The sequence below is a fragment of the Chelonoidis abingdonii genome, chromosome 19 (assembly GCF_003597395.2).
Source record: "Chelonoidis abingdonii isolate Lonesome George chromosome 19, CheloAbing_2.0, whole genome shotgun sequence".
Taxonomy (NCBI): domain Eukaryota; kingdom Metazoa; phylum Chordata; order Testudines; family Testudinidae; genus Chelonoidis; species Chelonoidis abingdonii.
Genome location: NC_133787.1, coordinates 7,359,852 through 7,431,466, shown reverse-complemented (window position 1 = coordinate 7,431,466; position 71,615 = coordinate 7,359,852). Strand labels below are relative to the sequence as shown.

Below are 71,615 nucleotides of genomic sequence, written 5' to 3'. Positions count from 1 at the left end.
TAGGGCTGGGCTTTAGCTGCTTTGCTGAATCAGGGCCCTAGTGCCTCTCCATCTGTTACTCTGCTGCATCTGCTGTAAACATTTGAGATTAAATAATTGGTTACAAGTTTATTCTTGGAGAAGTGGGAAGCTTCAATTTGTGCTTCCTTGGGATTCTGCCATGTAGAAAAGAAATTCTTTCTGCTTTATTCAGATGAACTATTTTCAATTTTTTCTTAAGAAGCTCCAAATACACACATTTCATTGCATTTCTCTCTGCCCCTTGCCCTGGTTTCTATTTGTTACAGCTGTGTTCAGCTGCCCTTGGCATAAAATGTGTTTGCCTCTGTGCCATTGCTCCCAGGTTTCTTAAAGTGTTTAATTTACTCTCTAGTTTTTGAGTCTTTAGCCAGGAGGCATGCTTGGTTGGTTTGTAACATTAATTCCCTTCAGAGCTTTTTTTGTGACCTGCCCAGAAATACTGTCACTGCAGAAGCTCTTTTTCCTCCCACGCATTTTGTTGAGTTGGTTGGGTTTTTTTTTACTCTTCCAGTCTAGTTGCTCTGCACAGCATCTTCTCAAATACAGTCCTCTCCTTTTCCGAGATATCGTAATCAGTGCTCTGGGTGAGGTCTGGTCTCAACTGGTAAAACATGAGATTATTCATCACAGGGTGGGGATCGAAACCACGTATTGGGCCTGGCGCTCTTCTAACTTCTGTGATTCTATACGTATCCAGTAGGGAACAATCCGGTGCTGGCACAGAGATGGTTTGGATTGATCGAATAACCCTTTGCCATCTCTGTTCTGATACTGACTGCTGCCTTTCAAAGGCACAATACCAGCTCTCCCCTAAAGAGTAAACCAGCCATTGTTCAAGGTACTATTATGATGCTCTAGTTCTCCACCATTCTGGTAAACTTCAGGCCCATGATGTTTGGGGCAACCCCAGTCAAAGGCCTGGTCCTACCAACTGTGTTGGACTGATCTTTTTCAATGGTCCTTGTAACCCAGCGTCCTAACACAAGTGTCTTGGGTGGGGTGGTGACAAGCAAGTTTCATTCAGCAATGGAGAGAGCATGACTGTCTAAAAAAATAAAACCTGAAAAACAAAGAGTAAAGGGGGGACCTGGTAAGTGTTGAACTACATTAAGGGCTGTTATAGAGAGGATGGTGATCAGTTGCTCTCCGTGTCCACTGAAGACAGAAAGAGAAATTGAGATTTAGGTTAGATATTAGGGAAAACTTTCTAACGATAAGAATATGAGAATACTGGAATAGGCTTTCAAGGGAGGTCATGGAATCACCTTTCTAGGAAACCATATTGCATGAAGGGCCTTAGTCTAAAGGGTACAAACTTCCATTGGTCAAAGCATTTCTCTGAGTGAACTAAAGTACAGTTACTCTCTGGAAAGTGACTGTGGGGTGTCATTTTTTCCATGAATGAGCCAAGTTTTCTGCTGCTGTAAATTGGCAAAATGCCACTGGAGTCAATGAAGCGCTGCTCATTTGTCTTGAAGAAGAGTGTTTGCCCCAGCGATCCCCAGTAACGTTTGCTCAGGGTACAAGTGAAAGGACAAGGTTTGGGGTTTTGTTCAACTGTCAACACTGCGAACTAAAGCTGGAATCTGACAATACCGTGAGGTTCTTTCTGGCTCTGTGCCTCATCCCCAGCCATAAAGATTCTCCAGTTGGAACTTAAGTTAACCATTCCAAGGAGGGCTCCTCAATATTCAATAGCATGCAGCTCGTGCTCTTAGCTGTGTTAAAGCTGCAGTGGTGGTGGGGTAAAAAAAGGACATCTTGCTATTGAAGTAAGTAGAGCTGACTAACGACAAACAGGGAGCAGAGTTGTTGAGTAGGAAAGTGCCATTGTACACTTCACATTTCTGGTCGTAACATCTCTTTAATGAAACATCTGTCAGTATTTTTACTTCAGTATAACAGGTCTTCTAGCTTTATGGACTTAGTTAATTGACAAATGGGTATACAGTGGACTAGACTGCTACCTCTGAGCGGGCATGTGTTTAAGGACATTTTAAACTCTATTTTTCGCAGGGGAAGGCTGATGGGGTTACATAGAGGGGACATTTTTTAGCAGGAAGGCTAAAAATCATCACTGTCTAGTTCTAGCATGTGTTGCTTGCCCAGTAAAAGAGCAGTTAAAAATGTAAATAGCCTTTTTTCAGTCCCCCCCAGCATTTGTTTGAACTAGGTAAAGAGTGTTTGCTGTTGCTACATAAGCTAAACTATGAGTTACTTCTGGCTGTCAAGATCTCTGGCCTGCAGTTATTCCTCCGGCTGGCTGCGTGCAGTTTGTGGCTAACCTGCCGGCCATCATTGCCTTTCAGATGTCTCTCCGGGAACTGCACTGAGATTAGCCTTGGGCTGTAAGTAGAAACCTTTGCATGAGCTGGAGTTGAACCGGACAGCCGCGCTTTGTGAGAACTCTTTGCCTTGTGCCAATGAGGAGAGTCTGCTTAAACACATTTCCAGGACATCCTCCTGCGTTTTCCCATGAGGTTTGCAGATCAGTTTCTTTATCTAAATTTTTTTTTTTAATAACAATGCAGATGTCGACCTCATAGTGGGTATTTGTGTAAAAGTGTTCCCAGGTGGGATCCTGGTGCTTTCCATCAAGTATATTGTGCTCAAATACTACTGAGGTAGGGGCCATAAGGACTACTTAGCACTTATCAATTAAAGGCCCAATCCGCAGCTCACCAATGTCAATATGTTCCCCATTGATTCAGGCTCTATATGCAGGAATATAGGCTCCGATTCATAAAAGAATTTAAACGTGATTTGTCCATTGATTTCAATGCTTATGTGCTCTGCTGAATCTGGGTTTTGATGCTGTTTCTGCTTTGTGAGCAGCCTGGCACTAACGAATGCACGTGCTGACAGGAATGCAGAACAAGAAAACATAGCTTGGATAATCAGTTCCATTATGTTTTTTAAAATACCTGTGTCCTTTTTGAAGAGGTCAATAGCTATCTTATATTCTGTTCTGTTATAGGAGTGTCCCTTACAGCTACTTTGCTGTCTGATGGAGCCACAAGAGAACTGGGTTGGTATGTCCTGATGTTGCAGCAGCAGGGGATAAGATTGCATTGCAGCATAATATTTTCACCTCCTTAGTTCTTTTCTTTCACCACAATCCTGGCTGCTGAGAGGAAATGGATGTAATCTCCTTTCCTGCCTGAGACTGGAGATGTTGGTAAATCGATCCTGACAGATCTGTTTGCTCGGTGCTCTCCACGCTGTCTGATACAAGTATATTTGGCAGACCTATGGGAGCCAATCTGGCACACTGATTCTGGTAACACTTACAATGTACATCGGGTGTCAGTGGTGTTACTCTGCCTTTCTGCCAATGTAAGCGAGATGAGAATCTAATTTATAGGCATCACAACGCCAGTGAAGGGCCCTGAATGACAATCTGTAACTCACTTACCAGCCACCAAAGGAGAAACATGTATTTAAAATATAAATGTTTGTTGGTTTCTGAGTGAGTTGCTACGCTGATGTAATTCTCAAAGTCTGTCCATCTGGCTACATCTATACTACCGCTTATGTCGGCAAAACTTATGTAGCGCAGGGGTATGAAAAAACGCCACACCCCGAACAACACACATTTTGCCGGCATAAGCGATAGTGTGCACAGTGCTGTTGGCAGGAGATCTTCTCATGGCAACAAAGCTACTGCTGCTCATTGAGGTGGTTTTATTTTACTGCTGGGAGAGCTCTCTCCCGTTGTTATAGAATGGCTGACAATAGCCTGTGTCAGTATCTACTACTACTAAAAAACTAGCTTCTGGGTTTAATGCCTGGCTCCCTGTTGAATACAGATTTCAGTTCAAGGTCTTTGTCCTCCTCTTCAGCACTTTCAATCTGGACGGGATTCACGAGCGAGGTGAGAGGCTGCCTCTCCGTCCACCATGAGGCTGACCTCCCACGACAGCTTTGTTCCACTGGCACAGTGAAAACCTCAGCCCCTAGTGTGACATCTGCAAGCACACAAGTGGGACCCATGCTATGGATTTGTCCCTTGCCTGAGATAAGAGAAACCGCCCGGCTTTCTGCTTTCAGAATGAAATGCAAAATTCATTTCTGTGATTAAGCTTTCCCTCAATATGCTGTACACCCTCCTCATGCCAATCCCCCTCCCTCAAAAAAGAACCCCACCATCTTCCAACTAATCAAGCTATTTCTCCACAGGCTGGGAGGGAAGAAAAAGAGGTTGTTGTTGTTGTTGTTGTTAGATTTATGTTTAAATACCTGGGGAGACGGGTGCTCAGGTCCTGCTGAAATGCGAGTTGCTATCTAATTCTGTTCTGTTCTGTTCAGACCCTCATCCCTTTGCTGTCTGAATGGGCCATGGGTGGATGTGGAAGTTGGGCCGCTTTTGCTTGCCCTGTAAGATATTCAGAAACTGGCCGAACAACCCCTGTATTTTCCCTTTTCAGACTTCCCTGCAGTTTCAGAGATCCAGTTCCATTCTACACTGTGTCTTTTCAATGCTAAGGCCCTGCTCATATGTTATTGTAATGCAATGCCTCTCCGTTCCCGTGCAGTAATTTCTTCTTGCCTGGCATGTGCCAGAGGAGACGAAAACATATCAATTAAAACCTTGTCCCGATTGTTAACAGCTCAGAGGAATAAACTCTGCTGGCAGAACATTAACAAGAAGCTGTAGATAAAGCACTGAAACATTTCTCTTTTTAAACTAGATTAAGGTTCCTTTGTCTTGTTTAACAGCCAGAATGGACCACAGAAGCAGCATGAAGTGAACAAAGGACCCCAGAGCAGAAGTTTGTTGGCATCTCTTAATTCTGTGAATAGAGGCTTGTTCTACTGGACACGCTGTTTGAATGAACTAGGTGTAGCATTTATCCCTTGATTAGAGTCACTGAGATGGATTGCCTTGACTCCGTTCCCTGGCATGCAGCCCAATCAAGTGGGTGGGTTGCCCGTCGGTGAATTCTATTGCTGTTTTGTCGGTTTGATGCTACTGGGTTGCTGCTACGTGGAGTAGAAGCCAGCATTTAGAAAGGCTTTGGCTGGGCCAGTGCAAATGTTTTCCCCTTCTGCAACAAAGGCTGGCTCCAGAACTGCTTTGCTATTGCAAGAAACGACCCCACAGCAGGAGGTGCTGAGTGGTGAGATGCCAGCTCAAGGCAAAGGGATACAGTAGCGGTGGGGAGGTGGCACGAGTAAGCTGTGACCGGAGGGGGGTTACTGAAAGGTTTCTGCAATCTGCTTTAGTGCTGTTCTGCTCCACCTAACTGAGAAGCTGTTTGCAGAAGTGGAGAAGAATCCTGGAGTCACAGGATGGCGTAAGGTATTGTTGCTGCAGCTGGTGTTGTGAATCAGGCCGACAACAAGCTCATCCTACTATCCGGCTATTTCACTACACCAGGGTTGCATCATACCACTCAGCTTCGCTACGCGCTGAGAGTCCTGCTTCCCTCCACCGTTGGTGCGAGTGCTCTGATTCTACACTGCTTGGATCCCACTTCAATGTACAACTCACATGTCCTTGGAAAAAGCTGATGCCTGTTTTTTAAATACGTTGTAAAATAAAGCCCTTCCCTACAAGGTGTGTGAGATTTCCTGATCCGGAGCTCTTTTGGATGGAAGTTGATGAACTTGTGGGAGTGAAATTCTGAAGTTTTGGATGAATGACAGCAGAGTGGAGCCGAGTGATCTCTGCTGATCTTGAGTGACTCATAATGCAATTTAGTCAGGTAGTTTTAGGGAAAGGTTTTAGTTCTGTTTGTGAGCCCTGAGGTTGTGTGTTAATTAGCTGTCTTTTAAAAACATCCTTTTATGCACCCTAGTATCAGGGCCGCCCCGGAGTTGATTTGCCCCAGGCCACACAGGGACCTACGAGAATATAGTATTCTATAGTATTGCAACTTTTTTTATGGAAGGGGCCCCTGAAATTGCTTTGCCCCAGGCCCACTGAATCCTCTGGACAGCCCTGCTTAGTATTAGCACTTGATGGTGCTAAGAGGGGGTAGTCCTGCTTCTGTTTCAAGCTGTCAGTTGCCTCGTGGGCCAGGAAGGCATTTTGCCTTGGACCAAGGGAAGCAGCATGAAGCGAACAAAGGCCCCGGACTAGAGGTTTGTTGGCATCTCTTAACTCCGTGAATAGAGACTTGTTCTACTGGACACACTGCTTAAATGAACTAGGTGTAGCATTTATCCCTTGATTGGAGTCACTGAAATGTATTGCGCTGATTTTGTTCCCTAGCACACAGCACAATGAAGTCCATGGGCTGGTCCTCAAGGAGCTGCTGAATGGAATTCTACTGTTTTTTTTTTGAGTCACTTAATCATCTTAAGTAGTATTGTCCACTGCACAGAAGATATTGGGTCTGATCCAATCATCTTCTCCAGGAGAGTAATGTTCTAAGGGTTTTGGCTGCGTAACATTTTCTGATTGGGAACTGTAGGAAAGCCTTGTGCTCCCCATGCCTTACAGCATGCCTGCCTGGGCCAGTGCTGTTCAGGGGGAGAGATTGCCACCTCTGCTGTGCATGGCAGGGTGAGGGATCCCTTCCCCTACCCTCTGTGTCAGCTCCCCTGAAGACACTGATTTGTGTGGGTCCCTGGAGGAGGCACCTCTGCAGCAATCATCCCCAGTGTTCAGTGTCCACAGCCACTTCCAAGCAGCGTAATTAAAAGGGGATTGTATTAGCCGGTTGTCAGAAGAAAGACGGCGGGCAATAACTGTACTGGGATGAATGCTCTGGTAAGCACTGCTGCGTAGGCACAAAGCACGGGGCTGGAACCTCACAGGGCCGCAAATGACAGTGTCTGATTGAAAGGCTGCCTTCTGATGAATCATTCTGCAGCTCAGGGAAGAAGCCCTTGTTAGCTCTGGGTCATGGGCCCTGGAAAGGGTCAGGACATTGAGTAAGTCACTTTCTTCCATAGGGCCTAGGTTCCCAGTGCTAAGTCTCCAACACTCAGCTCCTGAGGGATTTGTCTCTCTCAGAGGCTGGTCTCTTCCAAACCCATGGCAAAGAGAAGTGAGCATCCCTCTGGGGGTTCCCCCAAGACCTCTTCCACTTGGCTCCCCAAGAACCACAGATCCCAAGTTACACAGCAAACCTCTTCCTTTATCTATATTTACACATTATATTGCATTCACTGGACATTGCATCACATGCTTTGGGATTGGTTTTCCTCTGTAGGAACCAATCCCTGTACAATGTGTTCTGGTTGTGCACTACTTACTCTTTACTTCACCTTACATTCCAGACATATCTCATCCATTGTAAATGGTTCCCTCACTGGATGTTCACCTTTATCTTAGCGAGTGTCGTTGTTCTGTTTTTAGCCTGCTGATCCATTTAGCTCCCTACTGTCTCCCAAGAAATGAGGCCTCACCCATGTCAAGCCAGAACTCTACCCTTACTAACCCGCAGCTGGGACCAGCTATCATATGCAGCTAGAAATGGCAGAGCCCAGAATCAAACTGGTGCATAGCTTAAGATCAGCGTTCGGCATTCACATAAGTTTACTCTCAGGCAGGCTCGGCATTCATCCCAGAAACCCCTAGCGAAGGAATTGATGTAGTGATCTTAAGAAGAAATCATACATGTGTACCATCAGTGTGAAGTTTAAATGATTATTCAGTTTTCATGATCGTAGTCCCTAGGAGCCCTCATCACAGACCAGGAGCCCGCTGTGCTAGGATGGTGCTATACAAACCAAGAACAGACAGAATCCCTGCCCCCATGGGTTTACAATCTTGCTATAAAGCCAGATTTATTTCATTTGAAATAAGAATGCAACATGGGGGGAGGGATAGCTCAGTGGTTTGAGCAGTGGCCTGCTAAACCCAGGGTTGTGAGTTCAATCCTTGAGGGGGCCATTTCAAGACCTGGGGCAAAAATCTATCTGGGGATTGGACTAGATGATCTCCTGAGGTCCCTTTCAACCTTGGGATTCTGTAATAGGGGTGTCTAGAATACAATATGTATGTTGATGGACCTGGTTTCTTACAGTGATCTAAAAAAAAGTTACAATTTGAAGTGACTGAGTGGTTATTACACATCTTGACACAAGTAAGCCAGAGTACACCATGCTGTGACTACTCAGGGTGCATGGTTTGTGCTTCCTGGGGAGCAAAATATTCTATTTGGTTCCTATACCATGCCCATCCCCCTGGCATCTGAGCTCCTTCCAGTAATGCTTTTGGTGCCATGACGAGCGTCAGCCGTATGGACTGCGGCCTTGGAGTAATTTGGAGTAATTAGCCATTAGCCCCTGTTAGTTGCTATTTCCATAATAATACTGCTGTTGGGGTAGCTAGATGGTCACGAAGCTTCTGAACAGGCCAGTGGAGGTGACACTGTGCTCAGCCAAGGACTAACTGTAATGCCTGTCCAGTGCAAGGTCTCTGGATGGTAGCACATGTGAGTTGGCAAGGGAAGGGGCAAACAGCTGCCAGGTGCAGCTTATACTCTCTGCATATTTCCTAGGAGCCCGAGCTGCTGAGGACAAAGCAGACGGACCCAGCAGGTGAGTGAGGCGCCCATTCAGACACATCACTGGGTTAAATCTCTCCTCAGCGAGGTGTCCTGGTTAAGCACTTCTGTATGAAGTAGAACATTCTCCATACCAGTGGTGCACCATGTAGCAAACAAGACAGGTGCTTTGTGGGAAGGGTGTGGTCTGCAACCTGGGAGCCCAGATTGAATTTCCACCTCTGCTACAAACCATGGGCAAGTCACAATCTCTCAGTGCCTCAGTTCAGTGTACGTAAAACACTGACAATAACACTCCTCCCCTTCATTGCTTAGGTCGCAAGCTCCTTGGGGCAGGGAGCATCTCCCACTATGTGAACAAACTGCACCTAGCACAAGACAGTCCTCATCTTGGTTGGGTACTCTAGGTGCCACTGGAATACAAACTACTATTCAAATCTGGGTCATTGCAGATCCTAGCTATGCTTCATCTCAGGAACCTGCTCCATCTATTGTCAGCCCCCTGAGCCATCAGTTTCCCACTCCAGATGCATAATTTCTGTTGCTAATCATCTCATTTCATGCAGTTTTTCCTGCCCTTTGTCATGCTGTAGCATTTTGGATGCTATTCCACACTACCTCAGTTTCCCCTGTCATTGCCTCCCTCCCTCAGAAACTATTCCTTTCCTCCCTCACAGATTGTGGGGGTCTCTGCCTGTTGTAACTGCACAGCTATCCTGAAGGCACGTTCACATGATGCAGTGTTTTACCTGGAAAGGGTTTTGTATGCTTTAATTTCCCTCTGATTGCCGTGTGTCTTGCATGTAATGCTTGCTGAGAGGTTTGCAGGTTAGACACTGGAAAGGCCCCCAAGCCCCAGACAGTTTCTCTCCTTATCTTTGTTTAGTACTGGAGAGTTGTGGCTATTTTGTATTTACTGGAGACAGACCCAATCCAGGAAGCCTGGATTCCGATCTGCACTGACAGGATGGACTTGTGGTTACTGCCCTGGATTGGATCTCAGGCAATCTGGCTTCAGTTTACCAGCTCTGCCACAGGCTGTCGGTGACCTTGGGCAGGTCATTTAATCAGAAAATGGGATAGTTCTCCTTTTGGTGCATCTAGTGAGAGTGCATTGGGGCAGGAACCCTCTCTTACCATATGTACGTACAGCTCCCAGCACAAATAAGTCTCCTAAACTGGTCAAACACTGAAAAAATTGAGAAAAATCTAAAGATTCGTGAAATTTTTTCTTTTTTGGAAAAAGAACCATTTTTATTCAAATCATAAAGTCATTACCAAGCTGTTGACCAGCTGTAGTTGACAGCTGTTTACACAGTACTCTGTGTGTTCTTCAGGCATGCTCAAGCACTTAGCTTTCACAGTTCTTTGTTTGAAACCAGGCCTTAAACAGAAAGAATTAAAGAGTCAACAGTGTGTCCTTGTTCAGAACGCTAACAGCATTTTGGCGCTGATAAGTAGGGGCATTGCCAGCAGATTGAGGGAGTGTGATCGATTCCCCTGCTTTTGATGTTGATGAGGCCTCTCTGGAGTACTGTGTCCATTTTGGCCCCACACTATAAGAAATGAGGTGTGAAAACTTGGAAAGAGTCCAGCGGAGGGCAACAAAAATTATTAGGAGGTCTGGAGCCACATGACTTATGAGCTGAAGATGGGCGAATCAGCTGCGCCTGAGGGAACTGGGATTGTTTAGTCTGCAGCGAGAAGAATGTGAGGGGGATTTGATAGCTGCTTTCAACTACTGAAAGGGGGTTCCAAAGAGGCATTGGATCTAGACTGTTGATGACAGACAAGGAGTAATGGTTTCTCAAGTTGTAGTGGGGGAGTTCATGGGTTGGATATAGGAAAACTTTTCACTCAGAGAGTTGGTGATAGCCTGGAATGTGTTACCTATGGAGTTGGCTGAATCTCCTTCCTTAGAGGTTTTTAAGGTCAGCTTGACAAGCCCTGGCTGCTGATTTAGTGGTGTTGGTCTGCTTTGGGCAGGGAGTTGGACTAGGATAACTCCTGAGGTTCCCTTCCAACCCTAATATTCTATGATTCTATGAAAGACCACATCTCACTATCCAGCACCCCAAGGGAAAGCCTTTCAGCTGAGTTAGGGGATGAGGCCTGCCATGAAACCTGAAGTTTTATACAGTTTGAAGCCACAAAGCGCCATTGGATCACGTAGTCTAACCTAGAAGGAGATGAATTTACCCTGGGGCAGGGGTTGGCATCCTTTCAGAAGTGGTGTGCCGAGTCTTCATTTATTCACTCTAATGTAAGATTTTGCGTGCCAGTCATACATTTTAACATTTGTAGACGGTCTCTATAAGTCTATAATATATAACTAAGCTATTGTTGTATATGAAAAGGTTTTAAAAATGTTTAAGAAGCTTCATTTAAAATTAAATTAAAATTAGAGCCTCTCCCGGACCAGTGGCCAGGACCTGGGCAGTGTGAGTGCCGCTGAAAATCAGCTCGTGTGCTGCGTTTGGCACACATACCATAGGTTGTCTACCCCTGCCTTAGGGTGTGTACTGGACTAAACCCCATCCTTCCAGCTAGAATCTGGGAGATTTTTTTAGTTGAAACAGCTGAACAAAAGTAAGCCCAAGTGCCTGATGCAAGTGAACTCTACCAACACTGGTGCTTGATCGGGCAAGGTGCCAAGTATTCTGGCTCTGATTCTGTACAGCACTTAAACACATGCTTAAATTTAATCACCTGCTTAACATTAACCACCTGCTTAAGTGCCTTTCCGGGGTGGGTCTGCAGTGCTCTACATGGTGCAGATTGGGCCTATGGAGCAGTTGACTGTTGATTAATGACACCCCTTTTAATGAGAACTGATTTATTCCTCCTTGCCTTGAGGGTGGCTGCAAGTTGGGGCTGTTATCTGTTAGTACTCCTTTGTGGCCAGAGGGGAAGCTGCCCTCCCTGACTCCATCCTCTGCATGCCACCGCGCCCAATTCTGTTTGTCAAGTCCTTGTCTCAAGCCGCCCTTCTGGCCAGGTCCTGAGTAGTCTCTGTCCCTTGCAGGCTAACGGAGGGCCAATCAGAACAGAGCCGTAGCCCACAGGACATCCTCAGGGCCATACAGGTTGTATTAGCTGCGGCCCACATAACACATTGTGGGCCATATACGTGGCCCACAGTGGTAAACAGGCTGAGAACCACTGTTCTAGGGCATTAGTCAGCCTTCTGTCTAGAGCATTCAGAGCCGTCTCTATGCTCCTCAGCTGGGGTTTAGGGGAACCCAGGCCCACTCATGCCACTGGGGTCCAACTCACGGTCATTGTTTGGAACAGTACCTAGCCTGAGCCACCTCCCTGCCACTCCTTCTTCCCCAGCCGCCTGCGCTGCTCCTCCCTCCTGGGAGCAGTGGCTGGGCAGGTAGCTTCTCCCCAGCCTGCTGGAGGGACCCTTTTCTCCTCAGGCCCTCCCCTCTGACTGCCATCCTTACGCCTTTATCATGCTCAGGTGCTTCCCTGCCCGATGGGCTGCCTCCTCCTTGCTTAGTGGGTTAACTTCTCCCAGGTGAACTGGACCAGCCCCTGACTGTGCCCAGTGGTTCTAGCTGTGGGTATCACACAGGGATAATACATGTGGATGGTCAGACACTCAGGCAGCAGAGAGCTAGGGCTGGAGGGGGCTTAGACCTCGCTCAGATCTGAGCCAGCCCAGTGCCAGAGCACAGCACAGCTCAGCAGGCATAACCCCACCTCAGATGGTGCCCAGATGTGGTGCTGAGCTGCCCGGCGGCAGGACAAGCAGGCGGAGACCCTGGAGCCCAGGGCGTGGGGCAAGACTGTGTCCACAAGGCCCTGGCATGGTGCTGCAGGCAGAGTCTGCCCCGGAGAGCTAGCCCTGTCCCTGGTGTGCAGGCGGTGAGTCCATCCCTCCCCGGGGCCTGTGAGGGGAGCTGGGGCTCGTGCCGGTGTGAGAGGGAGGAACGGGGATAGGGGTGCAGAGCAGGGAGTCAGCCACAGCTCCTGGCACTGCTGCACAGCTCCCTGCACTCCCCAAGGCCCTCCCCCCAGACCCCTACCCAAATGCCCCCAATAGATGCTCAAATCATCCCCTTCCCGCAGCCTCCCACCCACCCCCTGCCATAAACTGCCTAATAACCATCCTGCCCCCTCCCAGCTCCTCCACTCCTCCAGAATCTGCTTAAACCCCCCACCCACCTGTGAATAAACTCAAACCCTCCTACTGCCATGGCCCCCTGCCCATCCCCCGTCCCCACCACACCAACCCCATTTCCTCAAACCCACCCCTTGTGACACTCCCCCAAAAACACCCCAATGAAACACCCGCCTACCAAAACCCTCCCTCCACTCCCCAAGCCCCACATCCCCACCCCTAAATCTTCCCCTGCGACTGCTCCCCATTCCCCAGTAAACTCACCTCTTAAAAGCTCGCCCATCCCTCACCAGCCCCAACCCACTTCCCTCTCTCCAACCTTCTGCCTCAGCATGTTCCCCCCACCACCACTGCACCCCTTATTCCCCTCAGGGCCCTTCTGTTGTCCCCAGCATCCAAGTCCAATCAGTCTGAATAGATCAGCACAAATGTCCCCAACTCCTGACCACACCAACTTATTGCTCCAGCCTCATTTAGCTTGTCCAGGAACCTCCCCATAGGGCCCCTCACTTCTTTAGCTCTGGCATCAGTGTCCCATCTTCACTTCGGAGTGTTACCCAGGGCTGGTGACATTTTCCCTCCTCTCATTGTCTTCTTGGGGTGATCAGATGGCTAGACACCCACACCCACACTCGGGGGGCACCTGCCACAGCAAATCGATGAGCAGGGAGAGCCAAAGGGCTGGCGTGGGACCCTGCGGACAGAAGCCACCATTGGCTGAGTGTGGGGCAGGCTTGTGCTCCACTCCTCACCTGAGGCCTTCCCTCCACACCGGCCCGGGCTAGAGACAGTGACCCCACACACACACCGGAGAGCAGGGCCTGTTTTACTCAGCCCCCTGCATTTTCCACCACCGCTTATGGTTGGATGTCTAACAAGCCTCTTGCCTGCCCAGCTCTGGAAACCCGAGTCCCTTCTCTTTCCCCTCCCAAGCCCAGCTAGCCAGCAACACTGGCTTCCCTTCTGCTGGAGGAGATGGACGACAGGAGGGTAAAGCTTAAACTGTCAGCCTGAGAGTCAGTGGACTTCAGATTCGGGCATCCACCCTTGGCCTGAGCATTTCAGAACCTTCATCAGCTCTCACCAGAAAGAAGGGGACCAAATGGATGCACAGGTGGTTGGTTTGCAAGGCTCCAAGAATGTCCAAAGGGGATGAGTGTGCTGGTGCAGGTTAGTGCTGCGTTACACAGGGTCTTGTGGGATGGATTGTGTAACCTTTACCCAAGCGAGGGAGTGCTTCCCAAAGTGAATAAGCTCATTGCTGTGAGGTGGCCTGCTCACATGAGTAAGAGCCCACTCACGGAAGCAAGAGATGCATAATCTAGCTCTCTGCAGGCCAGTACATAAAACAATACAACCCAGAAGGAAATAACCCCCAGTAAAAGGGAGGCAGGTGAAACCTTTAATGAGAATACAAAAGATCGCCAGAGGCACTCCAGAGAACAGACCGAATTTTCCATTAACCCGCCAGCGTACACAGGGCTGAATTTCAAATGGCTTTTCTGGTGTCGCACTCAAACTTTATTACCTGACTTCTATTTGTTGTCGTGAGAGATCTTATCTGTAACTGCTTTTAAATTGACATGTGACTTCAGAGAACAAGCCTCACAGTGTTCAGTCCCTGGAAGAGCCCCCCGCCGCCACACACCAGCATACACCCACCTCTGTGCTGTTCAGAAGTTCCATTTGATCAGATGAGATCAGCGTTTAGGCCTCGATTCAGGCAGCCCGTCCCTATTCAGGGTAGCGCTTGAGAACATGCTTGTCTTTTAAGTGCACATTTACATTCCATTGAAGTCAACTTGAAATTTAGGAGTGGTGTCCCTCATTGAAGCCATTGGAACCTAAGCCTGGTTTGGGGGGCTTTCCTGAGTAGGAAAGGAATTGAACCTGCACTAAGATGTCTTTCTGAATTGGGGCCATAATCTCTGGATCTTTTAAGATGTGTTTCTAGATATGGGGCCCCAATCCCTGCCTGGCGCCCTTCAGGGATACCGTAATACGAATAATAGTGTCTGATTACCTTAGCATCTCTGTCGTGTATTAGATATGGGTCCTATCCTAACTGGTGCTGAATAGCCACAGTGTACCCAGGAGTCCGGGAACTGCAGCTACTCAGCTCCCTTAAGACATGAGTCCTTTACGCAAAGTAAATAATCCAGTCCCTGTGGGGTATGTTCACTTCTCAGTGCACCCGGGTGATGCCTGTTAGCGCTGGTAGGAGTTCCACAGGCTTCAAGCATCGATTATACAGAAGCCCATTTGAAAGGCAATTTGGGGTTCTGGACAGCTCAGAGGATTCTTAATGGTCTATGTCAGGGTTAGGCAACCTATGGCACGGGTACCAAAGGCGGCAAGCAAGCTGATTTTCAGTGGCACTCACTCTGCCCGGGTCCTGGCCACCGGTCCGGGGGGTTCTACATTTTAATTTAATTTCATATGAAGCTTCTTAAACATTTTAAAAACCTTATTTACTTTACATACAACAATAGTTTAGTTATGTATTATAGACTTATAGAAAGAGACCTTCTAAAAACGTTAAAATGTATCACTGGCAAGCGCAACCTTAAATTAGGGTGAATAAATGAAGACTAGGCACAGCACTTCTGAAAGGCTTCCAGCCTCTGGTCTATGTGGTCTTTCACCTCTAGGTCACTGGCTTGAGGCTAGGCTAGTCCAGGACTCATTACCATAAGAAGGGTGTTTGATGCCGTATGTGGAATGGGTTCGTTGACTGCTGTCCACATCACTAATTAGCTCTCGCTAATGGGCACCCTCGATGCCAGTCTCATTCTTGAGGTGAACCCCTGGGTAAGGTATGTAGGTTGCTCTTCCTGTGTGAGGTCTGGGCTCTGCATGGTGAATGGAGCACGTCAGTGGAACCCCATGGAGGAATCTCGCATTGCTGCCACCTCTGGTACTATACCTGTTTTGTGGACTAGGGGAAAACAAATCTTCCCACCGGCACTACTGCTCTGAGTCAGCAAAGCACTCGAAACATGAGCAATCCCATCCCTATCGAACAAGGCACCTAAGTACCTGCTTAGGTCAAGTCCTTGAAGTTAAGCAGGCACTTAAATACATTGGTGAACTGGGGCTTAATTTCTCACAGTGGTTTCATTATTTGCATTGTGGTCGTGCCTGGAGACCCCACCATACACATATATGATAAGACAGTCCTTGCTTTACAATCTGAGCATATAGTATGACAAATCGGGGGGCAGGGTAGGGTGAGACCCCACCATACACATGTATGATAAGACAGTCCTTGCTTTACAATCTGAGCATATAGTAAGACAAATCGGGGGGCAGGGGAGGGTGAGACCCCACCATACACGTGTATGATAAGACAGTCCTTGCTTTACAATCTGAGCATATAGTATGACAAATCGGGGGGCAGGGGAAGGTGATCACATGATCATGATTGGGGAATAAGCCCTAGTTTCAGTTTATGACAATGTAATGCTTCATGGCAGCTCCTCCCGTGCATAAGGGGCAGCATAGGAGAAAGCCCAAAGAGACTTGATGGATGGGTGCTCAGGGCTAACGCCGCTGGCACAGAAGCAGCAGCATCTGGCTGCAAGTTAGAGTTGACAGACAGTGAGGCCAAGCCAGGGAGAGCCCTAAAAGTAAAGGCAAGTAATTTGTGTTTGTGGTGAAGAAGGAGCCAGTGGAAGGATGCAATGAGGGGGATTAACTGGAAGATAACATCAATATCTGGTTGGTTCATTGCGTCCCCATCGCACAATTGCCGTATCCTTTTGTATGGCGTGATACGAGCAGCTCAGGGAGATGGTGCAGGTTAGGAGCTAGGTGTGTTGGTAGAGTTCTGTGAAAGGTGCTTGCATAATGCTTTCCTGCACTCGTGCTGCCTCAAGTCTATGCATGTGTCCTGGATTTTCATTATCTCTAATGCCCCAGCTCAGCGAGGTACCAGAGCATTTACCCAACTTTCACCACTCTTATCTGGTCTAGCTGGTGTCTCCAGGTTTTGACAGAGACCTTTGTGGAAGTCACGGCGATTTGTCTCATGAGCTCTCATACTTTCACCCAAAGGCCAGGAGAGTTTAACTTCTGTTCTAAAAAAAAAAAAAAAAATCACTTCTCCCAAGCGATTATGAGGCATTGACGTTAGCAAAAACAAAGTTTTCAACTATTTGACTTTAAAATCCCTTTCCCTGCGCTGTTCAGCTTTCAGTCTCTTGAGATCGTAACTTCCCTAGCTCTCCAGTCACCACAGAGTCCCCCAGGATGGACAAGATCTGGATTTATAATGATTAAAAAACAAGTTTTTTTGCACAGAAACACTTCAGGTTTTCTCTTTATATCATACAGAAAGAAAATGAGCACAAAGTCCATTTTATTTCCCTCTGCAGGCCACCTTCCTAGTGTTCTGCAGGCGACAGCAAAAAATTCAGTTTGGTAAAATGTTCCATTTTTATACCATACCTGTTTGCCAAATCCAGCTATTTGCACACCACATGGAGATCCATATTCTTGTCTTTACAGAGTAATCGCTCCAGATTATACACTACACACACATTTTTGTCCGCTCTTAAACACAACACCCCAGATTTTGGGGTACATGACAAAATATACTCCCCCATACCCCAATGGTCCTGGTATGTGCACATGGGATCCTGGTGATGGCATGTGGATGAAGGATGTGCTCGTATACGCAGTGTTTGTCAGCTGCTTGATCACATGCAGTTCTGAAAAATCTGGCCCTGTGCTCACTAGAGGGAGCATAACTGTCCCGTGATCTAAACACCTAACTCTTAGGTACCTGCCCATCCCTCTGAGTATGGCCCAATAGCTAGGGGACCAACCAGGGATTCAGTGAGAGCTGAGTTCAATTCCTGCTCTTCTGCAGACTCCCTGAGTGACCTCACTTTGGGCAAGTCATTTCGTCCCCCTCTGCCTCAGTTCTCCATCTGTAAAATGGGGGTGATAGCACTGCCCTATCTCACTGGGTTGCTGTGAGGACTGAAGATTGTTAGTTGCTTAGGCACTGGGGTAATGGGAGGAGCACCGGCAGCCTTTTTGGCGCCCTGGGTGGTGGAAGGTTCTGCCCCCAAAATGGCACCCCTGACAGAGGCAGCAGAAGGTCCTGCCCCCAAAATACTGCCTATGACTCCCACAGCCAGATGTTCAGCCACCGCGGTCGCTGCCCCCCAAATGTCAGCACCCTAGGTGACCACCTAGATCGCCTAATGGGTTGCGCTGGCCCTGGGTAATGGGAGCCAGAGGTAGATAAGTTCACAGCTTTGCCCCCAGGCTCTGCACATGAGTGGAGAACACTGTGTATATTAATCAGACAGATCATTCATGGGTGCCTCCCACCCCCAGCGCTGAGATGAGAACTGCAGTGCTACAGCCCCGTGTCCCTGGACCCCAGCATGCACAGAGTGCTGCTCTCCCATTTCCCACACATACAAAGAGCCATGGCTACAAAAAACTCTACCCTCCCATCTACAATTTCCCTCTGCTCAGACAAGAGCCTACAAGTGACTGAGTTCCTCCCGTGCGGTACTGCGCATTCTGACCTCCCCCTGAATCAATAGGAGTTGAAAGCACTCAGCACCTTGCCATGTGGGGTCTCTCATCTCTTGTCAGCCTCCTCTCTGCTCCTTCCCATGGTCTTGTTGGTGTTGGCAGGAGAGTTTTCTTCTCTGCCTCTCCTGTCATCTGGAGCACTCTCCCTCTATCCCCCTCACATAGATTAATAGATTCTAGAACTGGAAGGGACCTCGAGAGGTCATCGAGTCCAGTCCCCTGCCCTCATGGCAGGACCAAATACTGTCTAGACCATCCCTGATAGACATTTATCTAACCTACTCTTAAATATCCTTCCAGAGATGAGATTCCACAACTCCTAGCAATTTATTCCAGTGTTTAACGTTACCCTGACAGTTGGAAACTTTGTCCTATGTCAACCGAACCTTCCCTTGCCTGTAGTTTACGCCCATTGCTTCTTTTCTTATCCTAAGAGGCTAAGGTGAACAAAGTTTTTCTCCCTCCTCTCATGAACCCTTTAGATCATGAAAGACTGCTATCATCTCCCCTCTAGTCTCTTCTCTTTCCAACTACATAACCCATTCTTTCAGCCTTCCTTCATAGTCATGTTCTCAAGACTTTAATCCGATTCTTTTGCTACTTTTTGACCCTCTCCATATTAGCTCACATCTTCTTCTGAAATGCGTGCCCGATGTGGACACATGACTCCAGTTGAGCTAACCGGTGCAGAGTAGAGCGGGAAGATGACTTCTCGCGTCTTGCTCCACAACACCTGTTAATGCATCCAGGAATCATGTTGCTTTTTTTGCACAGATCGCACGTGTTACTTATATTGTTTGTGTCCCTGACCCTAGATTTCTTATCTGCCATACTCCTCTCTAGACAGTCTCTTTCCATTCTGTATGTGTGAAACTGATTGTTCCTTCCTAAGTGGAGCACTTTGCATTTGTCTTTGTTAAACTTCATCCTGTTTACCTCAGACCATTTCTCCAATTTGTCCAGATCATTTTGAATTATGACCCCATCCTCCAAAGCAGTTGCAATCCCTCCCAGTTTGGTAATAAGCGAACTTTCTATGCCAATATCTAAGTCATTGATTCAGATATTGAACAGAGCCGGTCCCAAAACAGACCCCTGCGGAACCCCACTTGTTATACCTTTCCAGCAGGATTGGGAACCATTAATAACTCCGGAGTATGCTTATCCAGCCAGTTATGCACCCACCTTATAGTAGCCCCATCTAAGCTGATGGATACATTTATTTTCTCCCTGAGCCATCGTTTAAATCCTCTCTCTCTCTCTCTCTCTCTCTCTCTCTCTCTCTCTTTTTCTGGTTTTATTTAACTCTGAGTTCCCTATTCCACATTGCAAAGACCTTTGAGATTCCTGGTGTGTAGAGAAGGTGTTGTCTAAGCTAAAATTACACTGTAAGTAGCTGAATCTGACACAGTGTGTTGCATGAAGTTACATGACCTAACAGAAAGCACTTTTCTTTCCACATCTCCACCACAGTCTAGCTGGTTCCTGTCTGGAAGGCTTAAACTCAGCAGCTGTACTTGAAAGCCTCTGAGCTAAATGGGCAGTGACCAGAAAAGCCTGATATGCTTCCTCTGTAGCCATTTTACAGAGGCCATTCAGGCTGGGGAAATATTCCTGAGAGAGATGTGTTGTTTTTGTTTTTGCTTACCAAATTGTAGCAGGAACAGAATGTACCTGGTTAGGCTGCAGGGGAAACATAACTCCACATTCTCCCACTGATCTGTCCTTGGGACTTAATCTCCAATCTGTTATCGCAGCCCCGATCAGGCACTGGGAGTCAGCGATTCGGGTAACAGGCATTTTGATACCCCCTCAGGCTGTTCTTTTCCACGACCAGCTCCGTGTGGTTCAAGCCAATTAGTTTTCCCCATGAGTAATTGATTAAGTGGCGGCCAGTTGGTTCGTTCTGGTTTCGGTGTGTATAAAGTCTCCATATGCTCCTGTGTGCGGCCTATAGTATCGCAGCCTCTCCATTGCTTGACCACAGAGACCCAGGCAGAGAGGAAAGCAGGGATAAAATGGCGGAGTTGCCTGCCACAGAATTAACTGACTTGGCTCATGCCAGTGGCAGGTTCACCATTAGCACCCTGATCAGCACCGAGGACAGCAGCAAACCTCACTATGAACAGCCTGACACTCTCACCTATGAGGCTACCCATCCCACCCACAGCAGCACTTTCTACATGAGGACCTTTGGCTACAACACAGTGGATGTTGTGCCGACTTATGAACATTACGCCAACACAAAGGTGGCGGGTGAAACCAGTAAAGTTAGGCCCACGCTGGAAGATCTACATTCTTTCTTGAAGGTAAGCTATGTAGGAGGACTGTCTAGCATCGAGTTACTTGAGCAGTGCTGTAGTCTATGTGTAGCAAATACTCTTTCTGTGCTTATCTCTGTCCCTGCAGAAGAAATGTAGACTTTGAAATGAGTCTTCTGCAAACACAGGTCATAGAAAGATTCGCTGAGTAACTGTGAACCATGGGTGGAAAGCGTGATCTGTTCTTAATCTATCTACTAACAAGCAACAAAGGTGAAATCTGATGCTTTAGGTCACAGCAAACGGTTCTCCAGCTCTATTGCGGACAACCAACAACTTCTGAGTGCCGAGTGCCCTGTTTCCACCAGGAGAAAATGTTGACCGTTGAGACTTAAATATCAGGCAGATGGATCAGCTCATGACTCCATCAGCTTGTGTCACCATCCTGAGCGGTCAGAGGTAAATCACATTGCTGTATAGGATGAATATTGCTGTAAAATGCATATTCCCAAACTGAACATAAAACAGAGATGTGGTAGTATTGTAATCTAACTACCCCCATGCGCTGCAATGTTTTCACATCGATGACATTCTACTGCATGTGAAGAGGAAGCCTGTCTGCTTTCCTATAATAACATGGCCTTGCTTTCGTCATGTTCACGTACAGTGAAATCTGTCTGTCTCCAGCTTTGGGCTCCGCCCCCTCCTTGGTCCAAAACATCCCATATCTGATGCTCATCAGAGCATATTTTCCCTCCAGGCATGGCAAGGAGAGGCTAGGGAAGAATTGTAATGGCCAGGATGGGTACTGGGAGGATCACCTGCATTCGGATATATTTTTAAGTTATGCCAAGGGTGCCAAGAACATGTAGCTAGGTGCCCCCCTTTTTGGCATTTTTATAAACTCAGGTAAATAAAGAAAAGAAATGGACTGACAGAGGACTTGCAAAACTCAGTTGCTTCCTAACAAAGCCAGGGCTGAGATCTTTGCCCATGAATCTGCCTCATAAATGGTGGTGTAGGGCTATGTTTCCTTGTCCCAGACTTTTCTTTCCTGGGGGATAAAAAGAATGCTGCTGAAGTCTCTCTGCACAGTTATGGTCATTGACCTGGACCTTGCAGCAAACAGAGGTATGCTTGTGGTTTTACATTTTCAAGGGAAATTAGCGGGGCTGAAAGTTCCTGGCTTGATGGACCTAGACTCAAATCCTGTATTTATCCAGCAAACAGACTGACTATGGGCAGGGCACGTTTTCCCTAAACTGCCCCCACTGTTGTACCCCTTACTTAGAGGGGGAAGAGGGCTGCAGGGTCTGTAAAATCTCTGGCCTCGCTGGTATCTATCTGCATCCCAACCCAGAACCCCCTTCCCTGTTGCCAAAGCTCTTAAGAAAGTAGTCATGGAGGTTCAGTAATTTCAGAAAGGTGTTTCAACTTCTCTTACTCTAGTTGTTGGGAAGGGGTGTACCAGCATGGCACAGACTCAAGCTGTAAAAACTGAGGGCTGTGTGACACGGTCAGTGTGCATCCTATTGCAAAGCACTCTGTTGTCGTGGTCTAGGTCACAGGCCTCCTCCACTGGGGTCTTTTGCTATCTCAGCATTCCATGGATGAGCTGAAGATGGACTCTTTTCTCTGCAGCCTATAGTCAATAAGCTCCTGGGCTCATTGAAACCTGCCATCGTCTTGCCCCCGTGCCTGGAGACATTTGTGTTGTCCTTACACTGCTGATGAAAGCTCCTTTTGAGGCATCTTGTGAACAGTGTTTTTCCCATGCGTCCCACCACCTTTACTAAGGGCCAGGTTTTTTAAAGGATTTCAGCACCTAAAGATGCAAATAGCTGCTTGTGGGGGATTTCAAAAGCACCTAAATCCCACTGAAAACACTTGCATCTTTAAGCACCTAAAGACCTTTAAAAATCTGGTCTTTAGTCTCTATTCCCCATCTGTAAAATGAGGAAAACAGCACTTCCCGGCCTCCCAGGATTGTGTGAAGATAAATGCACTAAAGATGGTGAGGTACTCAGATCCCATAGTGATGAGGGCCATGTCAGTCCTTAAGACAGAGAGATTGTGAAAATCTCACCCATAGTTCCTTATATTTTCACAGCACTGTACAAATATTAACTAACTGTGAAGCAAAAAACCCAAAGTCTCCATTCCCCAGAGTTGCTACAACAGATGAAAACCACTATATGCAAGCTAGGTACTATTGTTATTTGCAAGTTCTGATCTACAGTATTTGAAGAAGTAACAGGAGTCCATATCTACTTGTGTGGTGGTGTGATTCATTATTTGTATGATGATGCTGTGAACTGAAATCAGGGTCCCATTGTGCTCAGTGGTGTACAGACACCTACTGAGAGACAGGTCCTTATCTCTAGCACAGCATTCTGCTTACCTCTAGGATTAAAAATTTCAAAGGGAGGATTGAAAATTGACAAGTTCTAATATGTTCCCAGACATCTTCCTTTCTGTTCCACCTCTATGCCCTGTTGTGACTTGATTTCTCTCTGCTTTCTCAGTTGGACAATAGCCGTCTCCACAACCCAGTGTACGAACCGCAGAAAAGTAACGGCCTGAGTGACAAAATGACTGAGGAAGATGGCAGTGAGGGTGGGGAAAAGCCTCAGGGCGAGCCTGTTCGATTTGGATGGGTGAAAGGGGTGATGGTAAGTTTTTGGGTTTTTTTTTTTTTGCTGCATACAGACCAGAAGAAGGTGTAATCGGAGATCTTGGGTCCTATGCTGGCAGCAATTCATGTACAGCATGATCTTGCCACCTTTACTCTCCTTGAGTTGTAAATCACTCCTAAAGCCATCCCATGGACTTCAATGGACCCATACACAGGGTAATGGCTTGGGTTTGAAAATCAGGGCAGAACTTTTCTTCTCCCTGGGTTCAGTGTATAATATGGCTTGTTTTAGTGTGACAGATCGATGCAATCCTGATGCCTCATATGCCGTTATATTAAGCCACATGGTGGCAGGAAAGGTCAAACTTGACAAATGGCGGGTGCTATAGGTAGGGAGGAAGGATGGTCCAGGGGCAAGGAGATCAGTCTAGGATCAATCTGGTTCAATCTTGTGTTCTGCTGCAGGCATTCTGTGTGTTACAGAGCCATCCTGTGCCTCAGTTTCTCACCTGTGAAATGGAGATAATAGCACTTTACTTTCTGTGAGTTTAAGTACATTAAAGACCGTGAGATGCTCAAACACTAGGGTGACAGGGAAAGTAGAAGACAGATTCGAAGGAAACATCTGAATAATTCTTGAGCATTACTAGGTTTTAACCTGGCTGCATCCACTGGGTATCTTTGCAGCAATCTCAGGGAGGTCTCTGCTCAGGGTTCTGGAAAAACAATCAAATAAATGTCTAGGAGGCATAAGGAATGGGATGAGAAATCATACTGAAAATACGTTCATTTCATTATATGTCGATCAGATGCCCTCCCCTGGAATACTCTGTTCAGTTCTGGACACCCTATTTCAGGCAGCACACAACAGAACGAGTGGGGAGTGGGGCGGGTCAAAGACCAGTGATAAAATAACAAGGGGAATAAGGTGGTTTCCATATGAAGGGAGACTGAATTGGGACTGTTCTCTTAGAGATGAGACAGATCAGAGGGATGTGATAAAAGTATACACAATAATGAATGGTCTAGAGATGGTAGATGAGACATTTCTATTAACCCTCTCTAATAATTAAGGCTAGGTTTTAATCATGGGTACTTTTAGTGAAAGTCATGGACGGGTCATGGGCAGTAAACAAAAATTCTCGGCCCATGACCTGTCCATGACTTTTACTATATACCCTGACTAAAACGCAGTGGGGGGTGTGGCTCTGGGGGGGGGCGCCATGGGTGCTAGGGGGGTGCGGGTGCTGGGTAGAGGTGCAGCCTGGGGAAGTGCTGCGGGTGCTCAGGGGAGGTGTGGCCTGGAGGAGGTACCATGGGTTCTGCAGACGGTGGGGAGCAGCCTGGGGGGGGATGTCTTAGGTGCTAGGAGGTGGCTAGCTTGGGGGGGTGCTGCGGGTGCTATGGGGGCAGGATTGGCAGGGCTGGGGCAGGTTTCCTACCCAGGTCCTAGCTCCACATGCTGCCTCCACTCCGCCCTGCCCCAATCCCTGGTTCTGAAGCTCCCATTGACTGGGAACTGTGACCAATGGGAGCTGTGGGGGTGGTGCCTGTGGGCAGAGGCAGCCCTTGGAGCTGGGAGCTGAGGGAGGGGAGTTCCAGTCACCCTTCCAGGGAGTTCCCCCCAGGTAAGCACTGCCTTGCATCCCAGTCCCCAGCCCTGAGCCCCTCCACTCCTGCTACGACTGGCCCAGGACCTGCCCGAGCTGTTCAGGTGGCTCCCGGGCCAGGCTGCTGCAGAAGTCATGGTGGTCATGGAATCTGTGATTTCCGTGACCTCCGTGCCAAACTCAGAGCCTTACTAATAATATAAGAACAAAAGAGACATTCAACAAAATGGAAAAGTGACATATTCAAAAAACAATACAAATAAATGCTTTTTTTAAGTACAGAATGCACAATGAGCCTGTGGAACTCATTGCCACAAGATATCAGAGGTAGCATATCCAGGTAGAGAGGAAACATGGTCCTGTGCTCAAGGCATTAGGCTGGTCCCTGAGAGACTCAGATTCAATCCTCTGCTCCACCACAGACTTCCTGTGTGATTTTGGGGAAGTGACTTAAGCTCCATCTACATCTCACGTTAGGGGTGTGATTCCCCTGCTTGTGTACGTGTCTTTGCACTAGCTCTGCTCAAGCTGGCGTGAGTATAAATAGCAGTGCCGCTGCGGTAGCATGTGTGGTAGAGGCATGGATGAGCCATACCGAGTACAGACTCACCAGCTTCAGGTTTATCGATTCCAAGGCCAGCTGGGGCTATTGTTCTCATATAGTCTTAATGCCTGTATAACAAAGCCCAAAGAACGTCTATTAAATAATTCCTGGAGCAGATCTTTTAGAAAACGCATCCAATCTTCATTTTAAAATGGCCAGTGAAGGAACATCCACCAGGCCTCAAGTAAATTGTTCCAGCGATTAATGACCATCACTCTTAAAAACGTACGCCTTATTCCTCAGTCTGAATGCTTGGCTGGGTGGGTATGTGTTCTGCGCAGCTCAGCTGTGTTGCCACTGCCAGGGCTACCGTGGCTACATTGCTAATATACTCGAGCTTGCGTGAGGATGTGCTCATGAGCAGGAAAGCCACATCCCGAGCTTGCCATATAGATGTAGCCTTCATCTCTCTGTGCCTGTGTTCTCCAACTGTAATGGGGGGGAAATAGTAATAGGCCTGGCCTCCCTCAGAGTGGTGTTGTGAGAGTAAATATACTGAAAGATTGTGATGTGCTCAGCTATGGCCCCGGGGGTTATAGAAATACCTAACACATATAGATCACTGAGACTGAGAGCTTAGCAGGATTCCGAACAGGATGCAATGTTGCCAAGTGGACAGGGCACTGGACTAGGATTCATGAGACCTGGGCTCCATTCCTGGTTTTGTTGCTGGGAGGCTGGGAGCAAGTCGTGTCCCTTGTCATAAGCATAATTCCTAATTCTGAACCTTGGAGTCCAAAATGTGGGCGCCTGCATGAAACCTCCAAGCTTAATTACCAGCTGGGATCTGATAGCGCTGCCACCAGCCAAAAATTTCCAGTGTTTGGCTCACTCTGGTCTCCCCAAAACCTTCCCTGGGGGACCCCAAGACTCAGATGCCCTGAGTCTTACCACAAAGGGAAATAACCCCCCTCCCCTTGTCTTCTCTTTACTTCCTCCCCAGGCTTCCCCTCCGTGGGTTATCCTGGAAGATTACTGTACTTAAACTCCTTGAATTACATAAACAGAGAGGGCATACCTTCCTCCCCCCTTCCTTCTTTTCCCCCTCCCAGTCTTCCCTGAAGAGAGACCGTACATCCTGGCACAGGGATTTCTGTCCCCTAAGCTCACTTAGAAAGAAATCCCAACAGGTTTTAAAAAGAAAGTTGATATAAAAAGAAGAAAAGACATAAAATGTCTCTGTAATCAAGATAACAATTATAGGGTAATTGCTAAAAAATAGGAATAAACTTATTCAAAAGAATAATAAATTTTAAAGATAACCCAGCAACTACACAACATGTAATCAAAAAAACAATAAAAGCCTAGTGTTTTTCGACCCTTTGTACTTACAACTTGAAACTGAAGATAAAAGCTTTTTTCTGGTATTTTTAGTAAAAAGGAATCCCTTCTCATAGCCGAGAGACGACAAAAGACACAGACAAAGGGACCACACACCCAAACATTCCCTCCCCGTGAGCTTTTTAAAAATCTTGTTTCCTGATTGGTCCTCTGGTCAGGTGTTTGGTTCCCTTTGTTAACCCTTTACAGGTGAAAGAAACATTAACCCTTAGCTATCTGTTTATGACATCCCTGCCCTGTGCCTCAGCTTCCCCATCAGTAAAATGAGAGATGATGAGCCTGGCCTTCTTTGCAAAACTCTTTGAGATCTACTGATGACAAGTGCTAGATAAGAGCTAGACGTTGACATGGATAACACGGACACCATAGAGTTGCAATAGGATGGATTAAAAAACTTCTAGAAGGGAAATGAAGCCTCACGCTTCAGGACTTAAACCAGCCTCTGACTGATGAGGTTAGGAGGAAAACTTCCTGTGGGCAGGTCACTCCACTTCATGGGTCTCAAGCATTTGGCACTGACCACTATTGCAGGTAAGATATTGGACTTGAGGAGCCGTAGGTCTGAGCTGGCAATTCCGCAGTTTCTCTATTCACGCGTACTGTCAGCTATACATATGATCACATGAGATTAACGTTGCTGTTTTCCTTCTAGATTCGATGTATGCTGAACATCTGGGGTGTGATTCTCTATTTGCGATTGCCCTGGATCACTGCACAGGCAGGAATTGGTAGGTGCATCTCCATTCTCTATAGTTACCAGCAACAATTATATTTGATAGATGTTGTCTCAGTTGGAAGCCCTGACAAAGTGGTTGGCACTATTCAAGACACAATGAAAATAGTCCCTCATTTCCACGATATCCTTGGGCCCAATTTTTAAAGGTGTTCAGGGGGTGCTGTGCCCTGATTGCAAAGCCTAACTGATTTAGGATCCTAAATCTCATTTTCTAAAGTTATTTAGGCACTTAGGAGCCCAAATCCCATTCACTGAGGGATTTAGTTCCTAAATCTTTTTTGAAAATAAGACATAGGCTCCTAAATCTGTTAGTTGTTGCAACACTTAGCTCAGCAACACTTAAATACCTTTAAAAATCTGGGCTTTGGTGCCTATGGGACAGCAATGGAGAAGATGGGATAGGGATATAGACACAGGCAGATGCAATATAGAGATTGGGCTCAGAAGAGGACATGGTCCCTTATAGACATCCTGGAAGAAGTGGATTGAGGGGAAGGATGACTTTATGGATCAATGTACAGGGTGCCAAGGAAAAGGGTCAGAGACGGTGGTATTACTTTCTTTACCAGGCAACAAAGTGAAACTAATTCCTCTTCTCTGCAGCGCTCACATGGCTGATTATCTTGATGTCTGTGACGGTGACAAGCATCACAGGCTTGTCCATCTCTGCCATCTCCACCAACGGCAAAGTGAAATCAGGTAATGCTTGGTTCCCATTTTCCTTCTGAGGGCTCTGATCGCCCACTGTACACTCCCGCTCCCACCGAGTCCCTCGCATTCTGGTACTTTACATGCTGTGCTTGGATACAGCTCTGGTAAATGCCACTGAAAAGAGAGATGAAAAAGACCTCTTAGGCTATGTAATGTCCCCCTCATCTCTCTGCCCAGTATAGGACTATTCCCTATATAGTGCTTGATGCATCTCAAGAAAGTCTAGGGGCTCTGCTTACCAAAAGATCACAAGCTTCCAGTAGGACGGTGGGCAAAATACCTGGATGTATTAATAGAGGAGTATTGAGCAGGATCAGTGAGTAGATATTACCTTTGCATACATCAGAGGGGAGACCACTGCTGGAATACGGTGTCCGGTTTTGGAGTCCATACTTTCAAAAGGATGTTAAAAAACTGGAGTGGGTTCAGAGAAGAGCTTCAAGAATTCATTTGTGGGCTGCAAAACATGCCTTGTAGTGAGAGACTTAAGAAGCTCAATCTAATTAGCTTGTCAAAGAGGAGGTGAGAAGGTGATTTAATCATGGCCTATAAGTACTTACAGGGGAGAAGATATCTGACATGAGGGGGATCTTTAGTCTAACAGGCAAAGGCATAACAGCATCCCAGAGCTGGAAGCTGAAGGCAGCAAAGCTCAAACTGGAAATAAGAGGCCACTTTTCAAGAGCGATGGTGACTAACCATTAGAGCGGCTGATGAAGTGGGTATTCACCCACGAAAGCTCACGCTCCAAAAAGTCTGTTAGTCTATAAGGTGCCACAGAATTAAAAAAAAACAACAACAAAAAAACACAGACTAACACGGCTACCCCTCTGATACATGACACCATGCAAGGCACTGCATTTAGCCGTATGGAGTGGAAATCCATCCAGACTAACATGGCTACCCCTCTGATACTTGCAACCATTAGAACAGTTCACCAAGAGATGTGATGGATTCTCCATTGTTTGGAATCTTTAAGTTAAAACTGAATGCCTTTCTAAAGGATACGCTGTAGTTCAACCACAAGTTACTGGGTTTAGAATTGATTCAGGAATCACTGGGTCAAACCAGGGGCGCAACTGGAATTTTCCTAAGGCGGGAGCTCTGGTTCCTTAATAAGTAGCAAAGGTCAGGTTCCAAAAGGCACACGTGTGCATGGGGTTCCCCCCTTTGCATTTCCAAGCACCACATATAGATCCTCACCAAGCTGCCATCTCTCCTTCTGGAGGCAGTGTAACGAGATGAGGACTTGGGAAGCCAGGAGCTGGGAATGGGGGCAGTCTCTCTGATGGGAGAGGAGAGATCTTGGCTGGCCCTGGTCTATCCTGGGAGAGGAGAGGAGGAAGAGGTCCCAGGTGGCACCGGTCTATCTCAGCAGACCCCTGTCTCTCTGGTTGGAGGGGAAGGGTGACTGGTCCCAGGCAGTCCCTCTCACCTTGGATATGGGGAAGAAGTGACAGAAGCTGTCAGCAACTGGCTGGAGGGGAGATGGCTCCTCCTGAGGCTCTGGCCCCCCAGAATCCCCAGATCCAGCTCCCTGAGTCCCAGAACTCTGGGCTGCCATCTCCTCAAGCAACGTCCTCCATCTCTTCTACTTCCGGACCCACTCTGGCAGGAGAGAGAGCAGCTCAGCAAGGACATTCACATGACTTGTAGTGGAGTCTCTGGCCAAGGGGGGCAGTCCAGGGTGAAACTGAAATGTGAAATCTCTGACGTGTTAAATAAAGGTTCAGTGTGTTTTTGTCTTATCAACGCCTAGTTCCCTCATGCCAATTTCTCAAGGGTTTGCTCTTGTCTAGTTCTAACTCTTCCTTCAAACTCTTCCTTCTCCTAGACAGGGATTCTTTAGGAGCACAAAAACAACAAGGAGTCCGGTGGCACCTTAAAGACTAACAGATTTATTTGGGCATAAGTTTTCATGAGTAAAAAAAAAACACTTCTCCATTGGCATCTGAAGAAATGGGTTTTTTACCCACAAAAGCTTATGCCCATATAAATTTGTTAGTCTTTAGGGTGCCACCGGACTCCTTGTTTTTGTGGATACAGACTAACACGGTTACCCCCTGATTTAGGAGCACACAATTAATGCTTTTTTAATAAGAGATGGGTCTGACCCAAAACCCCAGATCCAGACTTGCCTGAACTTTGATGTTCAGATCCTGACAAATGGCCTTGTAAAACGTTGAGCCTTTTCTCCTATCTCCCTGTGCCATTGTCACTCACCGTACATACAGTGCATGGATGTAGGTAGGCATCTGCAACACAGGCCATAGTGTCCTACTCGTCATTAGTTTGTGAGGAGGACAAAAAGTCATTAAGGGCATTATTTGGTTCCTGAATATCTGTGATCACCTCAGGTACTGCAATGTTGATCCTGCATGTGAAGTATTTAAACAATGGAATGTTTCTGGCATGTGTTAGGTGGCACGTATTTCCTTATCTCAAGAAGCCTTGGTCCAGAGCTGGGTGGTTCCATCGGTCTCATATTTGCCTTTGCGAATGCCGTGGCGGTGGCCATGCACACGGTGGGATTTGCAGAAACTGTGCGCGATCTGCTCCAGGTAAGGAATCAGAATTGTTTCATGGTGGCCCTCCCGGCCCCCTGATCTCATCCGCAAGGACTTGTCCCATGTCAACATTTAAGTCCTTCTTAAAGGCCAACTTCTTCCATGCTGCCAGCAGTGAATCTAGTTGTACAAAAAAAATCTGTATTTGTTCTTCCTCTTTCCCCTCAACTTGTCTGTCATTAAACTTTTTGCTCTTTACATACCATTGTGAGTGCATTAGTTACAAGCAAATTAATAATCAATAGTTGATCCGTGATTGGTAATAATCACTTATAGCCACTGATTAGTTATCAGTACTCAAATCAATAACCAACAATTAATAATCAACAGCAATCAATCACCATGGAAATCATGCTCGTTAGACATGACACTGACCTAGTTGCTTTTCCACTCCACATGTTTGCCAGTTCAGACTTGTTCCATACAGCCTGCTCCTGCCTGGTTTGAAACTGGAAATTATTTTGTTTAATTATTAATTTGTTTTAAAGATCATTTTAAAGCTGTTTATTTAGGAAGTATAAATAACTTTACAGATCCATACCGTAAACACACCCCAAAGTACATAGACCCATCCATTCACGCAGTGCTCCGTGGAACTTTGGTAAGACACAGCCCCGGCATTGAAGAACTCAGCCAATGGTATGGCCATAATGTTTTAATGTAAAATAAAAGTCTAGAAAAATGCCTGGCAGATCAGATTTAAGGTAACTGCCAACTGAAATGCCTTAGCTGGTTGAATGTTGGTGCAAAAGAATGATGGGTTTATAGGCCCCTTTGTTCTCTATTGGTTTTGAATAAGAAGAGGAATTTAAAAGTACTTAAAGACAGAGGGAAGTGAAGGAATCGGATGCTGTCTGTATGGTCAGGGTCAACTCTGCCATCAGCTTCCAGAACTGCAGACTGCTGACTTGGGCTTCCTTTACCAGGAATATAACTCGCCCATTGTAGACCCCACAAATGACATCCGCATCATTGGGGTCATCACGGTGACAGTGCTACTTGGGATTTCCTTGGCCGGAATGGAATGGGAAGCAAAGGTAATGGTCTCAATTGTTAGGATGAACCTATGAATTTCCATACTACAACACATCCATGGTCCAGCTAGCCCAGTATCCTGCCTCCAACAGCAGCCAATGACAGTTGCTTCAGGGAATAGTGGAGCCAAATCCTCCCTCCAATAATGCACCTAACTGCAAGGTTCTTACCACCAGGAAAATTCTTCCTGACCCTTACTGATGATTGGTTTTTGCGCTGCAGCATAAGCATTGTCAGCCCAGATATAACTTTCTTCTGACTGTTGAAAGTGTGGAATCTGTTCTCATTCATATGAATATCCAAATCTCTCTTGAATCTTATCACCGCTTTTGCCTCAGTGCTGTCCTTTGTCTGGTTCATTTGTTCAGATGCTGCTGTTTGCCTCCTTTGACTAGCCACAAAACACTGCTGGCCAAGGAACAGACAAACACAGACTCAAGGTTCATGCTGCATCTTGTATTACAGATCTAGCCAGAACTGATGCTTAGCTCAGCCTGTTAGGTTGGTTGAGATCTATCTGTCCTCAAGTTTAGGAGGGGCGGGAAGCGTGGTATGGAGAAGAGGTTGGGTTGCTCCTTTTCATCAACTAGCATTAGGGTATAAGCATCATTGCAGCTTGAGAGGAATGCATAGGCTACTTACCCTGACCTAATAGTCACAAGAGCAGAATGTTGCTCCAGAGGGACCTGTTTGCAGCTTCACAGTTGCCTGCCTGTACTTTTCACTCCACCCCCTTGTACAGCGTTTGCAGCAGGTACTCAGCCAGCAGATTGTTCAGCTGGATTCTTTTGTTTCTCTCAGGCACAGGTGCTGTTCTTCATAGTCATCATGATTTCCTTCTTAAATTACATAGTGGGGACGGTGATTCCAGCCTCTGAGGAGAAGCAGGCAAAAGGATTCTTCAGTTACCGAGGTAGGTTCCAGCGGTGGTGAGAGGCAGGAGTTTGAGGGGAACTCTTACTAATTCTCATGGATGGCTGGGAGAGCTGGCGTGAATGACTGAGGATTGCAGGTAAGCAAACAAACAGTGAAAAAGGAAGACAAACACATCCCCTAATGGAAGAGGAAGGATGGTTCAGTGGTTAGGGAAGCAGCCTGGGACTGGGAAGGCTCAGGTTCAAATTCTTGCTTGGCATCAGACTTCCTGTGTGATCTCTTGCAACTTGTCCCTGTGCCTCAATCCCCACCTGTACAATGGGGGGGTTGTGAGGACAAAGACATTAAAAAATTGTGAGGCATTTGGGTACTAAGGTGATGGGGGGCAGATAAGCATATAAACTGGCTAGAATGTATTTTCAATCAGTTTACTATGTCAGCTGGAAATTTAGTTCTAAGGATTATGGTGGAACGGGAACAAGACCACAGTTAAGATTGCACCAGAGTTTTCTGTTTCACAAGACTCTTAATTATGATAATGTGCGAGTAAGTGTTCTCCTGTACATGTCACAAAACGAGGACGTCTTGGTGCTCGGAGATCTCACCATAATCTCCGCTGTTCCATTTCAGTGGAGAGGGCCTGGTTAGTTTTGTGTGGATTATGTGGCTTTTGGATTATAGAATCATAAAAGATTAGGGTTGGAGTAGATCTCAGGAGGGCATCTAGTCCAAACCCCTGCTCAAAGCAGGACCAACACCAACTAAATCATCCCAGCCAGGGCTTTATTCTACTGTACCAGCATGATTATGGTTTATTTACAAATGTAGATGAATGCTCTAGTACGGTGCTGAACTGAACATTTCCATATGGTCACTTTGTTCTCAGTGTCCTGGCAGTTAGTGGATAGTAGGGCAGCATGTAACAGAAATGTATCTCGTTCTGCTCTGTTACGTGCCTGCAAGGAAAACAGCCTCTCATGTTAAGCGCCCGCTCTGGCCTGCTTGTTTGGAGTAAGAACGCTGTGCAGGGCCGCCCAGAGGATTCAGGGGGCCTAGGACAGAATAAGGCTTCCAGGGAGACAATGACACTTTCCTGATTGTTCTGCTGAACGTCTGCAAGATGCTGGAGGCCCCTAAGGATCTACATCCAGGGGCAGAGAGGTGAATGCTCTTGTAGTGTGTATGAGATGGACCAGGCCCGGGACTGTGCAAACCACTTCGGACCCTCATTCTGAGTGAAGAGTGGGAGACCACTGGGACCGTAGACTTCTTTTGGGTGTCATTTACCCTAGCAAGCAAGTACTGCATGCGCCTCATTTTTGTAAGTGGGCAGCATCCACAGATCCCATTGATTTCACTGCCGGGGATAAAATATGCTGGCATTTGTCTTAAATACCATTTGCTTTTTGACATAAGAAGGATCAAAATGAAGCGGCCAAATGTGGCTATTTATTGCTGTCACACAGAAGGCCCATTTATTTCCAGAGAAAGGGCTTATCACTGAGAGAGCTTGATGGATCAATGGATGTAACCGTTGTGATAATTAAGACTGCGATGAAATGCTTCCCTTTCATTTAGTGAGTTACTCCATTCCTGCTGGAATCATTCTAACCCCCTGGAGCAAAAGCTCCAGACAGGCAGTGGCCGAATAATTTTTTAGACCTAGAAGCATCTTTAATTTGGATTCTGCCCTGTCCACTTTAAGGCTTGACCCTATAACAGACTGAGGGGTAAAAATAGCAAAAAAGAAGTTAGCTCATGACACTTCTTTTCCCAGCCCTCCTTAGACTTTGTGTCGTCTGTGTAGACCTTGATTTCACAATCAGATTGGCATGGGCAGATCCATACACCTGAGCAGGAACCCAGGCCCAAATTTGTAAAGGTATTTAGGCATTTTTGAAAATGGAATGTAATCCTCTAAATCACTTAGGCCTTGCTTTTAAATACCTTTAAAAAACTGGACACGTGTAGGCAAACCCACTGATCTGCTTGCAAAATCAGAGCCTTGGACTGTAAACTCTGATCTAACTCCATGACAAGAAAGCACCTAGCACATTTTAGGGTGCCATATAAATAACAATAGAATGCTGCAAGGTCGCCTCTCAATAGCGGTTTGAAACACTGCAGCTACTGTTTCAACCATTGCCTTTAAAATGAAAGAAATGTGATTAAAATGATGCAGTAGATTGGAATTGATAGAAAAATATTTTTCTCCTCCAGCTGATATTTTTGCTCAGAACTTTGTGCCAAATTGGCGCGGACCAGATGGCACCTTCTTTGGTTTGTTTTCCATTTTCTTTCCATCAGCGACTGGCATCTTGGCTGGAGCCAATATTTCAGGTGATTTGAAGGTAGGTTTTTACCACTCCTGGCCAATACAGCATCACAAGGGCAAGCAGCACAGGTTGTGTGCTATAGGCAGGAATGAAGTTGTGTTAATCAAGCTCTGTGTGACAGAAATGGGCAAACTCCAGAGTCGGCAAAACTTCCTTGATTGGCTTTTGATTTTGTAAATCCAAGAGCAGGCCCAGTTTGGATCCAGGTCCCGCTTTACTTGGATAAGTTTTTGGCCTAGCTCTGTTTTAGAGCTGGCCAAAATATTTGTGTTTTCAAAACATTTTATCCAAATTTTGAAAGAACAGTAAAAATAATTTTTAAAAAATCACAAATATTTTATTCGTTTTTTGAGCGGCAATGGAATTGGTTGACATTTTAAAAATTTTAACACAGAATTCCAAGAAATGTTCATAGCTATATATGTTTTACTCCATTTCCAACTAACTCTACTCAATAGATTCTTAGGTCCTGATCCTGCTCTGTATGGGTGGCACCTATCACCCATGTAGACGCTCAGTTACATTAGCTCAGGGGTCTGATGCCCAAAGGTTCTTGCAGGATTGAGGCATTAGATTGCACAGTGGTGGATGCACTACTAGACTCTACATAGAATAGAATTGAATTGAATTAATACTGGGCTACCTACATTTATTGCACAGAGACGGTTGATCTGATTTGGATAAATCAGTTGCCCAAGCAATAAACTGAACTATGTTTGAGGTTAGAGAAAGTTTGGAAAGTTTTGTTTCTTCATTTCCACAGGACTCTGCCCTTCTTGCCTGGGGCATGAGTGCCAAAATCATGTGAGGAAGATCGTTCTTGCAGAAGTGTTGAGCTAGCTGCAGATTAAAAATGATTGGAAATCTCTCCCAAGAGCTTGGGCTCAGGAAAGTCCCAGCTCATTTTGCATCCCAAAGAAATGTCAGATAGTTTGACTATAAGCATCCAATCGAATCAGTTATAGATGGGCCCAACGTGCTGATTTGGACTGGCATGCCAAACACTCCAGAGTTCTGAAGGTGTTTGGATCCAAGAGTTTGGGTTGCATGATACGTGGAATCACAGCCCTTCTTAAAGAGGAGGTGCTTACTAAAGACAAGAGCAACAAACTATAGACACAAACTGGCTTCTGCACGGCCCAACTCCCAACTTTATCTTCCTTATTCACCAGGGACCACACCCTCCCTTGTAATGACATGTTTATAAAGTTCAAATTTAGGGCCATTTCTGGCACCTTGGACCTTTACGAGGTTTGTCCAGCCTGGCAGCTGTTTAGTTGATTTTATAGCTCCTATCTTGTCCCCGAGGCTTTACCTTACTTTAAACCTTAGTTCCTCCTGTACCACTGACACATTGGGCCGTCCAGTTCTTCTGTTGATCAGAGTCACTCGCTAGTTGTGATAGTTCTTCCCAGATGAGGCCAGTGCATACGCTATCCTCTGTCACTGTCACTTTAAGTAGATTAAAACAACATTCAGTGCGACACACTCTGAGATTTCCAACACACCAACCCATCAAACCCACTTCACCTCCAAACATCTAGCACCAAAAGTGGGCTTTGCAGAGTGCCCAGCAGGTTAAGAAATCCAGTCTCTGGACAGTGCAAGTATCAGGTTGAAAGATGTCCTCGGTTTTTGAGTATCTCGGAGTGTTTTCTCTTCTTTATAGCTACAAAAATGAAAGATAACTTTGTGGTGCCTATGGAGTGCTGCTGTGTAACTCTGTGATTCCCTTGCTTAGGATCCAGCTATAGCCATTCCCAAAGGCACTCTGATGGCTATATTCTGGACTACAATATCCTATCTGGCTATTTCTGCTACAATTGGTAAGTAACATGCACAGACTTAATCAATGGAGATGGTGAGGAAGTGACATATGGTGAAATGTCCTTGGTTAATTAAATGCTTTCATGTTCATTAGGGACGGGGAAATTCTCAGTTATCAGGAATCCTGAGACACAGAGCACTTTGATTCAGTCTGGCTCAGATATCCATTCTGATTCTGGGTACCAGCAGGGGTGCAGAGTAGAGGGGATTTAAACAGTCAAAAACCAGACTAATAAAATTATCGTTTGATTTTTAAAAAAAACTCATGATTTTTTGAGATCTGACTCAGGAATTTTGACCTCTTGAGGTTGGCAACACTGCAAGTGTCTCCAAAGAATTCAGCCCAGGTTTGACACCGGGCCCAATACATACTACCCACGGTATGGGACCTTGGGAGCTCTAGTTAGTGCTGGGTGGATGCCTGTGCAGCATGGACATGTCTGATACAGCTGAAAGTTACTTTAAAAACAAAACAAGCTAATTCCAGGAGCAGCCAGAAACTTGGGACACTGGGCAAAATGAATGGGCAGTCTGTGATAGCCGCCATCTTGGGTGGCACAGTGGAGATTGGAGGTCGCTGGTTCAGAGGGGAAAGCATAAGCGGCTACAGCTTGAGCTAAAGCTCTGTAGATGGGGACTGAGACAGACTTATCTCCTCTGTGGATCAGGCACAGAAGGGCACCTGTAAGACACACTCCCTAGTGGGTTACAATGACATGGGGGCCTTTATTAAAGCACATCTGGGCATCATGCATCGTATTGGAAAAGACAGATGGGTAGTGAATGGGGGCTGTTCCCTCACAGGGGCTTGTGTGGTACGTGATGCCTCTGGAAGCCTGAATGACTCCATTCCTGTTGGCTCTCCGGGCTGCGAAGGACTCGCTTGTGACTATGGCTGGAACTTCACGGCGTGTGCTCAGAAGCAGAGCTGTCACTATGGAATCAGCAATTATTACCAGGTACTGTCACTCTGGTGCTCTCAGCAGCACGGCTTAGAAGGCTCAAACTGGGCTGGTCACTTTGGCCTGGGTGCGGGAAACCATAAGATATCCATGAATGATCTAGAGGATGGCATAGATTGCACCCTCAGCAAGTTTGCAGATGACACTAAACTGGGAGGAGTGGTAGACACACTGGAGGGTAGGGATAGGATACAGAGGGACCTAGACAAATTAGAGGATTGGGCCAGAAGAACCTCTGATGAAGTTCAACAAGGACAAGTGCAGAGTCCTGCACTTAGGACAGAAGAATCCCATGCACTGCTACATACTAGGGACTGAATGGCTAGGAAGCAGTTCTGCAGAAAAGGACCTAGGGGTTACAGTGGATGAGAAGCTGGATATGAGTCAACAGTGTGCCCTTATTGCCAAGAAGGCATTTTGGACTGTATAAGTAGGGGCATTGCCAGCAGATCGAGGGGCATGATTATTCCCCTCTATTCAGCATTGGTGAGGCCTCGTCTGGAGTACTGTGTCCAGTTTTGGGCCCCACGCTACAAGAATGATGTGGAAAAATTGGAAAGAGTCCAGCGGAGGGCAACAAAAATGATTAGGGGTCTGGAGCACATGACTTATGAGGAAAGGCTGAGGGAACTGGGATTATTTAGTCTGCAGAAGAGAAGAGTGAGGGGAGATTTGATAGCAGCCTTCAACTACCTGAAAGGGGGTTCCAAAGAGGATGGATCTAGATTGTTCTCAGTGGTACCTGATGACAGAACAAGAAGTAATGGTCTCAAGTTGCATTGGGAGAGGTTTAGGTCGGATATTAGGAAAAACTTTTTCACTCAGAGAGTGGTGAAGCACTGGAATGTGTTACCTAGGGAGGTGGTGGAATCTCCTTCCTTAGAGGTTTTTAAGGCCCTGCTTGACAAAGCCGTGGCTGGGATGATTTAGTTGGGGATTGGTCCTGCTTTGAGCAGGGGGTGGGACTAGATGACCTCCTGAGGTCCCTTCCAACCCTGATATTCCATGATTCTATGATTCTATGAATGCAGCCAGTAACCACTGAGGGTGATAGGACAGTTGCCTGAATTGCTGCTTTCTCTCTTTTAAAAAAGTAACTTGCAACAAATGAGGAAAGGGTCTTACAGATAACGGGCTCTTTATCCACACCACCCTGATTCATTCCCAGAGCATCCTGTGACGTGAATGAGGTGGAGCCCTGTGGGGGAAAAATAGCATGTGGCCATGTATTTAACGACTGTATTATAATGAATATGTGCTAGAGGACTGAGTTAAGGTTGCACAGGCAGCCTGAATACTGGCACTTCCTACCTTCTGAGTGCTTGACTTTGCAATCTTAATAAGGTTCTTTTGGCATTGTGTGTTTTTGGCTGTAATAAGCTGTGCTCTGAGGAGCTCTGAGTGTTGGCTGTCAGAGTCTGAAGCTTCCAGGGGGAGGAGCCCAGGCTGTAAGATCACTCCAGCATCACCCTCGCCTGTCTCCTCCTGTTTTTGCTGTAGAGTATGAGCATGGTATCTGGATTTGCCCCCCTGATCACGGCTGGAATCTTCGGGGCCACCCTCTCTTCTGCTTTGGCCTGCCTGGTCTCAGCACCCAAAGTCTTCCAGGTGAGATGGTGGCATGCTCAGGGGACCACAAAAACATCTGCAGTGTTGTCTTTCATGTATACAGTAAACACAAGTCCATGCCATTTCAGAGCCATAATTACAGGCCGAGAGTCCACCACGCGTAGGCACTGTGAGTTCTATAACAAGCTGAATAACCACCGTGGTTGGGCCTCACAGTGCATCACTGGTAGGGTGACCAGATAGCAACCGTGAAAAAATGGGACGGGGGTGGGGGACAATAGCACCTATATAAGAAAAAGTCCCCCAAAACGGGATTGTCCCTATAAAAACAGGATATCTGGTCACCCTAATCACTGGGAATTACCAGCTTTCTGGACAGATTCTTCTGATACTCTTGATGTTTCTGGGGTTTTTGCCTGGAGCTTTGTTCCACCTGATCCCATCATGCAGTGCAGCCCATGAGCTGGGGGATATGCACATTTCTACTTTTTCATGCTAATCTTAATGGGACAGATTCTGTTCTGTCACTCCCATGCAGCTTCTTTCCTTTCAATGGGCTTGCAAGAGTATCAAGGAGGCAGAATATGGCCCATTGCTTTTGTTCATTTTATGAATTAAGATAATTAAGGCGACATCCCCTGACCTTTCCATAGTGCCATCTGAGGTGGCAATACCTCATCAGGTAGGATTGCTACCACTGATACTGCGATGCAAGTCAGAGTTATTACAGTTAGCGTTTCCAAGGTGAAGGGGACCTGATAGTAAGGATGGGCAAACTGGTTCTAAAAATATATCAGCCCTCTAGGGTGGGGGCCAAATTCTGTTTTCACATTGTTGTAAATCTGGAGTAAGTCCACTCAAGAACCAGGCAATATGCTGAGCCGGTGAAAGTGCTTGGAACTGAATCATGCATCAGTCGACCCTCGCTCTCAGCTCTAACCACCAGTATGCAGTGCCTGTCAAGTCTAGATGACATCTCTTTTTCTCCACAGTGCCTGTGCAAGGACCAGCTCTACCCTTTGATCGGTTTCTTTGGGAAGGGCTATGGGAAGAACGAGGAGCCGATCAGGGGTTACATGCTGACCTACATCATAGCAGTGGGGTTCATTCTTATCGGTAAGTGCCTCGGATTTAATAGGCTGCCAGCTCCAGTAGATAGTGTTTTCTCCTTTTTTTTTCTACAGGTTGATTAATGATCAGTGTGGTGCCACGTGGCTGTTTCTTTGTCAAACCAAATTCCTGCCTTTGTTAACTTCTTCCACCGTGGTATGAAAAACAGCTGCAGGTTTCCTACACATGGGAGGCCAGAAGATAAAATTTTATTATTCCTAAGGATGAGCACAAGGTAGATTGTGAGAGCCTAATTCTGCTCTCACTTACACACTTGGCTAGTCTGGAGCAGAGTTACTCCATATTTACGCCCAGGTGAGGGGAGATCGGGCCCAGAGTTTGTTCCAGGAAGGTAAGAAATAAGTCAAATCTAAGCGAGTTCTGTTGTTCGCTCAGCAAGAAGATTCCAACAGCTACTTCTCCAGTTGCACTGAACCCTGAACAGCCAAATTGGTGCTGAGCATCATTCCCTCCCACAGAGTGCAGCAGGGCATGTGTTAAACCACTAAGCCACTGCTGCTTTTTTTGATCTTGACGGAGGGGGCTAATCCTTCCCCATATGCATTCTAATATTAGGGGGAGAGTCCTTCCATAACACATACACAGGGAAAGAGAGAGCTGGACACAGAACCCATATCCAATAGCTCTTTGATATCATGTTGATAGACATCTTGAAAATCTCTATGAGAGCTGGATAGGGTGACCAGAGGTCCCGATATTTAACCCTTTGTCCTGCATTCTGATCAATGTATGATCGGGACGCCATTTGTCCTGATATTCAGGTAAGGAGGCAAGCGGGAGGGAGGCACCAACTCCGTGGTGCTCCAGGGTTGGGGAAAAATTGCAGCCAAGCTCCCCCCTCCTTCTCCCTCCCCTCCCACAGTGCTTCCCACCGCCTAACAGCTGTTTGGTGGTGCTTAGCACTTTCTAGGAGGGAGGGGGAAGAGCAGAGATGTGGCGCACTCAGGGGAGGAGGTGGAGAAGAGGCAGGGCAGGGGGAAGGAGGTGGAATGGGGGCAGAGCAAGGGTGGATACTTGCGGGGGAAGAGGCAGGGAGTGGGCGAGCACCCACCCAGCAGAGGGGAAGTCGGTGCTGTAGGGTGAATGGCAGGCGGGCGGGCAGGGGGGGTGAGTAGGCAAGTGGTGGGTGGGGGACTAAGGAGGGACTTAGCAAGCCAGCAGGGGGCTGGGAGATGAAGAAGGGCATGGTGTGGGGGGGCTGAGCGGGACCTGGGGCAGAGTGGGGGCAGAGCCTGGGAGGAACGGGGTGGACTGTGGGCAGGGCTGACAGCACCCCAGTGTGTCCCGATATTTTAGTGTTATGATCCGGTCACCCTATAGCTGGAACAATCAGCCAGGGCTTTTGGTTTCTTCTTGATTTTCACCTCTCTCCCATTCTCAGAGGTTTAAGTTGGCCAGGGTGTAGGAAATGCACTAACAAGCCATCCCTCTCTTTCCCATCCCTGTAGCTGAATTGAACACTATTGCCCCAATCATCTCCAACTTCTTCCTGTGCTCGTACGCACTCATCAATTTCAGCTGTTTCCACGCCTCCATCACCAACTCGCCGGGTGAGTGATCGCTGCGCTGGTGCTCGGTAGCTACACCCGTCTCGTTGGCTGGGAGGTAGTGTCAGGGGTCTCTGAGCTTTACAAGGCTGGAGGCTCACTCTCTGCAGCAGGGTAAGGTGTGAGACCTAGCCCAATGGCTTCATAGGTAAGAAGCTCTTTGAGCTGAACAAGGCGATATGCTTGGAGGATCCATAGTGAGTAGGAGATGGGGAATATCTACAATTCCAAAAATAGAGCATTTCTGGGTGGGGGCGGTTGGTTACCAGTGTCTGCTCCTACTCTGAGGGATGTCAGGTTCTTTCTCCACCCCTGCCTTTGTCTCCCAGGGTTACAAAGAAAGCATGAGCCACTGATACGGGCACTAGCCTAGGGACTTGGGAGATGTGGGGTCGCTTCCCTACTCTACCACATACCTCGTGTCTGACTTTGGGCCAGTCACTTAGCCTCCATAGTGCTTCAGCTGTACAGTGGGCATAACTGCCTTGCCTCCCGGGGTGTGGTGAGGATAAACACATTCAAGATTGTGAGGTGCTCGGATGCAATGGTGATGGAGGCCAGACAAATACCTAAGATCGATAGGGTGCCCCTGTTCTACACTCTCTCCTCAGAGGCTGAAGGACCCCACCCCTAGTGTGAGGGAAGAAATTGCCATGTGAATGATGAATGTATTTTTGTGTCATGTCCACACAGGATGGAGACCATCCTTTAGGTATTACAGCAAGTGGGCTGCGCTCTTCGGTGCCATCATCTCTGTCGTGATCATGTTTCTATTGACCTGGTGGGCAGCCCTGATAGCCATTGGCATCATTGTCTTCTTACTGGGATACGTGCTCTACAAAAAGCCTGGTGAGTAACGGGGGCTCCTCGTTCTTAAGCAGACAGTGGCGCTAGTGAAAATGCCAGGCTGAGAGATCTGAAGTTATTGGTCTCAGAGCAGGGCAGTATCAATGCAATATTCTGCCGCACTCTTTCCTGCCAATGTGCTCTGCCAGGTCTGTCCACAAGGCAATCAGCTGGGAGAGAGATTTCTATGACACGGCCAAGCCTGCAGTAGTAACTGAACCCAAACCCTGCAACTAAACAAACCAAGGTGTGCACACCCAGGCTGTCTGGAGCAACCCTACAATAACAAAGCAGCAGGTGCCCGTGCCCAGTGCATTGCCAGCATCACTCCTATTTCTGTTTTTAAATGCTCTAATACGTTCTGAATGATTGTTCCTCTCCAGAAGTGAACTGGGGCTCGTCTGTGCAGGCAGGTTCATACAACTTGGCCCTGAACTATTCTGTGGGACTCAACGAAGTCAACGAGCACATTAAGAACTACAGGCAAGTAACAGTGCTGTATGGAGGATGATGGCAAGGGAACATTACCCTCAACCCTAATCACGGAAGGGGCCCATGTATTTGAATAAGTCCCCCATGTTCCCCTCAAAGGCATAACCAGCCAACTGAACCCCAAATGAGACTCAACTGAGCTTGAGTAAATTTGTTTAAATTTCTGCTCCTCTCTGCACCTCTGGGTTGCAGCCTGAGCCAGGGCCGGCAGGATGGCAAAGGAGGAGAGTTTTCATGGTCTTTTCCACCCAGCTAGACCCAGGAAGTCCTTGCAAGGAAGCCTGAGAACTCCAGCCCAGTTGTGTACTTCCTGGAGGATCTGATAGTTTGGTAGTGAAGGACCCAAGCACCCAAAAGATACTGCTTAGATTGGGTGGATGCCATTAGCAGTACAGGGGCGTAGTGATCAAATTCCTACCAGAAGATCTCAGCAGTGACTTCTTTTATGTAAGTTACAAGCCATCTTTTCTTCTTCCTCTCCAGACCCCAGTGCCTGGTGTTAACAGGCCCTCCGAACTTCCGCCCAGCCCTAGTGGATTTTGTGGGCACTTTCACCAAAAACCTCAGCTTGATGATTTGCGGGAATGTGCTGATAGTAAGTATTCTCGGTTCAGCTGCCTTCCGTAAAAGCGCAAGGTGGGGTAGGATGCAGGTATCTACGCCAACCCTAATCTGGGCATCTGTTTGCTGCCAGTACAAAAGGAGCAGGCTGTGGGATATACTCCCTGGAAGGGCCCTGAAAAATAATATCCAGAGTTGTTAAATGCATGGGGCTGACTTTCCCAGTCCTTATGTACCCCATGCAAACTGCGGGTCTTTGTTTCCTTCTGGTGGCGAGGTCACCTAAGAGAGTCCTGAGGCTGATATTCTCTCCAGCTAAGGAGCTTAGATCATGTGGTAGAGATGTACGTTTTCAGCTCTGAAGGTCCTGGGTTCAACCTCATTAACGACCAAGGAGTTGGTTCAATTTGAGTTTTGCTGGAGTGAGAATTTCAGGATTTCGTGCCCTGACTTTTGAGGAGTTAGCACATAGCAGAACTTTGCAGATTAGTAGTCTACCACTGCTGAGTAAACCAGCACCTACGCTGTCATACCCCTCTGTCACAATGCAGCTTGCAAAACCCTCAACATAGTACATGAGAGCTGGAGATAAAGCCTTCTTGGCTGAGGGGTTTACTTCTGGCATGAACTTCCTAAGGAAATTAGGGTAATCCAGAGTCAGGGCACCCTGAGGCCAAGATAAAGACCCAGAGCATACCAGCCTGATGACAAAAAAGCAAAAATATTCTCCAGGCAAAGCCTCCTTTAACTAGGGAGAGAAACTCCATGAAGACCCCTAGGAATCTCATCATGGAGATATCTGGGAGTCACTTACATACTGTGGTCTTCTTCTTTCATCTGGCTTAAAACCAGCACTGCTGGATATCCGAGTCTAGGTTAGTGAACCAATGGATTGGTTCAGGTGATGCGGAGTAGATGGCAGAGATCTCACCAGGATACGATGGTTTGGGATGCTGATTGAGGAGGTGTTCCGTAGTTTGAAGTCCATTTTTGCAGTCACAGATAGGATTGTGTTTCAGTCCTCAAAAGCAGGTGCATCTGTCATGTGTTGTGGGAGGCAGTTAAAAATCGACCATATTTTCTATGGGAATGAAAAGCCACAGGGTTCTTTGGTTGGGTCCTTGATGGAGTGTTTGACTGGGATGTTGGCATCCCTCCACCTTGCTCACTGTGGTGATGGATCACATAGAAGACTTGGAGGTAGATAGACAAGCCAGATTCTTTCTCATGTACCTGTGATTTAAAAATATATTTCTAGGCACTATTAAATGACCAAAAAAGAGTAAAGCCATTTCTGTTGGAAAGATCACAGCCTAATTAAGCAATATTGGTGACAAGCTACAACGTTGTCATGGGCTAATGGCCTCCTGCTGCAGATGAATTGCCAATGTGAAGATCAGGCATTGCTTTTGAAAGGGGACATTGATCAGAGGATAACAGTCTGTCCCAATGACTTCATTTCTTCCAGATCAAATGGCTGATGTGGATGTATTCATTTTTGCCTGAGGTATAGCAGACTGACAGTTGCTCACACAGAGCCTGATCAAAGGGAGTATAATCAGTACAAGATAATCTTGCAGTAAAGGCACCAAGATGAGACTCTATGGTCAATTTTGGCTGTGTGCGACCTTGGGCAAACCACTGAGGCTGGGATTTTCAAAGCTGGATGGGTACATGAATATGGATCTGTGCACATAAAAGTCCTTCTTTAAAAGCAACTAATGAAACCTGCATTCCAGGCCATATCGTGAGGGCCTTTCACAGATTTTACCAGGTCCTGTGCCACATAAAACTTCATAGGTATCTGTGCGATTTTGGCAGAGGCAGGACTGAATTCTGCTATCATTTAAAGTTCACAGAAGTTTTGTCAGAGATTTCAGTGGGAGACAGAATGAGGACCTGAGTCAGGACTTCAGGATTTGGCCCTATAAGATTGTCATTGGCTTAGAATTATTTTTAACTTTATTTTAGACACAGACGCAGTGAGCCCTGTGGAGCCAATATTAATGTAAAGTGTGTGTGGCGTGGAGAACATGTATTCCAAATCACTCTGCAGTGTGATGAGGATTAATTGAACTTTTGCATAATGGTGTCATGGAAAAAGTATAGCGAAAGGCAACAAAAATGACTAAGGAGATGGAACAGCTTCCATGTGAGGAGAGATTAAAAAGACTGTTCAATTTGGGATGGAGGCGACTAAAGCAGGATATGGTAGAGGTCTATAAAATCATGACTGGTGTGGAGAAAGTAAACAAGAACCACTTAACATAAGAACCAGAGATCACCCAGTGAAATTAATAAGCAGCAGGTTTAAAACAAACACAAGGAAGTATTTCTTCACACAACACACAGTCACCCTGTGGAACTCAATGCCAGGGGATGCTGTGCAGGCCAGAAGTATAACTGGGTTAAAAAAATAACTAGATACGATCATGGAGGATAGGTTCATCAATAGCTATTAGCCAAGTTGTGCAGGGGTGCAGGTCCATGTTCTGGGTGTCCCTAGACCTGTGACTGCCAGAAGCTGGGACTGGATGGCAGGGTAAGGATCACTCGATAAACTGCCTTATTATTTTCATTTCCTCTGAAGCAGCTGGCACCAGCCACTGTCAGAAGGCAGGACACTGGGCAAGATGGAGCATCGGTCTGATCTAGTACGGCCGTTCTTATGTCATCCCACATTTCCAGGGTCTAAGTTTGGATCTCATCTATGATTCAGGAGACTGCAGGAAATAGAGCTGCTTGGTGCGAAGTGAAGCATGTTATTAAATGGGGATAAACTTAAAACCATCAGCTAAAAATGGTTTGCATGTCGCAAACAAGCTGAGCCTTAATGCTACTGTTGTGTCCTTTCCTCCCACGCAATAACAGGGACCATGCAAGCAGAAGATGTCAGAATCCAGGCTCACCTCCAATGGTCATATAAAGTGGCTGACCAAGAGAAAGATCAAAGCTTTCTACACGGAGGTGGTAGCTGATGACTTGAGAAGTGGAGTCAAAACACTTATGCAGGTAAAACCCTAAACTGGATATTGAATCATGAAGGAACTGCAGTCCCCTGCTGTAAATCTTGCATCAAGGAATTCTTTAATGTTTCTTACAAGGGGCCTTCAACCTTTCCACTGAGAAGGGGTCAGTGTTGTTGGGGCCAGCGTGATTTGCTAAGGGATGGATTATGACTTGGAGAACATGCCTGTCCAAGGGAGTAAGGGGGGAGTAAAAACTGTCCTGGTACCTCTTCATGGGCTAGCCAGCGCCCTTCACTCCATCGCTAGAGCAGGTGGACAGGGAATGACTGGACCCTTGGCTCCAACCCACTGGCCAGTGTTATAATTTGCTATTGACCTATTCCACTGGCATATGATCCCCAGCCCCCCTGGAGCAAGGAGGAGTTAAGATTCAGAGGAATGTCTCTGAGACACAGTGCCTCCTGGGACTGCTCCTGGCATGATGCAGTTTACACACTACTCCTTGCCCAGAACTGGGCCTAGAGGGCACCATCGTGCAGCTCATGGGTTATTGGACTATCTGGGCGTGTGATGATACCTTCAGATGAAATAAATGCATGTGTGGTGGGGATGTATATATAGTCCTATTAACGCTGAAAAACTATCTGTTAACCAAGGCATCCGGTCTTGGGAAGATGAAACCCAATATCCTGGTGATTGGGTACAAGAAGAACTGGCAGACAGCTCAGCCTAGGATGGTGGAGGAGTACACTGGAATCCTGCAGTAAGTTGGGAAGCTGGTTGATGATAGCGTTGCCTGCTTAATTTGTTCCCAGTTAAACAGTAGAGAGTTCTGGGTGAACTAGGGGACGCTCAGGAAGGAATAAGGTTTTGTATGACTAGCCTACTCTCATGGCTATCCATCTTCGTGAATACACTGCAAAGTTTGAATCGACAGCTTCCACTGGCTCCCAGTTTCATAGAATCATAGAAGATTAGGGTTTGAAGAAACCTCAGGAGGTCATTTAGTCACACCCCCTGCTTAAAGCAGGATCACCCCCAACTAAATCATCCCAGCCAGGGCTTTGTCAAGCTGAGCCTTAAAACCTCTAAGGGATGGAGATTCCACCACCTCCCTAGGGAACCCATTCCAGTGCTTCACCACCCTCCTAGTGAAATAAGGAGTGAAATTCAAGAGTTTAACCACTGAAAACTTAGCAAGGCTGTTGCAGCCACTGGTCAGCAAGAGGTGTATTGATGGGTGTTTACACTACTACCAGTCTAGGGTGACCAGACAGCAAATGTGAAAAATCGGGACAGGGGGTGTGGAGTAATAGGGGCCTATGTAAGAAAAAGACCCCAAAATCAGGACTGTCCCTAAAAAATTGGGACATCTGGTCACCCTATACCAGTCTCTCACTGCAGAGGGGAAGGAGGGGCTTGAGGCTAAAGTAAGGGACTTGGAAGTCAAGAGGTCGGGATGGAGGTCTGGTTTATATTCCTGGCTTCCTGTGTGACCTCTGGGAGGTCATTCAGTCTCTCTGTGCCCCAGCTTCTCCCTCTGTAAAGGGGGATAAGAACCTGACCTGACCCTGAGTTGTGACTTTCTTTAGAAGGGCAAAGCATTATTACCGTGATTGTTTTTATTAGCATGTGTTAAATTATGTGGATTTCAACCATCACAGTTTAGCTGCACCTCAGACCTCTCAATTGCTCTGCCCATTATTGCATCCATACATTGACTCCATATCTCCAGCTGCCTTGACTGCATCTGATAGACAAAGGAAATCCCAGTGATGCATCTGCTTTGGCTTTGCTCCAGTTAAGGGCTGACAAGTGTTTGCATCAGTAGCATGTCCAGGCACGTGAGGGAAGAGCATCTGACCCACTCTGTGCTCTGACCAATCCTGCCCACCTGCTCCATAGGTGGAGAGGACCCTGGATGCAGCACAAAAATGACAATTCCATTGCATCAAGGGTGCCATGGAGCAGTGGTTTCTGGAAGCTCATTATGATCTGTGAAGATCCACAGGCCACACTGCCCCCCTGCTTCCAGTGTGGAAGGGAAACACAGCCACTGTGGTACTGGGGACTGTGCCTTTAAGGGCTAAGCTTCCCAGACAGATTCTGGGTGGGGCACTGGGAAGCTCTTAGTAGGCACAGCCAGTCAGGGCTGTCCTTACGCATCTGCAAAGTACGCTGCTGTGTAGGGAACCAGAAAATTTGGGGCACCAAATTTCCTTGTGCCCTGTGCAGCTACATGCTGCTCCAGCCCCTGCTCTGGCTCTTGCCCAGGGCTCTACCCCCACTGCCCTGAGGAGCGCAGCAGGGCCAGGCCTGCACTCACCGGCCCCAGCAGCGCCACCGGTGAGTGATGCCCCTGCCCCCCAAGCCCTCTCCTGCAGAGGCCTGCCCCCACCCCCCACTGCTGGGCTGCGTTGGGCCCCAGAATAGCTAGGGACAGCGCTGCAGCCAGTTGGAACTGGAGACGAAATAAAGCAGAGCTGTTGCATTCACCTTAAGCACTGAGTGATCACTGAACACCGCCTCCACCACAGCCCTGAGACTGAAGTCAGTAGCTCTTACACTGCTCTGTGCTGGAGCAGGAAGGCTTCATTTCTCTGGACTCTCTCTGAGACTCCTCAAGCTGTAGCCTGGCCACCTAGGATGTGTGCCGGGGGCAGGATTTGCTCTGTAGTAACCTCAGTTACAATGATGACACCAATGCCCTTTGCTTAGCTTTCAAAGGCATTCCTCACTGGACAGGCTCAGAGGTCAGGTTCATTGGGTGTCTTGCCTCCACCAGCGACCAATGTAGAGATGGCCAGCGTACTGACCTAAAGGGACACCCCCTCTGAGCCTGTTCCTATGGTCCCATGGAATGCAAAGAATGTCACTGCTAAGTACGCATTTTCTCTCTCTTTCCAGTGATGCGTTTGACTTCAAGTATGGAATATGCTTAATGAGAAGGAAGGAAGGGCTGAATGTTTCCAGAATGATGCAGGCTCACAGTAAGTGTCTATTGCGGCCACACCTGCAGGCGCTGCACCAGCTGCAGCTGTGGTGAGACTGTTAGATCCCTAGCCTCAAGCAGCGAGTGCACACTGGCATATCAGTTAAATGGATGAACACAATAAGTCAAACCCACTTGCCCTTTGCAGATCAGTAACGTGCCTCTATTTTTAATCATTAAACAAGGTGTCAAATATTTCCCCCTGCAAGAGAAAGGACTTTAACAGAGAACTTTGTACATGGCCAGAATCCTTCTCACTCCCCACATTCTTCCAGTTACTGCAACTGAATGTGCTAATCTTCACTTCCAGCCCTAAATCATTTCATGGCATTGCTCTGCTCTGTTCCACCCGAGAGGCTGCTACCCAGCATCTCAGTGGGGAAATGAAGTGCATAACACATTTCTGGGTCATTTCAAAGTGCCCCCTAGTCAGTGGCTCGTTGGGCTGACATGGTGAAGGCATGTCAGTTTCATAGCCAATGGCACACAAGGGAGTGGTACTGCCAGCATCACGTTTGACAGCCTTCGACACCCCTGTCCCAATGGATCAGGTACCCATTTTGCTGCTGTGTGAACTAGAGGTGGCCTTTCAGTGTGAGATTGGGTAAGACAAATCCTCAGCCTGCAGGACTCTAGACAAGCCCTTGAACAACGCAGTCACTCTATCTCACCACAAATTTCTGGGTGAGATTGCAAAATTCAAAGCTTGCTTTATGGGGCTCCAGCATCTGAGACCAGCCTGGCCTCTTGGTTCTCCTTTAATTCATCGCTATACCCACAAAGAGTGATGAAAGGCTATAGAATGAATTGCCAGTGTCATTCCAGCAAATTACTCACAGGGTGACCATTCGCTCTCATGCAGGGAGCTCGCACAGAGTCTGTGCACCACTTAAGACTCGCTTGAACAGTGCCCGGGCCTTGTGCTTTGCCTTGGGGTAAATTCACCATCGTGAACAGCAGTCCTATGCCATGCACATCTCTGAAATAACAACGAGCTCCTCATGAAACGCTGGAACACCTCCTCTACCCAGGGTGCACCGGAGTTCCCAGGGCTGACAGAAGCTGACTTTGTCTGGCTACGGTCAATTAACTGCTGCTTTTTAACATACTTTAAATCTTTGTTAGGTTCAGCGCAGTTTGGCTAAGGATGAAGTTCACTATCGTGCAAAAGGCTGGTATGAGTCTATGGACCATTTAAGTCTTCAGCATAGGGCTTAAGTGGTGCCTATTCTTTGTGCTGGCTCTCAGTGCAGAAATTTTCCCCCTAAACTAGCACGCATGCAGCAAAATTTAACGTTGCATCTATTAAATGCAAACATTTTCTAAACTAGCTTTAATCTTTCTGTTCAGGATGTTTTTAAAGTTATAATGAACATTGAACCTACATTAATTTTAATTGGATTTAGACCATAATCATTTTCTAAATGAAAAGAAATTTCCATTGTTTTGTCTTTCACATCTCCATTGCCTTTATTCTTCTCATCTCTTTTTCAGTTAACCTGGTGTTTGACCCAGCAGAAGACCGTAAAGAGAATGGAGCAAATGGTGTGCTACCCACTGTGACCAGCACATGTTAGTTCTAACCACATTCATCTTTGTAATATGAAATGCTCCAACCCGTAGTGAAAAATAATCGTGTTCTACCATGTCAGTGCCAACTAGCTGAATGATTTCTGGCTACTAGTTACACAGGGACCTTGGCTGCGAAGTCCAGATCTGAACTTCCCTTAAGTTTCGTGGTGTCCAGATCTGGGAGTTGGGTTTGTTTCGTTGTAAGTAAAGGTTCCAGCTGCAGCATTGGGTCAGCAGGGCTTGGGGATGTTTGGATCAAGGGTTTTGGTCCAACCAAATACAAAAATAGGTTTCACCTACTAAGCTTTGCTCTGGATCAAAGATTTACAGGATGTGGCCTAGAGTAGAGAGCATTTTGCTGTAGCCTGCAGGGAAGTTTATGGCTCAAAATAGGAAGGGCCTGCCACCTACTGCGGAGAGTTGGAAGAACAGCACATGTCAAATTCCCGGACCTGTCTCTCACGCTGTGGGTTCTTTTCCCCTTGCTAGTGGATCCTGATGCGCTTACCATGGAACAGCAAGCAAGCACCATCTTCCAGACTGAACAGGGCAAGAAGACTATCGACATCTACTGGCTCTTTGATGATGGAGGTGACCTTTGACCTTAATAAATACACCCAGCCTGCACACAGATTTAGGACTTGTTTATCTCATTATGTCCACTCCACCCTCCATTCAGCTCATGAATGAGACCAGTCTCTGAAGGTTTTCCTCAATGCAGCTGGATTTCAAGCCACTGCTGAGATCCACTGCTGAGATCCACTGTTGCTCAAGCCTCTTCAGCTCTGCTCACCCCCATGCAATCACCTGTCAGTCATTCCTCAGCAGTGTCAGGGTCTAGTTCTCGTAAGGGCAGTTCCTACCCATTCATTTCCAGCTTTCCGCAGGGTGAAGCCCTTCTCAGCAGTGTCCGCCCAGCAGTGTCAGTTACCCCCAGATCACTGTGCTGCTCCCGTACAGTGCTGTTAAGCTCCACCATAATCTTGCCCTACCAGGCCAGTGTGACCTACTGAGGACATAGTCTGAGATTCCCAAAGGCGACTAAGAGAGGTAGGTGCCCAAGTCCCATTGAAACCAATGGGATTTGGGTGCCCAACTCTCTTAGACTCTTTTCGCAAATCTCACTCATACTCTCTTAGCAAAATCTCTCCTGCACTGCTCTTTCCACCAGGGCTGATGTTAGCACAGCAGGACGCTTTTAATATAATAGTTTTGAACAGAAAGGTGAGCCGCAAACCTCCTAACCCCCTTCCAGTCTCACGTGCCCTTTGCAGCAGTCAACAGCAGCACTGGCTCCGGAGACTTGCTTCTGTTAATCAAGTTTGTTATGGGAGCACCTAGGGACAAACCGAGATTGGCACGGTACAGACATAGAGCAGTAGGCTGTCCCTGCCCAAAAAGGTTGCAATCAAAATAGGCAAGACAGACCCGGGGTAGTGGAAAGGAATACAATCTACAAGCAGAGCAATCAATGTGGTGATGGCAAATGGAGTATTTGTTCCATGATTTCCTACCCCCGAGAGTGTTAGGCAGGAGGAATCAGCTAAATGGAAAGACAAGAGAAGGGAGAGGAGCGAGGGGAACAGAAGAGAGGAAAACTCTGAGGGAAGGAAGGTCTGAGGGTCAGCTGTGGAGTGAAGCTGAGGTGAATTACTATATTATTAGGGGCTGTCCATTAATCACAGTTAATGCATGCGAATAATGCAAAGCAAATTAACTAGATTAAAAAATATAGTTGCGATTAACTGCAGTTTTAATCGCACTGTTAAACAATACCAGAATACCAATTATATTTATTAAAAATATTTTTGGATGTTTTTCTACATTTTAAAATATATTGATTGCAATTACAACACAGAATACAAAGCATACAGTGCTCAGTTTATATTATTATTTTTTATTCTGAATATTTGCACTGTAAAAAAACGAAAAGAAATAGTATTTTTTCAATTCCCCTCACACAAGTCTGCTCAGTCCTACTTCTTGTTCAGCCAATCGCTGTTTACATTAATGAGAGAGAACGCTTCTTATTTACAATGTTGCCTGAAAGTCAGAACCAGTGTTCGCAATGCACTGTTGTAGCCAATGTGCAAAGTGTTTACATGCCAGATATGCTAAACCTTACTAGCCCCTTCATGGTTCGACTTGTAGGTTCTAAAGTTTTACATTGTTTTTGAGTGCAGTTATGTTAAAAAAATAATTCTAAATTTGTAAGTTGCACTTTCATGATAAAGAGATCACACTACAATATTTGCATGAGTCTCCTTTTCTGGGACAAACTGCAACCCAGAGATCTGGCAATGCAGTGTGTGATTTTGGCTGGGGACATTTAATAGTAGACAGAGCAGTACACTAGAAAATACATCCCGGGGTGCAATCTCACATTGATAGGGGGATGGGCTGGCAAGCACACGGGGCCTTCTCTGTCTCTGATTCAGAATGTTAACTAGTTGTTTGGTCTCCAAAAGTAAGAACCAATCCCTGTGCTCTTCCCTGCGGCAGGTCTGACACTCCTGATTCCATTCCTCCTCAGTCGCAAGAAGCGGTGGGGCAAGTGCAAAACCCGGGTGTTTGTTGGTGGGCAGATCCACAGGATGGATGAAGAGAGGAAGGCGTGAGTGCATTACTGAGCATTGATCAAATAGAGCTTGGGAGACCATTAGCTGACATTAATCCCATCAATAATTCAGAGTCACTTCTGTTACGATTTTCTGTACTGAAAGGGCCTAATACAAAGCCTAGTGTAGCCAATAGGAGTCTTTCCATTGACTTCAGTGGGCTTTGCATCAATTCTGTATATTCAGTCTGGATAGCGTGTATTTTGGATTAACTGAAATAACTAAGGAAGAAAGAACAAAAGCAAAGTCTCCAGGGGAGAGCCCAATCTGTGTGTCTCTGCTTGAAATGAACTCAACTGCCCAAAATGGCAGCTTGCCTCAGCAGATTCCTTGAAATGCAAAGGCACAGCACACAGAAGACACATTAATAAGTTACCTGCCATCTACCCCACAGGTTGGACTATCTCACAGATTTGTTGCATTTTGGGGGGATTTAAGTCTGGAATTTTGCTGTTTACCCAACACTCTTCTCTTCATTTTAGAAATGTCAGAATCTCTTGTGTTTTTTTGGTTTTGACCATTTTTTAAATTATATTTCTTCTGCATGATATGCCATGGTCCTGGTCATCAGTTTGTGTAAATCAGCATAATTCCATTCCAGCTAAATGAACTATGTTGATTTATATCATCGGAGGATCTGCCCCATTTGTTTGTTTGTCTGTTTATTTTAAAATGACCTTGTGTTTGTGGGAAAATGTATTGAGAGGGCACAAGGGTTCAGAATAGAAAATGCAAATATGATTTTTTAAAATGCAAACCCTAGGGCCATGGAAATGAAATTCCCACTGGTAAGAGGCCTGAACTAGTTGGCTCATGAACTTACAGGAGCTGAACACAGAAAGAGCTGTCAGCAGTAATTGGCAAAGTAGCCAAATGCCACCCTGCACTATCTTACTACAGAAGATATGGTAGTTAGGTGATATTGTTAAATACTCAGTGGACCAGAAAAAAAGAAATTGGCCACACCATGAAAGCTCCTCCTGCCCCGTCCTGGTTCTGACTTTTCACCTGGAATATGACTGTGCCAATACTTACTATCTGGCTAAATTCTTACTACCAGGAGTAGATTTTTCAGTGGACCACTCAGAGCAGTAAACACTGGGCCTAGTGTTTGCAGGGCTTGATAAGCAGGCAGATATTTATAATAATGCTTTTCTTTAGCATTTTTTCATCAGTAGAGCTCAAACGGCTTCACAAAAGAGGTCAGTAGCAATATCACCATTTTACAGGGGGAAACTGAGGCACAGAAAGGCAAATTGACTTACCCATGGTTATTCAGCAGGCCAGTGGCAGAGCTGTAACTAGAACCCAGGTCTCCTGAGTCTCAGGCTAGTGCTCTAGCCACTATGTAACACTGCTTCACTTGATTCTTAAATGTTCAGAGAGTTTCTGGGAATCCTGGAATGGTCAGTAAAGTATTGAGCAGGAAAAAACGAGTAGATTTTTTAAAAAATCCCCCTTTTTCTCTCTTGCAGGATTGTGTCTCTATTGAGCAAGTTCCGACTTGGATTCCATGAGGTGCACGTCCTTCCAGACATTAACCAGAAACCACGCCCTGAACAGTACGTTATTTTTATAGTTTTTGTCTTTGCCTCTTTCATTCTCTAGACGTAGTTCCTGTGTGTGTGTGACTGTGTGTACATCAAGTGGAACCTGAGAGTTCTTCTCGTCCCTAATCCGTCGCATGCTTTGATTAGGGGCTCAGCTTCTACCAGACGGGGAATGTGAAGGTTGGGGCAGAAAAGGAGAAAACTACACTTGTAATCCAGCCATTTTCTACATTTTTAAGTGAATTTCATGCAAAGGAAAGGTGCCAGCTCTAGAGACTGGTGTTTTGTCTTTAGCCAAAGAAAATCAGTGTTACCAACTATCATGATTGCAGGACAAGTCTAACGATACTTGGTGTTTTATGCAAAGCCAGCTCCCAGAGTCATGTCATATTATGGAAGAACCTCAGCTTTCATGTAAAGGGAAAAAGTAAGTTTCCAGCCCCCCTGTGTATAGAGAACACTTTAAAAACATGCCCCCTAAAGACTCAAATAGTTGAAGGCAAATGAAAAGAACCCAACATTGATTATTTTTTTAAAATCTCATGATTTTAATCAAATCTTGTGATTTTTTTTGGCACCTGACACATGACTGGGACTGGACCATTCAGAGTACAGACAGAGGAAGGTCAAGATTATTCAATGCTTCCCAGACAATGTGCCACAACCTTGATTCGGAAGTCATCACCACAGGAACATGGAATGAATGGATGACTAGAGGACATAGAAGGATGAATAGACACCGTCAGAGTAACTTCCACATAAGCCTGCTCAATTCATAGAATTATAGACTATCAGGGTTGGAAGGGACCTCAGGAGGTATCTAGTCCAACCCCCTGCTCAAAGCAGGACCAATCCCCAACTAAATCATCCCAGCCAGGGCTTTTCAAGTTGGGCCTTTAAAACCTCTAAGGATGGAGATTCCACCACCTCCCTAGGGAACCCATTCCAGTGCTTCACCACTCTTCTAGTGAAACAGTGTTTCCTAATATCCAACCTAGACCTTCCCCACTGCAACTTGAGACCATTGCTCCTTGTTCTGTCATCTGCCACCACTGAGAAAAGCCGAGCTCCATCTTCTTTGGAATACCCTTCAGGTAGTTTAAGGCTGCTATCAAATCCCCCCTCACTTGTCTCTTCTGCAGGCTAAACAAGCCCAGTTCCCTCAGTCTATCCTCTTAAGTCATGTGTCCCAGACCCCTGATCATTTTCGTTGCCCTCCGCTGGACTCTTTCCAATTTGTCCACATTCCTTCTGTAGTGGGGGGCCAGAACTGGATGCAGTACTCCAGTTGTGGCCTCACCAGTGCCCAATGAAGGGGAATAAACACCTCCTTCAATCTGCTGACAATGCCTTCTGGTCGATGGGGTCTCTTTCTGATCCCTTTCCTCAGAGGGCTCTTCCAAATCATTCTCCATAGTAATACCTGTGCAGAGAGCCAGAAAACGGTTTCTTACCTTGCATAGGGGGTACATAGGTTCTCCTGAAGTAGCCACCGAAGGGACTGATCTGTGAACAAAGGAATTAAGTTTCTAGGGCAGTTGATCTAAGCTGGCTGGAAAATGGAAATCCCTTCTCACGAAAAATTTCACATTTAAAAAAAAAATTCATCCTGGATTGGGATGAAAAGTTCAAAACGTAAAATTTTTCACAGCCAGGGATTTCCAGAAAAACTCCATCTTGGAAGAACTGAAAGGGAAGGAAGTGCAGAACTGCAGCAGACAGTGAAATCGACAAGACCCTTCTAGGTGGACAGCCATCATTTTGGTTTTCCTAATGGAAAAGTGGAATTTTTTCAGCAAAATAAAAGAAAAATTTAGATTTTGCGAAAAGGGCTTTTTCATCAGAAGATCATTAGAACGTAAGAATGGCCATACTGGGTTAGACATATGGTCCATCTAGCCCAGCATACTGTCCCTGATAGTGGCTGGTACCAAAGCTTCAGGGGGAGTGTACAGAACAGGGCAATTTTGAAGAAATTCCACCCCTGTCATCCCCTCCCAGCTTCTGGCAGTCAGAGGTCTAGAGTCACCCCTAGTGAGAGGTTATATCCCTGAACATCTTGGTTCATAGGTCCATGATCAGCTATCCTCCATCAACAGCTATCCTCCATGAATTTATCCAGGTTTTTTTTTTAAACCCAGTTATACATTTAGTCATTGTAACATCCCATGGCAATGAGTTCCACAGGTTAAATTGTATGTTATGTGAAAAAGTATTTGTGTGTATTAAACCTGCTGCCCATTAATTTCATTGGGTGACCTCAGGTTTTTATATTGTAGGAAAGTGTAGATAATACTTCTCTATTCACTTTTTCCACACCATTTGTGCTTTTATAGACCTCCATGATATCCCCATTTAGTCATCACTTTTTCTAAGCTGAACAGCCTTGATCTTTTTAGTCTGCCCTCATATGGCAGCCGTTCCAGACCCTTAATCGTCTTTGTTGCCCTTCTGTGAACCAGTTCCAGTTGCGTGATATCCTTTATGAAATGGGGAAACCAGACCTGCACACAGTATTTGATATTTTCTGTCTTATTTTCTATCCCTTTCCTAATGGTTCCTAACATACTGTTAGCTTTCTTGATCACTGCTGTGCACTGAGCTGAAGTTTTCAGGGAACTATCCATGATGACTCAGACCTGATCAGTTCTCTTGTTGATCCAGGATCTCTCTTCAAAAGACAGAAACAAATAGCAGTTGCCATCTTTCTAACGGGAGCCCCCAGCATGCTCATAAACCCTAGCAGCATTAATCCAGTACAGCAAATGGCAGGACAGAGCTCCAATCCTATCATGCTCTTTGTTTGCAGCATCAAGAGATTTGATGACCTGATCGCCCCCTTCAGGCTGAATGATGGGTTTAAGGACGAGGCCGTGGTGAATGAAATGAGGAAAGACTGCCCCTGGAAGATTTCTGATGAGGAGGTTAATAAAAGCAAAGTGAAGGTAGGGACATTACCACTGCTTTTGGGAGATTTCAACTGCTGGGGAAGGGAGAATACCTAGGAATTATTATGTAAAGGATTTTCCTGACCTATTCCATGATTCAGAAAGCTCTTCTTGCTTCCAGGCTTTTCCAGGATCCCAATCCTGTAAGGTGCTGTGAGCAACTCCTGTGGGTTGCTGAGCACCCTCCACTCCCACTGAAATCATTACAAGGCAATAGCATTCAGCGCCTTACAGGATTGGGCCCGTAATGATTTGGAGGCCCTTTTGGCTCAGTCCTGCACCCACTGATGTCAATGGAAGTGTTGCCATTGACTTCACCGGGTGCAGACCGGACCTTGCTGCTGTGGAGAACAGAGTGAGCTGCAGAGGGTTTTTTTATGGTGATTCCATGCTGAAGCAATGGGCAGGACCAAAGGGTTTGGAAGGAAACAGCTCTCAGGAGAGGTTAAGAGAGAGGCAGCATGTTCAGCTGGAGATGAGGTCAACAGGCAGACTGGGCTGACTTTAGGAATGACCAATTCTGGTAGCTAGGGGCCTCACCAGTAACCAGGGTGAGGTTCAACCTTAATTCCAGGGGACAATCCCGAGTTCCACAGATCTCTCCTCTGTTTGGCAAATGACCACAGCCCTGCAGTGTGCACTCAGGACTCACTGAAGTCAATGGATTGACTCCTGCTGGGGACAGTGGGTGTTGGATCAGGGAAATCTGTGGGCATTCCAGGGGGACGCTGCCTGACTTACTTTGTGCTGATGTGATTTTTACTTTTTGCTCCTTAGTCACTTCGACAAGTGAGACTGAATGAGATCTTGTTGGATTACTCACGGGATGCTGCTCTCGTAGTCATGTAAGTAACAGCAGCCCCTAGAGTGATCAGGGTCTGTAATGCGCCTCTTATATATTGTCTTCTCCAGCAAGTCAGTGTATTTAGGGGCTATTTTTGGTCTTGGATAGATTACTATAGAAACAGTCTTTTCAGTCTTCTCCCTTCTACATAACAACAACTAAGCAGACACTAGCAATCCAGGTATGCCCCCAAGTATACCCCCTTACAGAATCATAGAATATCTGAGTTGGAAGGGACCTCAGGAGGTATCTAGTCCAACCCCCTGCTCAAAGCAGGACCAATCCCCAACTAAATCATCCCAGCCAGGGCTTTGTCAAGCCTGACCTTAAAAACCTCTAAACCTTCTATGCAGCATCTGCAGAAAAGCCCACATAAAAATACTAGTCTTCTACAGTGATTGCCTAACACACTATGAGTGAGGTTATTATAGGAGGTAGGGCTCAGGACCATTACTATAGCGCAATGCGATATTTTTTTAATTTGTTTGTATGATAGTGCAGCGATCTGGAGCAGACCCTAATTGTGCAGATTAGATAATTGCTCCCCTGACGATACACTCTCCAACTAGATGGCCAGCTTCTCTGCTGCTCCAGAAGAGGGGAAGGGGCCACAAAAGAGCTGGTTGCAGCTCCCTGATTCAGGCTGGCTCCATGCTGGAACCAGTCCTGGCATAATTTAGAGCAGCCTCAAGGCTGCTTTAAACTACACCGGTTGGTAGAAGCCCCTAAAAGGGCCAATCTCAGGCTCGGAATAGCTGGAATGCAACAACACTCCAATTATATTGGCTATGCCAAGGTGGTGTGTGGGAGTTGTGTAGGAGTGCGCTACTCTAAGTCTGTGCCAGCTGATGACTCCACATGGCAGGAATTCTCAGCTAGGGAGATTGACCTGCTTTCTGGCCCCTGTTTCACCTCCCGAGTGGTGCAAAAGGGGTGGATTTCACAAGAAAATATGGCCAATAAGACCTGTTGGGTGATCCCCAGGCCAGTTTTCTAATCAACTTTCTTCTAAAGACTAAAGAGACTGTTTCTATAGGTTTGGAGGCCACATTTCTATAGCGATAGACAGGTGAGCAGGTGTCCCTGTGTCAGTGATGCCAAGTTAGATTTTGACTCTCATGAGGCTGTCATTCATTCAGAAATTCTTTTCGACCCTTCAGACAGTGTTGGTCACATGTGACACAGAAAGCTCAGCTCCTCTCCTGTCAAGGCCAGCTGACTGAATTCACTTAACTTTCTTCTGGTCCGACTCCTTGCCCTGATTGTAAGAACTATAAGTCACTATCACTGAACTCACCCCACAGCCTGTAGTCACTGGCCACCTAGTGACCAGCTGAGGAAACACAGCTCTCCATTTATGAATGCCTGACATGACACAAACTATTCATGGCACTGAATATTAAACAGGGGCTGCTTATGGAAGCATCTACAGCACAAGGACCGCTTATAGGGCGAGTCAAGTTTATCTCTTCTGCTCAGCTCCTCTGCTAGCACAGATAGTACAAATGAAGCAGAATTCAAAGTGAGCAGGAATCAGTGTTGTGGACACAGAAAGTTGGTGGCACACAGTGTATGAGGTAGATCTATATTCTGCAAATCTGCATGGACTCGTCACAGAGGGAATAATACTCTTCCAAGGCAAAAACAGATGCAAGGTTTTTCTCCTCCCCACTTCATACGTCTCTTGTTTTTGTTCTTTTCCTTTTCAGAACCTTGCCAATAGGCAGAAAGGGGCGATGCCCCAGCACCCTCTATATGGCCTGGCTAGAAACCCTCTCGCAAGACCTGAGACCCCCAGTTATTCTGACCAGAGGAAACCAAGAAAATGTTCTGACGTTTTACTGCCAATAGAATGTGGTTGACTACACGGTGGGTCGGGATGTGAATTTTTCAGGCCAGGTTTTGGCTTTGGAATGAACTCTTCCGGTTTTTCGGGTGCTAGTCACTGGTAAAAGCAAACTTTCCTGGTTTAAGCTGATGGCAGCAATTGATAAAGGATTACTGATGGGAAATGACTAACACTGGGTTATACCAACTCTGCCTTCCCCCTTCTGAAAACTGATCTTGCTGATCCTAGCCTTTGCATGTCCCAGGAGCATCTTAATATCACCACATGCCAACTGTTGTATGAGGGGGATAATATGTTCCTGAGTTCTGTAATGCAAATTTCTGGGTGGGATCTATTGGGCAACACAGAGGACGCAGTAAGGGGGAGTAGTCAGAGCTTTTACGGGAGATTTTCGAAGCTGCCTAAAAGATCTGGTACCCAAATGAACTGGGCTTCCAGTTTCCCCAGTTATCATCTGTCCCATTTATTTCCCATTAATTTGCTGAAAATGACCCTGTGATTCCAATCAGAAAGTTACTGCTGGGGGTTAGAACATGGGAAATTCATCAAAGATCCTAGTCCCAATCATACAGTAGCTGTACGCTCCTTTGTCAGTGAAGGAAAGAGGGAGGTGAGAGAAGAGAAAGGGGGTGGGGGAAAACAGGAAGAAAAAATAATAGGGACGGAATTGGCCTTAGAATTTGGGGGAAGGAAAGGGAGACCCCACGGCTTTACAATCCTGCATTGCAGCGTAGAGGTTTGTGCCAATGACCACGCATTGCTCCAGGATGTTCTGCTGCTGTGTTAGCACATATTGTGCCTCCTTTGTCCCCACAAAAGAAACTGCACTGTTAAAAATCTGTTCTGTGCCATCCTCATGACACTCTGTAAGTCAGGTTGGCTGACCCTTATTAAAGCTGAGGAAACTGAAGCAGAGAGGTTAAGTGAGTGGCCCAAGGCCACATTGTGAGTCACTAGCAGAGCTAGGATTAGAACTCCGCACTCTGACTCCCAGGCATTTCCTCATTTCTGCTGGCCACTCTGCCTCCCTCATTATTATTGCCATTTTACAGCTGGCAATGCGGAAAGAGGTGATGTGATCTGCCAAAGGTGACACAACAGTTCAGTGGCAGACTTTGGGTCTCCTGATCCCCAGGCCAGTTTTCTAATCAACTTTCTTCTAAGATACTGTCAGAGGCAGATTTTGTCCAGAGTGAATGCTATGGGGAATGTGCTCCCCATAGGGTTTGACAGTGATACTGCCCTCCTCCTTGGTCGTGTTTGTTTCAATGACCTACCCTCACCCCAATCAAACATTAGCTAGAGCGCTCGTCTGCTTTCCTTAGACCCCCCACAGAACCCTGGCTGGGGGTAAAAGAGACATGCCGCCCTGCAGTCCTCTCTTCTATTTAAAAAGGGTCTTAAGCTCGCAAAATCCATAAGCCTGTCAGGTGTGAAGCGGGGGGAAATGAGTGGCCCACATTGGCATCTGATGCTGTAATAAGCCTCTGTCCCAAATCTGGACCTTAGCATCCAAAATCTGGGTGCTTAGCATGAACCTCCAAGCTTAATTACCAGCTTAGATCTTATCTCGCTGCCACCAATCAGGATTCTGAGTACCTGATAAACTCTCTGGTCTCCCCAAACCTTTCCCTGGGGGACCCCCAAGACTCAGATGCCCTGAGCCTCCAACAAAGGGAAATAACCCACTTCCCTTCCTGCTCTTTACTTCCTCCCAGATTTTCCCGCCCTGGGGATACTAGGAGATTTCCCTGCTTCAATCCCTTGAAACACAAAACAGAGAGGACGATTTACCTTCCCCCCTCCTTCTTCTCCCCCCTCCCAGTCTTTCCCTGAGAGAGACAGTACTCCTGGCACAGAGATTCCTATCCCCTTGCCTTAACTAGGAAAAGAAAATCCAACAAGTTTTAAAAAGAAAGCTTTATATAAAAAAGAAAGAAAAAACACATGACATGATCACTGCATCAAGATGACATAACACAGGGCTATTGCTTAAAAGAAAATATGAATAATCAGCCTTATTCAAAAAGATATCCAATTTAAACATTCCAGCAACTCCACACATGTAAATACAAAATACAATATAAACCTATTGCTTTTCCTTTTGTACTCACAACTTGGGAACAGAAGGGTAGAAAGAAGCTTGGAGATAGAAAAAAAAAAAGCTCTTCCCTCATAGCCGAGAGAAACAAACAGACAGAACAAAGACAAAACACACCCAGAAGTTCCCTCCCTCACTTTGAAAAATCCGGTTTCCTGATTGGTCCTCTGGTCAGGTGTTTGGTTCCCTTTGTTAACCCTTTACAGGTAAAAGAAACATTAACCCTTAGCTATCTGTTTATGACAGATGCTCATTGTCTTCTACCATTTCCTTCCAGGGTGACATCTTTGCGTCGTCGTGAGCTGTAGCTCTGTCTGATGCTCTGGTGGCATTGCCTCACATGGCCGGGCTGTCAGCACCTCAGCCTTAGGTTCTTGCTCCCACTTGTTCAGTTCTGCCAGCAGCAGCCGAGTGGGAGAACTGGTGAAGACAGGGGTAACCTTGCTCAGGGCAGGACAGAGTGATATGATGCTTTAAACCCTGGCAGGTGCTGGTGCCTGTCTGCACTAGTGTTCCCATGTATGCAGGGGCGGCTCCAGGCCCCAGCACGCCAAGCGTGTGCCTGGGGCGGCAAGCTGTGGGGGAGCTCTGCCAGCAGCTTGCCTGCGGAGGGTCCGCTGGTCCTGCAGCTTCGGAGGACCTCCTTCAGGCAAGCCGCCGAAGGCAGTCTGCCTGCCGTGCTTGGGGCAGCAAAATGCCTAGAGCTGCCCCTGCATATTTGAAACCATCCGTGAAACTGAACCGGTGTGCCCTAGTGTCAGCTTAGGTCACCCTGACCTTGGCGTCAGTACCAGGCTCAGATTTTCACAATGCCCCATGGATTGTTTTCAGCCATGTGTGACATGGGCAGCACAAATGGACTTCTCTCCAATGCTGAGCCGGAGGCTGGTGTTTTCCCATTCAGCGCTGCTTCAGTAAACTCTTCCATTGTGGAGAAAAATCCCCCCATCCCAGTACTTCAGAGACATGAGTGACAGAGGCAGCCAGGCCAATTCATCTCATGTCTTTGTGATGGTGAGAGGTCCTGGGTTGACCTGGAGACTGCAGTCCTCTCTGACCTCAGAACAGATAAAGTCTGGGCAGCAGCAAAGGAAGCTTTCCATATTCTGTGTCTTAATTCAGACCAGCTGTCGTGGTTTGGTTTCCTTGGCCCTTTAAATCATTGGCCTTTCTGCTGAGATAGTCATCGTTAAGACCAGTTAGAATATGGAACAGCCTTTTCCATCACTGCATCATAAAGCCAGAGATAGGCAAGGCTCGATCCTGCCAGGTGCTGTGTGCTTAATCCCCATCCAGCAAAGCGTTGAAGCATGTTAACAGGATGACTCCCACGCTAAAAGCCAAGCATGTGCTTTAGTGATATGCTGGACCAATGCCAGGGAGCTCAGCGCTGCATCAAAGCATGATGTGCTAAGTGCTAAGCAAAGTGCTATTTGCAATGGATACATCTGCTAATGTGAGCACAGTCATTGAATCGGGTGCTAATTCTTCAGGAGAGAGGGAAGTTAGTGAGGTGCCAGAGAGGATGTGCTGTTATGTTCAGCTCCCAGCCTGCTTGCTCCTCCTCAGTGTCAGCCAACTACAATCTTGCTGGTCACGGGATCTGTTTTCCTCTTTAAACATCAGCTACCAGCAGGGCAGCTGGCCCCAGGTTCTATATTGAGGCCCCCGTGATAAACTTCAGGTCAAGGGGTCAGGTTCAATGCTCTCTCCAAGTGCAACTGCGAGCACAAATTGCTCTGCCTTCTACAAAGGCACCCCTCCCTTCCCAATTCAGAGTAGGACTAACGGCCACCACAGAAGTCCTGAGCTAGGACTGGCTGTTTAAGTTCCTGAGACTTCTCCTCAAATCACTCTGTCATCTGGTCTTTTTTTCTGATTGAGGAAAAGTCACATGCACTTATCAATAGAGTTTATCTGTAGCAAACAATCCTTAAAGGATAAAACGTCCTTTCAGTACACGACGACAAACAAGGACACCTATTCTCAAAGTACATAGCAGATGTACAAGCATTTATATCCGGTGCATACCACAGAAGACTCCAGCCAACACTAATATGCTCCTATCCTGTCCATTGTGCATATAATGCATTGTAGCAGTGGAGAAATGCCAGCAGGTTTTGCATCTGTTGTTCTGGCAGGGTCTGGTGCCACTTTGAGTCACGTGTCCTGGTCTGTGGGGAGCTTGCTTCCAATGATGAGCTTGGTGAGGCTGGGGGGCTGTTTGAAGGCCAGAAGAGTGTTCTCCAGAACAGTCCTGCACCAACGTCAACTTCCTGGACTCACAATCAGCTTCAGCAATGGAACCTTACAGACAGCCATAGGGCTGGTCTATACTGGGCACGGGGGAGGGAGGGGTGTTGATGTAAGATACGCAACTTCAGCTATGGGAATAGCGTAGCTGAAGTCGACGTATCTTATTTCGACTTACCTCCCATCTTCACAGCATGGGATTGATGGCCGCGGCTCCCCCCGTTGACTCCACTTCCACCTCTCACACTGGTGGAGTTCCGGAGTCGAAGGGAGCACGTTCAGGGATCGATTTATCGCATCTAGACGAAACGTGATAAATTGATCCCTGATAGATCGATCTCTACCTGCTGATCCGGCGGGTAGTGTGGATGTACCTATAGACAAGAAACTCATGGATCACGGCACCTACCTTCATAAACCCAGTAACCACCTCAAACAACCAAGAAATCTGTGATCTACAGCCAGGCACTCAGATACCACAGAATATGCTCTGAGGAGAAATTCCAGGATACACACCTGAACACCACCTTCACCAAACAAGGCCGCTCCACCAGAGAAGTAGATCACATCATGGAACAGGTCACCCAAAGACCCCAAGAGAAACTACTTCAATATGGGGGGGAAAACCCTCTTACCACACACTCCTCGTTGACACCTGCCACCCCACACTGGAACCCACATGGGGAATTACTAAACAATTACAACCCAACCTCAATGAAGACCATATCCTGAAAGAAATGTTTCCCAAACCCCCTCTTCTGACCTTCAAACGGCCCCCCAACCTTGCCAAACTCATCATCAGTCGCAAGCTCCTCACAGACCAGGACCAAAGAATTTAAAGTGGTGTCCAGACCCTGCCATAGCAACAGATTCAAAACCTGCAGATGTATCTCCACTGCTACAATGATCAACACCCTCCCACAACACACCTTTCATAATCCCTGGGTCCTCCTTCATATGTCGCAACATGTGGTATACCTCATACAGTGCCCTAAATGTCCCAGTAACAACTCTGTGGGTGAAACCCAAGACAATCACCATGCTCTCGAGTGAACTCACACAGAAACATGATAAAAGACAAAACTCGTGGGTGTACACTTTTCACACAACAGTCACTCCATTTCTGACCTCTCAGTCCTCCTCCTCAGAGGAAACCTGCACAACGCCATCAAAAGAGGAGCCTGGGAACTTAAATTCATAACTTTGCTAGACACTAAAAATCATGGTCTTAATGAAGACAGTGGATTTATGGCTGATTACAACAATCTGTGACCCACTAGCCCCAGTTTTTTGCCCTTGGAGTCCAGGGGTGTTAACTGGCCACCTCCCATTGAATGGTCTCTTACAATATATGTTAACGACGCACGCTAAACAATCTGTTCCACCTTGTATTTAGCTGTGACACTGAGTCCCTTCCCAGAACTGAAGAAGAGCTGTGGAAGAGCTCAAAAACATGTCTCTTTCACCAAGAGAAGTTGGTCCAATAAAAGATATGAACTCACCCAACTCAGTCTCTCTAATATCCTGGGACCGGCATTGCTACAACAAGACCACAGACCTTAATTCTGGCATTTCCTCACTTTTGAGGGCTCGACTTTGCAATTTTAACCTTCTTTTAAGTGTGTGTGTGTTGTAAATAATAATAATAAGTAAAATAAGGATAATGATTCTTCCATGCCTCATGGTGTGCTTTGAGACTGAATTCTTTCCTGTTTGCAAAGCACTTTGAGATCCTTGGGTTGAAAGCCCTATGCAAGTGCAAAGTAACCTGGATGTTATAGGGCAGTCCCAGTTCAGGCAATATCCCTTTGTCTTTAATTAGGCTTTTGCTGAATTACAATTGTCCGGTTGCCCTATACTTTTGAAAAGGGAATATCTTTTATTTTCAGGGGTTAGGATCTTGCATTAGCAAGAGTGTTGAAAGCAAGCTGATAATCTCGCCCATGGGACTTAATTCTGATGGGTTTTACATCAGTAAACACTGTTGACTTCAGTGATTTCCTCTTGATTTACTCCGGTGTAATTGAAATCAGAATAAGGCCAAGGAACTGCAGTTGTATCACAACAAGCCTGGATTTCTGGTCCATAAAGGCCCTTGTATCTTTGAACACCGGAGTTAATTGTACATTAGGGCATTTTGATCACATGCTGGTCACCCCATCTTTGCTAAGTTCCTCCCAAGTATGCAGTACCACAGAACAAAGATGAAACTAAGTACAGAATAATCACAGACGATACATATTCTTGCCTTAGCTCAAAGTGCTCAGGATCAACAATCTCTGGGACAGGCACAGACGCAGCCAGATTTTCAGAAGTGCCTACTCACGGATCCCTCGATTCCTGGGAGCCCATCTTTTGACAGCTGGGGCTTGATGTTCAGAGCAACTGAGCACCCACAACCTGAGGTGTCTCAAGTTGGGCACCTAGAATCAGCAGCCACTTTTGAAAATGTTGGCCTCAGCCACTTTTTTGCAGAGTCAAAGGACTAGTCCCTGTTCGCTCCTTTCCCCTACCTTGGCATCTGTTGAGGATGGGATAGAAAAAGGTTGAATGTAGCGTAGCTGCCTAGAATTTTTTGTGAGGACAATAGTTTCAGACTCTTTGGAGACTGCAGCAGGAGGCAGTAATGTATTCAAATAGATGCATTAGGCCTGCAGCCTGGGAAATGCCAATGCTCCAGGAATTAATGAGAATAACACTTTGCTCTTACACGGCACTTTATATTTTCAAAGAGCTTTACAAGTGTTAATTGATCTTTCATGGACGCAGCGTGGATCATTTCCTGGGCAAAACTCTACCTGACACTGATAACTGGACTGCTGCAAATGTCCTCATCATGCAGGACTTGATTGTGAGAGGCCCTTCCGTGGGTGCTTGAGGGTGAGGAAGATGGAGGGCATGAGAAGCTATTCCCCATCTTGCATGCCCCATCCAAGAACTAATCGCAATCTCAGATAATCACAGACTCTCTCTGTACAGCTGTAGGAGTCCACGTTGTCCGAAGGGGGTAGGCAGTGGTGAGGAAGAGGTGGGACCATGGCTCTTCCTCGTCTCCTACACTGGATCACAGAAGAGACCAGCCGTTCTGGAGGACCAGGCTGCTCTGCATAGTAGGGAATGCAAGAAGAGATTGTGTCTGAAACCCTCCCCAAGCCCAGCACAGGGCAGTGCAGCTCCATATTGCCTCTCTACTCAGGCCGGTAACCCGGTGACATGATCTAGCCCTTAAAGAAATTCTACAACTGTTATAAATCAGTTTCTCTGAGAATCCCTCCCTCCCATATCTTAGTACTTTGGAACTTGTGGAAGCAGCAAAGAATCAGCCCCATGATTAATTTGTTTAAAATGTAACAGAATTATATAAAGTCCAAGTGCATCATTCCCTTCACTTTGCGCCTGATCACAGCCTTTGAAAAATGCATTTGCCACCAAGAGGAGCAAATAATCAGTGGACGTGTGGGCCTCCTTTCTAAGCACAAGGCAGAAGAGCATGCTTTGGAGACTGCAGGACCCAGTGTGCTAGAAAGCACAGATGTTCGAACAAACACCCTGCAGAATCAGGGACATACACCTGACTCACCGGCTGACTGATCAAGATGTCGCTCTAACACAGCTTCACGCTTCCTGGAGCTAACAGCTCTTTCTTTGGGATTTGACTGATCTAATAAAGATCCACAGTTCCATCTGCAGCTGGACTGGTGCGACCCATTCTGTTGGTTGTTGCTGTGTGGTTTAGGAGCGCTGCCTTGTGGTGTGGTGTGGAAAAGGGAGAGCTGATTTTTTATAGATATCTGTTTAAAAAGAAGCTTAGAAAACACTAGCTGCCAGTCACAGAGGCTATGTTTTCCCTTCTCCAAGGTCTAAACCATTATGTAAAGGCTTGAATCCAACCCCTGGGATCCTTACATAGTGGAAATAGAAGGACATCTCTTTCCTACCAGCACTGAGTTCTTCCTTGTGTCCTTTGCCAGCCAGTCAGGTTTATGGCTTTCCCTGCCTTTGGCCACTAGCCCTCTCTGATGCTTAGGCTGTGGCCTTTTCTACCATTGCCAGGTCAGGAATCTGTATCATCCAAAAAGGCTAAAATGCCATTCTGCTGTACACATCCATATGATCTGGTTAGATTCAACTCTGGTTCCAAACTGACTTCTAGTTGTGGAGGTGGTCACAGGAATTCTGTAGCAAAGAATGGGTTTGGTAATGCACAGCAGTATGAGAGCAGTCTTTGGGCTCTGGGAACAAACAGAAAGGTTTGGTTGCTACATTTAGTACTTTCCTGTTGACTTTGTGAGCCAAGACACTATTATTTGGGCATGTGAGGGCACGGAGCATGCTCAGCTGCAGAGCGTTCCCAAGGCTACGTCTACACTGCACGATTATTTCGAAGTAGTTTAAACCGATATTACGAAACCGATGTTATAAAATCGGTTTTGCGCGTCCACAATGCGATCACAAAATCGATTGCTTGTGTCCATGGTCCAAGGCTACCATCGATTTCAGGAGCGGTGCACTGTGGGTAGCTGTTCCTCAGCTATCCCATAGTTCCCACTTCGTGTTGAGAGCACAGTGCCTGATGGGCCAGAAAACATTGCCCCGGGTGGTGCTGGTACAGCCTCACCCCTCCCTTTGTGAGGGCAGCAGACAACCCTTTGGCGCGTTTTTCGCGGAGTGCATTGAGCAAACGCCATAGCACAGCAATCATGGACCCTGAGATCACAAAAACGGTATCCTGACCGTTGTCAACACCTCGCGTACTCTCGTGCTGACTATACTGAACAATGAACTGCAAAGGGCAGGAGGAGAGGAGGAGGCAGCTATTGCTGAGCGGCGAGGACAGCGATGACGAGATGGAGGCAGAATTCTCCATAACCGCTGGCCCCAGCGTTTTGGAGCTACTGCTATTAACGGGGCATCTACTACCATTTGAACGCCGAATTTGGGCACGGGAAACAAGCACAGACTGGTGGGACCGCATTGTTTGACGGTGTGGGACGATTCGCAGTGGCTGCGAAACTTTCGCATGCGTAAGAGCACTTTCTTAGAACTTTGTGACATGCTTTCCCCTGCCCTGAAACGCCGTAATACAAACATGAGAGAGCAGCCCTCACAGTGGAGAAGCGAGTGCAATAGCCCTCTGGAAGCTTGCAACGCCAGACAGCTACCGGTCAGTCGGGAATCAATTTGGAGTGGGCAAATCTACTGTGGGGCTGCAGTGATGCAAGTAGCCAAAGCAATCGTTAAGCTGCTGCTACGAAAGGTTGTGACTCTGGGAAACGTGCAGGTGATAGTGGATGGCTTTGCTGCAATGGGTTTTCCGAACTGTGGTGGGGCCTAGATGGAACCCATATCCCTATCTTGGCCCCAGAACACCAGGGCACCCAGTACGTGAACCGCAAGGGTACTTTTCAATGGTGCTGCAAGCACTGGTGGACCACAAGGGACGTTTCACCCACATCCACGTGGGATGGCCAGGAAGGGTTCATGACGCTGCGTCTTCAGGAGCACTAGTCTGTTTAAACGGCTGCAGCAAGGGAATTACTTCCCAGACCAGAAAATAACCGTTGGGAATGTTCAAATGCCTATAGTTATCCTGGGGACCCAGCCTACCCCTTGATGCCATGGCTCATGAAGCCATACACTGGCAGCCTGGACAGTGGTCAGGAGCTGTTCAACTACAGGCTGAGCAAGTGCCGGATGGTGGTAGAATGTGCATTTGGCCGTTTAAGGGTCGCTGGCGATCATTACTTACTCGCTCAGACCTCAGCCAAACCAATGTCCCGCTTGCTATTGCTGCTTGCTGTGTGCCTCCACAATCTTTGTGAGACTAAGGGGGAGACATTTATGGCTGGGTGGGAGGCTGAGGCAAATCACCTGGCGCTGAGTACGAGCAGCCAGAGACCAGGGCGATTAGAAGAGCACACCTGGAGGCGCTGCGCATCAGAGAAGCCTTGAAAACGAGTTTCAGCACGGCCCAGGGTACGGTGTGACTGTTTGTTGCTTCCCCTTGATGAACCCTCCCACTTGATGGACTTATTCAGTGTAAGCAACCCACCCTCCCCCTTTCATTACAGGTTGGCGAAGGAAAATAAATTCTGTATCGTTTA

General features: G+C 46.7%; 1 protein-coding gene across 2 annotated transcripts; it reads left to right on the top strand.

The window, feature by feature from the left end:
• The first annotated feature begins 20,186 nt into the window (after positions 1-20,186).
• SLC12A3 (solute carrier family 12 member 3) lies at positions 20,187-61,159 on the top strand. 2 transcript variants are annotated; one of them, XM_032774061.1, is made up of 26 exons: positions 20,187-20,477; positions 22,955-23,101; positions 27,272-27,347; positions 27,959-28,054; positions 30,488-30,627; positions 31,560-31,670; positions 32,470-32,581; positions 34,765-34,895; positions 36,622-36,706; positions 37,512-37,666; positions 39,170-39,277; positions 40,231-40,354; positions 41,818-41,919; positions 42,610-42,765; positions 43,146-43,245; positions 43,738-43,849; positions 46,687-46,827; positions 47,441-47,547; positions 49,692-49,774; positions 51,271-51,321; positions 51,838-51,939; positions 53,851-53,962; positions 55,442-55,528; positions 58,326-58,461; positions 59,242-59,309; positions 61,018-61,159. In XM_032774061.1, exons 1-26 carry the CDS (start codon positions 20,187-20,189, stop codon positions 61,157-61,159), a joined length of 3,075 nt encoding a protein of 1,024 aa, XP_032629952.1. The 2 variants fall into 2 exon arrangements, with proteins under 2 accessions (XP_032629952.1, XP_032629950.1); XM_032774059.1 differs by having other exon boundaries at positions 51,271-51,348.
• Positions 61,160-71,615: the final 10,456 nt, after the last annotated feature.

Coding starts and splice junctions, on each gene's coding strand:
- SLC12A3 (XM_032774059.1), top strand. CDS start 20,187: ATGGCGGAGTTGCCTGCCACAGAATTAACTGACTTGGCTCATGCCAGT. Junction 49,775..51,270: donor CAGAATGATGCAGGCTCACA/GTAAGTGTCTAT, acceptor TCTCTTTTTCAG/TTAACCTGGTGTTTGACCCA. Junction 59,310..61,017: donor GATGCTGCTCTCGTAGTCAT/GTAAGTAACAGC, acceptor TTTCCTTTTCAG/AACCTTGCCAATAGGCAGAA.